Source organism: Nelumbo lutea, chromosome 6, assembly GCF_056320005.1.
Source record: "Nelumbo lutea isolate HS-2025 chromosome 6, American lotus-T2T, whole genome shotgun sequence".
In the NCBI taxonomy this organism is placed as follows: domain Eukaryota; kingdom Viridiplantae; phylum Streptophyta; class Magnoliopsida; order Proteales; family Nelumbonaceae; genus Nelumbo; species Nelumbo lutea.
Window position 1 is genome coordinate 5,379,629 of NC_142689.1, and position 67,894 is coordinate 5,447,522.

At 38.1% G+C, this 67,894-nt stretch overlaps 4 protein-coding genes and 1 long non-coding RNA gene across 8 annotated transcripts in view; 4 read left to right on the forward strand and 1 right to left on the reverse strand.

Moving 5' to 3' along the window:
* LOC148846994 (serine/threonine protein phosphatase 2A 55 kDa regulatory subunit B beta isoform-like) overlaps positions 1 to 4,105 on the forward strand; it is a 19,514-nt gene extending 15,409 nt beyond the window's left edge. For 2 of the 4 annotated variants that reach the window (XM_088952141.1, XM_088952140.1), the window contains exons 7-14: positions 217 to 335; positions 641 to 764; positions 1,127 to 1,250; positions 2,387 to 2,455; positions 2,576 to 2,667; positions 2,773 to 2,850; positions 3,037 to 3,104; positions 3,217 to 4,105. In XM_088952141.1, coding sequence (XP_088808267.1) covers positions 217 to 335; positions 641 to 764; positions 1,127 to 1,250; positions 2,387 to 2,455; positions 2,576 to 2,667; positions 2,773 to 2,850; positions 3,037 to 3,104; positions 3,217 to 3,353 — 811 coding nt within the window. In that variant the 3' untranslated portion in view covers positions 3,354 to 4,105. The remainder of the gene's footprint in view (positions 1 to 216; positions 336 to 640; positions 765 to 1,126; positions 1,251 to 2,386; positions 2,456 to 2,575; positions 2,668 to 2,772; positions 2,851 to 3,036; positions 3,105 to 3,216) is intronic. The other 2 variants (XM_088952143.1, XM_088952142.1) reach the window with 1 other exon arrangement.
* A 5,431-nt stretch (positions 4,106 to 9,536) lies between these two features.
* Positions 9,537 to 30,218, forward strand: LOC148846995 (NADH-ubiquinone oxidoreductase 20 kDa subunit). Its single transcript, XM_088952145.1, has 2 exons — positions 9,537 to 10,026; positions 29,706 to 30,218. Exons 1-2 carry the CDS (start codon positions 9,629 to 9,631, stop codon positions 29,938 to 29,940), a joined length of 633 nt encoding a protein of 210 aa, XP_088808271.1. The 5' UTR covers positions 9,537 to 9,628; the 3' UTR covers positions 29,941 to 30,218.
* A 5,109-nt stretch (positions 30,219 to 35,327) lies between these two features.
* On the forward strand, positions 35,328 to 44,106 carry LOC148846996 (uncharacterized). The gene is made up of 6 exons (XM_088949504.1): positions 35,328 to 35,775; positions 36,173 to 36,486; positions 36,780 to 36,869; positions 36,952 to 37,023; positions 37,339 to 37,455; positions 42,590 to 44,106. Exons 1-6 carry the CDS (start codon positions 35,454 to 35,456, stop codon positions 43,898 to 43,900), a joined length of 2,226 nt encoding a protein of 741 aa, XP_088805630.1. The 5' UTR covers positions 35,328 to 35,453; the 3' UTR covers positions 43,901 to 44,106.
* Positions 44,107 to 46,901: 2,795 nt separating this feature from the next.
* LOC148846997 (uncharacterized) lies at positions 46,902 to 48,370 on the reverse strand. The gene is made up of 2 exons (XR_016101464.1): positions 48,306 to 48,370; positions 46,902 to 48,158 (listed from the first exon to the last, which is right to left on the reverse strand). It is a non-coding gene; the product is annotated as an uncharacterized LOC148846997 (long non-coding RNA).
* A 6,943-nt stretch (positions 48,371 to 55,313) lies between these two features.
* On the forward strand, positions 55,314 to 57,125 carry LOC148846998 (1-aminocyclopropane-1-carboxylate synthase 7-like). Its single transcript, XM_088952146.1, has 4 exons — positions 55,314 to 55,515; positions 55,612 to 55,740; positions 55,838 to 55,998; positions 56,108 to 57,125. Exons 1-4 carry the CDS (start codon positions 55,345 to 55,347, stop codon positions 56,967 to 56,969), a joined length of 1,323 nt encoding a protein of 440 aa, XP_088808272.1. The 5' UTR covers positions 55,314 to 55,344; the 3' UTR covers positions 56,970 to 57,125.
* Positions 57,126 to 67,894: the final 10,769 nt, after the last annotated feature.

The following is a 67,894-nucleotide window of genomic DNA, read 5'->3' on the forward strand; positions in this document are numbered from 1 at the left end:
AACTTGTAACTCATTATATAGTATAATTTCCAACAAAATGGGAGGTGCGAAGGTGCTTTCCTTATGTATTTGTTTTGCACATATAGTCATCTAATTGCTCTGATATGCATGTCTTTTTTTTCTATTCTATTTTTGATAAGTTGATCTGCATCCTCTTCCTCTCTCTCTCTGTGTAACTTGAAATTTGACATTCTCTTATTCCTCCCCTTTTTTCAGTGATGGTGAAACTTTCATATCTGCCGACGATCTGCGAATAAATCTTTGGAACTTGGAAATAAGCAACCAAAGTTTCAATATTGTTGATGTGAAGCCTGCAAACATGGAGGATCTAACTGGTTGGTTCTTTAAATATTTTGAGTAGTTGAACATTTGAACTGATTCTAATTATATGGACTGAGTAGCATTGGTTGGGTGTTTGGGTTTTAAATTTGATGTCTTTTTTCTATGCTATGCATTTTGTATAAATGGTCCTTAGATTAGAATAGCAAGCGTTATTGATTTTATGTTATAACTGCTTACTTACCATGGGATGTTTGGTGTTGACTGTTGAGTCAAGTGATGTGCTCTTCGAAAATAATTTTAACAGTTTTTATTTGATAGTTTACAAATTTGAACTTAAAATTTTTTGCTGCAATTGCAGAGGTTATAACATCAGCTGAGTTCCACCCAACACATTGTAATATGTTAGCATACAGTAGCTCAAAGGGTTCAATCCGTCTTATTGATTTGCGGCAATCCGCTTTATGTGATAATCATACAAAATTGTAAGTTTTTGAGTTTTACTTACAATTATCATTTTGACAGATTAGCAACTCAATTTTGAGTGGTGATAGGGCACATCTCATTTTGATAAACAGGGCAAATCCCTAGTGATGCCAAATGGTATTTCTTTAAAATGACAGGCACCCCTATGTACTAAATTTTAATAGGGGTACCTTTTGTATTTTCACAAGGAATATGCCCTGTTTATCGACAATGAGACCTGCCTGCTCCCAGGAAAAGAAAAGATAGAAGTATTAAAGATTTTGGAACAGTAGGGAGGTAAAAAAAAGGATTTTTACTGTTCTGGATATACTTGAAACAAAATTGCTTTTATGTCCCATATCTAATAGTCTCCTGCATACAGGTTTGAAGAGCAGGAGGCACCTGGTTCAAGATCCTTCTTCACAGAGATCATTGCCTCAATCTCAGATATTAAATTTGGAAAGAATGGCAGATACATACTTAGCCGTGATTACATGACTCTTAAGGTTGATGTGTCTATAAATATACATTATTTTCTACTAATTGGATTCTGGTTTTGGGGAATTTGCATTTGTGCAATAATATGCATGAAGTTTTAAAATGCTGGTTATATTTTGATATTATTAAGCATGCTCAAAGTATGTTTTTGCAGGGTTTATCTGTTCTTATAAATGACTGCTTTCGTGGATACTTGATACATTATTTTCTACTAATCTGATTCTGGTTTTGGGGAATTTGCACTTGTGCAGTAAATATGTGTGAAGTTGTAAAATGTTGGTTATATTTTGATATATTAGGCATGCTCAAAAAATGTTTTTGCATGGTTTATCTGTTATTATAAACGACTGCTTTCATGGATACTTGATGCAGTGTAAAATTTTCGTGTAAGCAATGCGTACCATATTTGTTTCTTACCCCTGGAAATTGTATGTGGAATCTGTGATGGATCATGCTGCTAGAATTGACCCTCCCATCTTAACTTGAGAAAATAACCAAAGATTCACAAGGCAAGGGTGACTAATCAATGTGCTTCATATTGTAATAAATTGAATGTGATTTTTGATTAGTATCTGATGCATAACTGCCAGAAACAATGCTTCTGCTGAACCAACCATCTTAAGGGTAAAGTTTCATGAGGGGACCTGAAGATATAGCTTATATTTATCAAAAAAATGATCTGAAGATATAGCTTATCATCAAGTTTTCCTGAGTAATTATGTGAAGACCTGGGCATTTATCCTATGTCTGATTCTGCTTTTGCTTCTTCCTTCTTTCAGTCCTTTGAAGTGTTACGTAGGTTGATCTGTACCTGTTTTCCCTATTAATTTTGGTAGCCTTTATGAACATTCAAGGAGGATTTAGAGTGTATGTGAAATGAAATAATCTTTTGCTCATAGTTGATGATGGTGCTTCCTAACTGCCTATTAAACTTCCAGCTTCTATATTCCCTATTATTTTGAGCGACTGGTGATATTCCTTGCTTATCTTACTGTTCCTGACATATTGATATTATTGTTTGTAAATATCAAAGCATACTTATGTGAATCTATAAGCTTTGTGGTGATCTCTGTCTTGTCATTAAAAATGGATTTCACCAGATCTGGTCTTTCTTCTCACTGAAAACTGTTTTACTTGGCTGCAGCTATGGGACATAAATATGGATGTCGGTCCAGTTGCAACCTTCCAGGTTCATGAATATTTAAGGCCTAAGGTGATATTTTCTTTTTTTTTTTCTACTTCAAAGTCCAGACAATGAGATGCATGGATCTGATGCAACATTATTGAATGTTTGGCTGCTGATTACCGATCATATTGCTCTGATCTTTGTCAGCTATGTGATTTATATGAAAATGATTCAATATTTGATAAGTTTGAGTGTTGTCTGAGTGGAGATGGTCTTCGAGTTGCAACTGGCTCATACAGGTATTCATTTCTATCCTTTTAATGTTCTAATGAATAAAGTTACTGAAACTTGAAGCCATGATATCGCATGAACGAGTAATTCTAATACTGTTTCTGTGATCCCAGCAATCTATTTCGTGTATTTGGTGTTATGTCGGGTAGCACCGGGGCAACAACTTTGGAAGCCAGCAAAAATCCCATGAGGTATTAATGATCTGAAAAAAACCAAAGCTGTAGATAAAGTTGTACTCTTGTAGTAGTACTTGGAATTAATATTAGCATCATTGGATAGACTAAATGCAATAAGGCTGATCTTCTGCAACTTTTAGAACCATTGTTTCTTAAATTCATTCTGTTTGCTAATCCATCTTTCTCTTTAATTTTGTTCAGGAGACAAGTGCAGACCCCTTCACGGCCTTGTAGATCCCTAAGCAGTCTTACACGTGTAGTCAGGAGAGGTTAGTTTTTTTCTTGTTCCGTGGTAACTTTTTCTGAGAGGACTTCATTGTTGGACAGTTACGTGTCTTTTAACCGACAGTAACTTGGGTTGATGTTTTGAATCTGTAATAGGTGCAGATAGTCCTGGAGTTGATACAAATGGAAATGCTTTTGATTTCACGACAAAACTACTCCATCTAGCATGGCATCCAACAGAAAATTCTATTGCCTGTGCTGCTGCAAACAGCCTGTACATGTATTATGCGTAAAGATGATCTAAGAAGACGAGCGTTGTTTTCTGGCAATCTCTTTTGGGTTGCTGTTGTTGAAGGTCAGTTGGTCTTCTCCACCAGCCAGTGAGACAAGCAGCATCATCCAACACATCTTCAACATCCCTTAAGTTGTAGAATGCGATCGCATATTGGGGACCAGAAGTGGCTGTTGCAGAATCCACGAGGATGTTAACTGTCATTTGTTGCCAGGCGGGCTGCTTGTCTCTGAGGCTCTGATTATTTTCTTTCCTTTTTCTAAGAGAAGATGCAGTTCCGTTCTTATTTTGTTGGGTTTAGATCAAAGAAAATGTGATTGTAGCTCTCTTACAACCAAAACAAGGCTGTTCAATACTGCCACTAGGTTTGAGATCAAATTTGATGAAACATAATTGTTCCATTACAGATCTCATTTTCACCTGGGGGTTGGGGCTTGTAGTGTTGGACCTGCATTTTGGGGACTTTGAAATTTTATCATGATGATTGTAGTCTTCTACTTACAACTTCCATGCTAATTATCCTTCGTCTCCGTTTGGAACGTGGGAGTCACCAATCTGTTAATCTGCGTTTCTGATAGCCGCAGATTCATCGTCTCCAGAGGTGGAGGTGATATCCTCGTACTGGTTCATCTTCGCTTGGGCGGGTCGAGGCCTTGAGGGTTCTTCTCTGTTCTGACTGTTAGAACATTTGTAAATTTATGAGGTGGTGTTTTGAATAAGACTGCTTGTTTGTTTGAGTCTTTTTTTTCTCAACCGCTCTTGCCGTGTATTTTGTGGATTGGATTAATTTACCTTTTACCAACCTAATCACAATAATTAAGTACACAAAACATGGAATTCCTTGGACCAAACGACTTGTAACTTTTAACTGCTTGGATGCCATCTCGAGTCTTGAACAGTTGCCGGATGCGATTGGCAGCAAATAGTTTGAAACGTTGAATGTGATACAAGTTCACCATTTAAAGGTCTCATCAGTCCTATTCAGAATTGGACCAATTGGTAGTTGCGATCTCTCACCTTGGGCCTCCTTTTTGTAGCTGCCAAAAGCCTGGGTCTACCGTCTATTGCTACAGAGAGGTGGTTTGCATATTGCTTAGCAAAACTTGCAGATAAGCGAGAAATGAATTTGCGCCATTACCACTTGTTTTAATCACCTTTACTGCTTACCCAAAACAACGTTCTACCTTCCCTGTTTTGGTCATGGATTGCAGTGGGGAAACAAGCCCCTGTTGGCATCAGAAGCTTACCAGATATTGAGCTTGGCTTCTATTTTCATATGGAATTTGGGGAGTGTCTTCTTTTCGGAGTTTGAGAGGGGAGAAAGTTGGTCAATGAGATTTTGGTTCCTATTGATCAAAAATCTCATGTTCTTTTCTCAAATTTATGTGGGGAGTAGGGAAAGTTTATTTTCCTGTGTGATACCTATTTCCTAGGTGAATAAATGATTTTTCCATCCATAGGGAAAGTTGTCGACACTTGAATGGGACAAAATATTTTTTTTAATTATAAATTTTTATAGTTAAAATAGTCATTGCCTTATTTACATAAAAAATAAAAGAATATGAATAAATGCATTTACCCATACAAGTATTTCTTAGAAAAAAATTATCTAAATAACTGTATTTACCCAGATAAATAACTTACCAAAAAGCAAACGGCCTTGATGTTTTTTGATCGATAAAATGGGGTACTCATGAATCATGATTGGATACATAACCAGTTATACACAGTGGGGGCGAATAGCATATCCTGAGTGGTGCAAATGGGTTACGCAGCCTGTTTTACGTGTATGTGTTCGCAGCAGATCCCCACTGCGTCCCTAGACCCCGAACCTTGAAGGAAGATTCATTCCCAAGTCTATCCTACAACCTGCCAGAGACCCCACTAGAAAGCGATTTGGCATGTTCCTACATGGAATTTGGATTGTGGTAATTATTACTCATATGCTGTCAGCATACATAATATATTGCATTTGCGCTTACCGCCTACAAGAATGCCGTTCAATTCAATGTCTTGTGAGGGTCTCTTGTCAGAGCTCGGATCTCATACCCACATTACACTATCAATATAGCTGTACATTGAGAACATCCTCTATAAACAGCGATAGTATCATGTGTAGGTGTGGACAGGGGATCTGGATTGTTCTTGTGAATAGATGTGGATAGTGTTTTTATCGCAAGCAACACTTAACATTCTATTAAGGAATCCGGATTTCCTGCACTTGGGGCCCTTCCTCCACTCCCAATTGCAGGGTGCCATGTTAGCACTGCATTGTATGTAAATTTCCATGCGAGTAAATTTAACCAATGTTTCAAACATTTCAAACATTTTTATCTTATTTTTAATTTATGAAAATTTATAATTTAATTTAGATGAAATAAAAATAGAAAAATTCCTGAGATTTTTTAAAATAGGTTTTTTACTTCCTTTTTTCCCTCAAAGCTTTTTACCACTTAACTGAGGATGCCTGAGCACCAACAGAAACACATTTGAGATGAACAATAAAGTTTTATTTTGTCTAGCCTTTTATCTTGATTTCGTTAAGCAAATAAGCAATGATAATCTTAGAATATAAAGCTGCCTTTTGTCTTGAATTTGTCATATAGAAGTGAGGCATATGAGAGTTAGGGCTGGATTCTGGATACGGATGCCAGGCATGTGTTATCTTGTCAAACCAATATGCAACAACGATAGAGTTCAACCAAATGCATTGTTTGGGTGCTGTAGAAATCTGTATTAATTGTTTAAATCTGTATATTTTGTACATCAAATGTAGAAATCTATGACTGGTCATAGGTCCTCCCTATTCTGAGATATTTTTTGCTTATCTAGTTAATGAAATTTAAAGAAAGGTCAAAGTGAGTTCTTGTATTTATTGTCTCAGGTGTGCAGTTCTCTGTCCATGGTCAGCCGGTGCTCAGGCATGGAATTCTCCATCCATAATCCATCAGTGCTCAAGCGTGTTGTTCGGTGGAGAAAAGCATTGAGCAAGTAGTGTTGAAGAAAGTTAGAACCCCTTCTTTTTTTGGTAGGCGTAGAAATCCCCTTCTCTTATCCCTATTTTTTATTTCATTTAAAATTTAATGTAATTTTGAAATAAAGTCGCGGACGTTAAAAACATCTGTTAAGTCTAATCGCACATGAAAAATATGCATGTGATGCCAATGTTGACATGGCCCCCTACGATTGAGAGTGCAAGAAACTATGTAGGATGCCATGTGCAAGACATTCAGACTCTCTATTAAGTACCTATTTGGAGAATTGGGATCTGCTCCTTAGAGCATGCCTCACATTGATCTCAGAGACACATCCCACCCTAAATTGAAAGCATCTCCCCCTAGATAATAAATACAAATATGAGAGATGTTCTTGATATGCAGCCAGGACATGTTGTGCGGTCAGTGTATGGCATTCTTTGTGAGGAACAAGATTTGGGCTCTTGTTTAGAGGGTGTCTTGTGAGAGTAGGGATTTCCTGCACTCGATGTTTGTATATGCTAAGGTGCACTTCCAATCAAAATAGAGCACATCAAAGTTCGCATGACATCACACATCATACGTGCAAGACATTTGAACAACGGTTTGCCATGTTAAATTTTTAATATCTTTCTTTTTTCCAAACTAAAAAAATAAAGGGTAAAATACAGAAACCTACCTTGAAGTTTTTGACAATCATAAAAACCTTCCCTATAGTTTAATTTTAGCTAAATCCTCTCTTCTAGTTTCAAAAAAATTGACAAAAACCTTCCTTTCATCAATGACCCAGACAAAAAATGTTAAATTGATGATTTTTTCAAAATACCTATTTTACCCTTTTACAAATTAATGTGCATCTATTTTACTAAAATAGTTGTCATTCAAACACCATTCATCTTCTTCTTCACAAGCAGAGCGGTAGAATGGCGGTACACTCCATAATAATCCGCTCGAACACTACTCATATTCTTCAACTGCTTCGCCATTAAAGCGTTCATGGAGTCTTGCACGAGAAATCTGTAGGTCCTTCCTCTCTCTCTAGATTCAAAGCAAAATTCGCCCGTCAGCTATAGAAACAAAAATATAACACTTCTGAGTTTTTGCTCTGGCTGCAAGATGCAGTGCTTTCTCCTCCACTTATCTCCTCTCCCCTTTACTCCTCTGGGGTTTAGCTTGTTTAACAGTGGCTCTTCTTTACTGGGCTTACCCAGGTGGACCAGAGCAGCAAGTATAAGGATTGACCTTAGCAGCCAAACAAAGCCCTGGCTTTTCACTTCAGTTTTGGTTGGACACAGACATGCCAAATCTTTGCATAAACCAAGATTGCCCAAGAAGCTACCCCTGTAAGTATCTTTAGCGTAGAGAGGGGGAATATCTCCAGAGAGGCGGTTGTTTGAAAGGTTGAAACGATTAAGCTTCAAGTTCTACAATTCAAGTGGGGTTTCACAGAGAAAATATTGCCCGAGAAATCAAGGTAATTAAGTACCGGTGATGTCCCAAGTTCCTCTGGAATTTCACCGGCTAGTCTATTATTGGAGAGGTTCAGACGTTCAGTTGATTGAGCTTCTTCATTGGCCGGATTCCTAATGGAAGCTACTTGAGAGCTGGTTATTGTGAAGATCAAGTGTGGTGAGTTCAGTAAGATGCACCAGTCTTGCAGGTAGCGGGCTGTTCAGCTGGTTATCACCAGCATAGAACTCAACGAGATCATTCAACGATTCAACTTCTTCCGGGAACATCCCTGTAAATTGGTTATTTGAAATAAGCAGGACCAAAAGATTAGAGGCGCTGGAGATTGTCTTAGGGATCCCACCAAAAAACGAGTTTCCAGCAAAGTAGAGCCACTGGGTAAGCTTAGGTGGGTCCACCTGGGTAAGCCCAGTAAAGAAGAGCCACTGTTGAACGAGATAAACCCAGGAGTAAAGAGGAGAGGAGATTAGTGGAGAAGAAAGCACTGCATTTTGCAGCCAGAGCAAAAACCCAAAAGCGTTCTATTTTTATTTCTATAGCTGGCGGGAGAATTATGCTTTGAATCTGGAGGGAGAGGAAGGACTTGATTATGATCGTTTATTGTGGTCTCCCCAAAGCGGCTATACAATAAGTTATATGGAGGTAAAATAGGTATTTTGAAAAAAATTATCATCAGTTTCACGTTTTGGGTATGGGTCATTAACGGAAGGGATGTTTTTGTCAATTTTTTATTTTTTGAAAATAGGAGGATTTTGTTAAAGTTAAATTATAGTAGAGATTTTTATTATTAACAGAAACTTCAGGAAAGGTTTTAATATTTTACCCAAAAATTAAAGAAAAAGTAAAAAGTGAAAATCCTGATGGCTGATGCTGAAGCCCTCCCAAAAGTAAAAACTTGTGAGTGAGGATAGATTTTTGCTTTTGTTTTACTTGCTTTTTTGAAGCATCTCCCTCAATGCTGATGGCTGAGGCTGAAGCCCTCCCAAAACGGGCTCAAAGTATTAAAGCACTATTTGCACTGCACCGATCAAATTAAAAATTTTAGAAAATGTTTTTTTTGTTTGAAAATTCAAAAAAAAATTTTAGAGATCAGCACAGTAGAGAATACGAAAAGCTGAGACTGGATCTGCTCCTCACACCTGGCGTCTCACACGCACATCCTATCTTAAATTAGGAATATCTCCCGCACTTATTAATAAATATTCATGAGAGAATGCACTGTGGATGTGTCTGTAAGACGTGCATGAAGAGTAGATCCCATCAGGCCATCACATATGGGACTCTTCCGTCCAGGTGGAATCTGCAGGCTAAAGCCCGTACAACATCCCTTCCCCCTACCGAGACCAGATTTGCTCCTGACATCTGGCGCTTCACTAGCGCAGGCACATCCTACCATATTCACCGGAGATGTTCCCCATGCATGGTGGATGTGGATGTGAGGCGCCCATTTGTGAGGAGCAGATTCCGTCACCTCCTTACCCTGCCTACCCGTTCACGCCTCACGGAACTGTCTAATGATACAAACGATTGAGATTTGAGATTCTTCGATTTGCTATTAATGGAACTTTCTTAGTTGGGATGTAGTCAGCTAAATGGACGGTTCTGATATTCCGGATCTTCGAAATATTTGAAGGGTGGGGAGCGTGTGTCTTCCTCCGATATTCGGGGCAGTTATATAACCAAGTGAAAGGAAATCGAAAGAGAGAGATTTTCAGGGCGTTCGTTCAGAGGTTCACTTTACACGTTCACTTCACCTGTGAACTGCAACCTACGAGACCAGAATAAGGCGACACTCTTCTTCAATTTTTCTCCTCTGCAGGCGAACGATCCCATGGCCCTTCTTCCAAAAGCAGCGCGTCTTGCCCTAATTTCATCCCAAAGGGCCGCGTCGATCCACACAACGCTTCCGGCGTTGTCGTCGACGCCGGCAACCTCATCCACGTCACCCGCACCTTATGCCCGCCCCCCACCACCTTCGCCGGCCGGTCTGTCCAAGGCCGCGGAGTACGTGATTTCGAAGGTGGACGATCTGATGAATTGGGCACGCCGTGGATCCATCTGGCCCATGACCTTCGGTCTTGCTTGCTGCGCCGTCGAGATGATGCACACCGGTGCGGCCCGTTACGACTTGGATCGCTTTGGTATTATCTTCAGACCTAGTCCGAGGCAGTCGGATTGCATGATCGTAGCTGGGACCTTGACCAATAAGATGGCTCCCGCTCTTCGCAAGTACGCCGCAATCTCCCTCTCCCTCTCTTCATCTCTCTTCTTCTCGCCCTGTGTTATTGCTCTCTACTTGCTGATTCTGTTATCCGTTCGTTCAATAGCGTTTGTTATTTAATGGCGGATAGAGATTACAGTTTGGTTTGCATCACTGGCATATGGGATCTAATGATCTAATCTAGGGTTTTTTTCATATTATAGATGTCTAAAGGATTAAGTTGACAATATTCGATAACTCTAAGAGTGAATACAACTATGTAATGATTTTAAAATAACATGTGTTTCTAACGCAGATTGTCGTCTTATCATTTTCCCTCAATTTTTTTTTTGTGTAAAACTTAGGGTTTGAGTAAACTTTCTTTTAATGTTGTAAAGGTCTGGCTTTGGTCTTCTTTCTTGTTACTGTTATTTTGCTGTTTTAAATTTTTGTGCTGGTGGATTTTTTCCTTCTTTCCTTTTAGGAGTCGGGGTGGCGTGGGGAGAGGGGGCGAAGGAGGCGAGGGGAAGGGAACCATGATCAAATTCTACTACTCCAATGTAGGCATTATATATTTTCTTTAACGCTTATATGTGCAGCTGGAGAAAATCTCAGGAAAACATTAGAGGGAGTTATTTGAAATTTTATTTACTTTTTGATCATTAACAATTATCAAAGGGGTTTATTAGTAGAGAAAAAAGCTGATGAAAACCCCACATCCAAATAAAATTCAAATTTGGTACAATGTAAAGCTACATCTTACAGTACTAGATCACCTAGAAAGCATTAAAGTTGAAAAGAAACACTAAACTCGTGTCTCAACCTGTGGGCCTGGTGGCCCAAAAATTTAGCTTCATTTTTCTAATACATTTATGAAACATGATTTCTTTTACACAATGAAATTGACGGAACTAACTTTATGGGTTAGTTCCGTATTCTTCCTAGGTAATGAGAGAATGCTATAATATTCTCCATGACGCTAAATATCTATAAATTCAAAATGCATGAAGAAAGGTTTCTAAACAAATGCAGTAAAATTGCAAATGCAAGTGAGCAGGTGGATTTATTCAGAAACAATAGTTGGATTTTTTAGAGGCATTGTAGAATTTAAAAATTCATAATGTTGATTATAGATAGGACATTTATCAAAAAAATGTTGATTATAGATAAGATTTTATAGCAAATGAATGTGGTGGAGATGAGGAGATTGGGTAATCAAGGTTTTGTCTACAAATTGGATCTTGAGAAGGCCTATGACTTGGTGGATTGGAGTTTCTTATTAAAGGTGTTAAGGAAGTGTGGGTTTGGGGATAATGGTGCAAATGGATTAATGGTTGCCTCACTTCTTGTCATTACTCAAACTTAGTCAATTGGGCAATTAAGGACTTCTTCCCAGCTTGTAGGGGCCTAAGACAAGGTGATCCACTTTCCCCCTTTCTATTTACACTTGTTGTTGATGTGCTTAGTAGAATAATATCAAACGTGGATAGGGATGAGTCAATAAATTGTTGGAGAATAGGAAGAAAGAGTGTTCTGGTGACCCACCTTTAGTTTGTAGATGAAATTATATCAATTTGTGAAGGCTGTGATTTGAGGAAGGTGAGGAATCTTAAGAATGTAGTAAATTATTTGGAAGTGCCTCAAATCTGAACATTAATTTCGAGAAGAGTTGTGAGGTTGGAATTTACTTGGTTGATCAAGAATTGGAGTTTATTGCGTTGTGCTTTGAGTGTTCCATCTCGTCTTGGACCTTGACCTATTGCGTCTTTTTTATTTTATTTTTTTATGAATCCAAAGGAGAGTCAGTTTTGGAATCTAGTTGTGGAAGAGTTTGAAAAAAAGGTTGGTGGCTTGGAAAAAGAACTATATTTCCTTTGAGGGCAGAGTGAATTTGATCAGGGCCACACTTGCCAATGTGCCAATTTACTTTTTGTCGGTCTTTAGGATTCCTTCTAGGGAAGCTAAGAAGATAGAAAAGCTGATGAGGGACTTTTTGTGGGAGTCGGGGCAAAGGAAGAAGGATCATTTGATTAGGTGGAAGGTGGTTAGTTGAAGTAAGGAAGAAAGGAGTTTGGGGTTAGGGAATATTGCTCATAAGAATGAAGCTCTTCTAGGGAAATGGTTGTGGAGATGGCCTTTAGAGAGGGAGAGGTTGTGGCATGAGGTGGTGGCTAGTATTCATGGATATTGTGAAAACAGTTGGGCTGTTGGGGTATCTCAATGGGATACACTTGCAATACCTTGGAAGCAATACATGGTATCCTCCCCAAAGTCCAAATTTCTCAAGTTTGTAAGGTATTATGTTTGCTTTGATAATGATGTTCTCTTTTGGGAAGACACTTGAGTGGCTAATCAACCTCTCAAAGACCTTTTTCCCTCTCTTTTATCTATTTTCCTTTATAAAAAAGGGAGCCCATTTCTAATTTTCTTTTCTCCTCTATTACTCTTTTGTCTTTAGACTAGGATTTTGGTTTCTGTAGATGGTTGAGGAATGATGAGTCTACTTGTGTTTTTGAGCTTTTTACTTTCACTTGACTCTATTTCTCTGGATCCTCTCAAACCTAACAAAAGGATTTGAACCTTGACCCTAAAAGGTTCCTTTACTTGTGCTTCTTTTCTTCAAAGCCCTTTGCTTCATAATTTTGTTCCTTGGGGTAGCCCATCCCCCAACCCATAACCCCCTAATCCAGGTGCAGGCAGGATTTGATCCCAAGTCTCTGCTACAATCATTAGGAAACCTACTAGCTAGTTGGCACCTTGCAAGGATTATTACCATTTATTTGATATCTTGTTACTTTGTTGTAGATTTTAGTTGGTTTTTGTTTTGTTTGGTTGTAGGTGGATATTTTTTTTTTTATGAATAATAATAAGCTTATTGATTAAGAAGCAACTTTAGAGTGAGTTCATTCATCATCCCAACGAGAGGCACGAGCTGCAGCCCCTCCTTGAATCTTGCAAGTAAACTAGGAAAGAAAAACAAGAATCACAATTGAGCCCAAAATAATTCTTCCCTATTTACCCCTTGCTTAGCTAACACATCTGACAAAGTATTTGCTAATCTCTCCACACACTGTACAGTGACCAACATATTCCTCGTCAGCCAACTAAATTTTTTCATTTCATTCTTGTATCGCCACATAGCCTCTTCAAATTTTTTCAACCAACCCACCACCACTTTGGAATCCCCCTCGATTATTAGGTGTTGTACCCCCAGCTATTTTGCAAATTGCACCCCTTGTACAACAGCTAAAAGTTCTGCCCTGATGGAGTTCCCAATTCCTAAGGGACTTGAGTAGAGCAACAAAATCTCTCCCTTCTCATTTCTCTAAGCACCCCCCATTCCGGATAATCCTAGATTAGCCATGCTGCTTCCATCAAAGTTCAACTTTATTGAGCCTTTGGGTGGAGGAGACCAACTTGTAATTGAATTGTCCTTTAAAGATGAGCACCTTGCTACTGCTGACCAATTTCTCCAAAGGTCATTAAAGGAGAATTGATGGAAGATTTCCAAGGTCTTCAGCCAATGTATTGCCCTGTTTAACACCCAGTCTTTCAAATCTTGGCTGTTCCTTTCCTTGTCTTGAAAATTTCTGAGATTCCTTTCTTTCTAAAGAGTCCAAGTCAAAGCAGCACGAGCACATCTCCACATAATTCTCCCTATTTTTGTAGGCCAATAAAAGGTAGAATGGTTGAAGATCATGTGAACTTTTGCTGGTAGACTCCAACTACCCCCAAACAATGAAAGTAGCCAAGCCCAAAGGTCTGTAGAAAAGGGACAAGATACTAGTAGATGGTAACAATCCTCACCGTGAGCTCTACAGAGGATACACCAATTAGGAGAAATACAGAGTATAGGTCTTCTCTTTTGTAGATTGTCTAAAGTGTTTAATTTCCCATGGAATACTTCCCAACAAAAAGCCATAACTTTTGGGGGGACTGGCCTACACCAAATTTCTTTTGACGGAAAGGGTTGGTGAGTAGAAAGTTGAGAGATGGACTTGAAGAAAGAAGCACAAGAGAAGGTTCCAATGGGTCTAGGAGTCCAAACTCTCTTATTTGGCTTGGAGGGATCCAAACAAACCTGATTAAGACTACCAAGCAAAATAGAAAGAGACTCAATTTCAGCATCCCTAAGTCCTCTACGAAACCCAAAATTTCAAGTAGGATCTAAGGGTGTCCCCAAAGGTGAAACAATTTTTGAGATCACCTCTTTTTGTACAAAGAAATAGAAAAAAGCGAAGGGAACAAGTCCTTTAACGGTGAGTCTCCTACTCAAATATCCTCCCAAAAAAGAATAGAGTTGCCAGAACAAACTTCATACCTGATAAAATTGAGGAATTGAGGAAGGGTGTTGTGAATAGCCTTCCACGGTGCTGCTAGGTTAGCTTGCCTCGATACACCAGCATTCCATCCATTCTTTGACCTCCCATGAATGCTTCCCACCACTTCATGCCACAATCTCTCTCTTTTCAAAGGCCATCTCCACAACCATTTCCCTAACAGAGCTTGATTCTTTCTAATTACCCTCCCAATTCCCAAGCCCCCCTCTTCTTTACTTCTGCACACAATTTCCCAATTAACCAAGTGATCCTTTTTTTTCTTGTCCTGGCTCCCATAAGAAGTCTTTCATCAACTTCTCTAGTTTCCTAGCTTCCTCTTCCATGAGGCTAATCTCTTCTCAAGCTTTTCTGTCACTGGGGTCCAAAATCTACTCTCCCTAGGATTTGCCCCTAAAGGAAGCCCTAAATATGACATAGGCCAAGCAGGGGTGGAACACTCAAGACACTCCGCAATAGCCTTGACCTCCCCTACCTCCAAATTTATACCCGCTATGCAGCTCTTTTCCAGATTTATTCTCAAAGACACATTCAAATCCTTTTATTATCTCCTTTAGGTTTGCTACCTTTTCACTAAGACCTTCACAAAAATTCATTAGGTCATCTGCAAATTGAAGGTGGGTGACGGGGACTTGGTGTCTCCCTATTCTCCAATCCCTAATGGCATCTTCGTTGTCAGCCTTAGTAATGATCCTACTAATCACATTAGCTACTAAGGTAAAAAGGAAGGGTGAAAGTGGATCCCCTTGCCTGACACCCCTGCAAGCTGGAAAAAAGTCTCTCACTGTACCATTTACCAGAATAGAGTAGTGAAAGTATTGATACACCCAAAGGTCCAACTACACCACTTGTCCCCAAGTCCACAGTTTTGCATAACCTCCAATAGAAACTTCCAATCCACCAAATCATAGGCCTTTTCAAGATCCAATTTACAAATGAATCCTCTCTTACTAGACCTTTTCATTTCCTCCACACACATTCGCAATTAAGATATGATCTGTTATTTGTCACCCTTGAAAGAAAGCCCCCTGGGTTTCACTAATGATGGTAAGGAGGACTGTTTTGATCCTCAATGAGAGCACTTTAGCCAGAATTTTATAGATGCTTGTCACCAGACTAATAGGCCTATAATCTTTTGGGTGGTTGGCATCATTCTTCTTAGGTATCAAGGCCAAAAGGTGGCATTAATTCCAGGGCTTATAGTGTGATTGTCTGCAAATTCCTTAAAGACTTCAGCTAGATCCTCTTTCAACACCTCTCAACAGTCTTGATAAAAACCCATTACAAAGCCATCTGGACCCGGAGCCTTGGATCTATCCATTAGAAAGACAACTTTCTTAATCTCTTCTTCCTCGAAATCCCTTTCCAGCCACCTTGCCACTCCATCAATTCTTGGCCAATCCACCCTTTCCATGGCTGTCCTCTCTCTCAAAAGCCTTCTATAAATCGATTTGAAGTGGTCCACAAATTTTCTGGCTATGTCATCCTGGTTGGTAAATACCTCCTCTCCTATCTCTAGCTTGGTCACAAAATTCTTTCTTCGTCTCCCATTTTCCAAATCATGGAAGAATCTAGTGTTCCCATTGCCTTCCTTAATCTACTTGTGTCTAGATTTTTGTCTCCAACTGATTTCTTCCCTCAATAACACCTCTTCCAAATCCTTTTTTAATTGTCTCCTTAACACTCTATCCTCCTCGGTCAGGCCATTGTGAGATTCCTTTACATCCAAGTTCTTTATTCAAGAGATTTGGCCAAATTTTTGCTCCTCAATTCTACCAAACTGATCTCTATTCCACTCTTTTATTTTGGCTCTCAACCTTTTTAATTTCTTGTGAAACTTGATCCCCTTCCATCTTACCCCCCTCTCCTCCTCACCCCACCACTCCTTCACTTTTTTCACAAAATCTAGATGGGTAAGCCACATATTTTCAAATCTAAAAGGTTTGGGTCCTATACGAAAAGACTCAGTACCTATTTGGATAGGACAGTGATCGGAGGTGACCCTGGGTAACGCCCTAGCAACCAAGTTTTCCAAACTATTCTCCCAGGCAAGGTTAAATAAGAATCTATCCAACTTCGAGCACAAAGGGGTTTCCTGAAGGTTGGACTAAGTGTAACTGGCTTGCAACAGAGGTATTTCCTTTAGATCACAATCTTCAATAAAACCATTAAATTTCCTCATGCTTGTTGAGATTACCTGTTGGGGTTTACTGGTTTCATCAAAGAATCTAATGACGTTAAAATCCCCGCTCAGGCACCAAGGACCATCCCATAGCCCCTTGATTGCATATAGTTCCTCCCACATCTCATTCCTCTCTCTATAGGAATTAGGGCCATAAACATTGGTTAAAACCCATACACACCCATTCTCTACATTCTTGCACTTAATGGAAACTGAGAATCTGCCTATCAATTCTTCCACTACTTCCACCATATAATCCCTCCACAGTGTTACAATTCCCCCCGAGACTCCCCAAGATGGAGACGAGCTCCAACCTAAACCTCTAGACCTCCAAAAACTCCTCACCCATCTCCCATCTAATTCCATCAATTTGGATTCTTGTAACAACACAATATCCGATTTTCCCTTCGGAGTAGGTCTTTGATCACCCTTCTCTTCCTTGCACTCCCTAACCCTCTTACATTCTAGCTAATAATTTTCATCGAGACAAAGTAGCAAAAGAACCAAAGAAGAGGCCATATTCTCCTTATTTTAGGCTCTTTCTCCTATCCCCTCTACCACTGAATTCTAAATACCCCTCAATGTCTGAAATTAGCCTTTCCACTTCATATCTTTTTTTCTTATTTGTTCCTTGCCCCCCTCCCCCCCTTCCTACTACAGCAATCATCCTCTTTCTTTTCTCCATCCTTTCTAGCCAATGTCTGAGGAAGAATTTTACCCTGCTCACACTTATTTTGGCTACATCATCTTTCTCCGAGTCCTTCCTTTTTATTTTGTTCCTTCATCATTGTACATCAACTCCCAAATTCTGTCTGCCTCCCCCTTACTACTTCCTTTCCAACACCCTCTCTCCTCCTTCCACTATCACCCTCTCTCTTGCATCAGAACCTCCAGGATGGGAAGCTGGGATATCTGTTACAGGCAGAGCAAACAAGTCAGTACCTAAAACATAATTGACACCCATACCTAATAGAACAGGGGTAGGACTAGAATCACTGGAAATGACTTGCTAACAGGTGGCAACTGGTTTTAAAGCCTTTTCCCTTTTTGGACAAGGTTGTGAAGTAGACATGGTGAAAGAATCACCTCCTGTCGACCTACCCACTTGGAAGACCTTTCTCTGTGTTTCCAACACTAGAATATCCGCATCCATCCTCACAGCCGGTTCTTGTCCCTCTCCACCACCATCCTGTAGTTCATTAGACTCAGGGTCAGCTCCCTCGACAAAGGGAGGAGGAGTTTTCACAGCTTTATAACCATTTTCTTCACCATTTCTAGTCTTCTCGCCACCTGCCTCTTCAGTCTCTTCCTCTAAAAACAACATCCTTGTATGCAAACTTTCTGTTTCAAAAAAATCATTGTTGCTTTTCGAGACAGACTTCCTAGACTTAGCGTTTCGTCTCTATCAGAATCGTCATTGCTGTTTTGTTCACTCAACCAGTCTTCAATCCCTGTTCTGTTCTCGTCATTAGGCTTGAGGTATCTTGGGTTGCGCCTATCTGGTGAGAGACGATTCACCAGGTTGGACGGGACCCACTGTAGAGAGCCTCACAACTGCGAATTTGGAGATATTTTTGCGCCTGAACTGTTCAAATGAGAGGAGGGGTTCAGGGTAGAAGAAGATAGACGCTTAATTTCGTCTATTAGCTCGTCCCTCCTCCCAGTCACGTGCTTACTTAAAGTACCCCTCGGCCCATCTATCTTGTAATGGGCCTTGGGCTGAAGCCTATGGGAGCCCACCTTTACAGCCTTTATTTGAGATGCCTTCTCCGGCTCATCATCAAGTGGTTCCATTCGATTGGGCCCTTCTTTTCGTCCCACGTGACCACTTAAGAGGTCACGCCCCCTGATTTAATGGTTGAACCAGCAACCTTCCCTGTCTGAAGTTGCTTGTTCAGCCCTCTCCTTTTCGAACCTAGTGAATTTTTGTTTGTTTTCCCTGCCACCACCTGCGCAAAGGATCTGCCATTTGTCATAAATTTTTCTTGTTTTCTCCAGGTTTGACCTTCCAACTGCCCCAAAACTTTTTGGCTTCCCAGAATTTGTTGGCCCTTTTTAGTGAAACATCCCTTCCCATTTGAATTAACCACTCTCACAAGTCCACGTGGTGCTTCTTCTTCCTCTTTCTCCCCTCCATCCATACAAGCCTCCTTCCACAGCACTGCTTCAATGGAGGAAGCTAACCACACAGACAAAGCTCCCCTCTGTTCGTACCTCTACCTTTCGTGGAATGGCTTCTGGCTTCACACCACTTAGCAGGATTGCTACTGAGTAAAGATCTCCCCAGAAAGCACCTTTCAAGATTCCTCCACACAACACAGCTATAGACTCTGCTATTTCTTGTTTCCATAGATGGAATGGCAAGCCTATTACACGCACCACCACACCATCTTCGACAAAAAAAAATCCTTGGAGTTGGATGTTGGATTCCATTTGAAGACTGTGAATGATCCAAACTCAGCCTGAACATTGATAGCTGATATTTCCAAATCATTCTCTAATGGATCTAGGATGGATTTACAGTTATCGAAGGGGGTTACTATGAAGACACTCTTCAGCTTCAACCTGGTTGCCAATAAGTCAGCTACCCTCCTCCAATCATTAACCTTTTCCTTGGCTTGTATCACAAGCTTATTATCCTACTCCTCTCTCTCTAGACCTCCCACCATTCTGCAATGTCCTTTTGTTTTTGCCATGACCACTGGCCCTTGTTCTACCCTGCTGTTGCTGAGATATACCTTCTCCTCCCTTATGGAGGCTTTTTTCTCATTTGCTACTCTTTGAGGTAAGAACTCTTTGAGCAACCAGTCAACTTCCCCCCAACCTTGGCTCTGTTTTCCTGCTGGTAGACACATCAGTTGCCTTTGTCCCTTACCAAAGAATTCAGCCAAAGCTATGAAGAACCCCTTTCTATTCCTCTTACATTCAACAACATATATTCTCCCTTGTAATGTACTAAAATCCTGCTAGTTTATCTGCTTACCTTTCGAATAGGCTCCGGCTATGAACCCTCTTAGCCACTCGATCACTTCTAATCCTTCCAGCAATATTGTCCCCTTATTCGCTTCCCTTACCTTCCCCTTAATTCTCATCTCTTCAAACAGGAGATTTTTTGCTTCTATCTTCAAGGATCTCCTCCACTGACCTGCCTGCACGAACTCCATTCCAGTCAATTGACAATTCTACCAAGAGATGGAGTCAGCACTTTAAGTTTGGAGAGAGCCACATTTTCTTGTTGTAAGCTATGTTCTCAACTCCATGGCATTGTAGGTGGATATTCAACATTAGATAGTACTTCTAGTTGTGATGATCAAGCTTTTGGCTGATGATTCCAACTGCAAGTGCTATCCAATGTTAAATAACCATCGTTCTTTTGCTATGCAAAACCAAAAACCGTATATTTTCCTCTCATAGTAGAATCAATAGATTTTTGGACTTGTCTCTAGGCATACAACACTAAAATTCAAAAAATGTAGATTTTGTTAGTGGTAAGTACTTTTATGTAGATATGCCTATCAGTTTTTTCCCCATATTGCCAAGATGTACTCCTTAATATGTATAGGTTTCTGGTTTCCATGTCTATGCAACATTGCTTAACCATTATTAAAGGCACTTCTTGCAATTGGTGGGCCCCATTTTCTTGACTGTCACATCCTACAGTCTCTCAAACCCTAGGTGTTGGTGTGCTTCATTTATTGCTTGAGCATGCTTAGTAGGGAAAATATGTTGCACTGAAGAATTGAGATTCTTTTAGATATCATATCTGAGGGGAGCCTTGCACAACAGTTGGGCTGCTCCATTGCGACCTGGGTGACCAAGGTTCAACCCTTGTAAACAGCCTCTCTGTATGTGCAGGGGTAAGGCTGTGTACATTTGTCCCTTCCCAAACCCCACATTGGTGGGAGCCTGGTGCACTGGACTGCCCTTTTTTAGATGTCATCTCTTGTTCTCCATCATTTTGGCTAGCACCTGTTTCTACCACAATTCTTAAAAGACGTGGCATTCTTCAATGCCTTAAAATAGACAGATTAATGAAAGTTTCTTCATTTCAATTTTGTGGCTTTGTGCAAATCAATGTAGCAGGTGTGATTGGGTATGGCTAACACAAAGCATGTTTTGACACAGGCCATGCTTTTGCTTTAGATGGGCTTAGATTTTTAGGTTGTGCTTGTGTTTTGGTTGGAAAACGAAATCTCTCCCTAGATTGGCACTTTTGTCTGCTTAAAACGTAGACATATGATAACATTTGTTTTTCTTTGTTTCAAAATTAGAGATTATGACCCTCATTGAAAAAAAGGTTTGTTGCTTAGGATATGTTAGCATAAGAGTTTACTTTGGGTATATCAACACCTAAGCTTGCTTGACCTAGCCCAAGTTTTTGCTCCAGCTTTGGGTATGTTAGCATTAAGAGTTTACTTTAGGTTGTTTGTTGAGCTTAGGTTTCAAAAAAAACTAAACCTCTTGGAAAGCAAAAATTTCCCCTCACAGTTTGATGTGGGATAAGGTAATAAAATTCTGCTTTGTGAAATCTATGGATGGGGGAAACCCCACTTAAAGACCAATTTCTTGATCTCTTTGCACTATCTAACCTCAAGGGGGAAGCTATATCCATGTTGGGAACACCGTGTCCAAATGGTGTGATTATGTGAAATGAAACTTGGGCTTCAGAAGGGGACTAAGGGAAAATGAGTGCGAGTCTTTAATCCTATTGTTGGACCCTCTAGGGCAAATCCATTTGCATCCTTCGCTGGAAGATTCTAGAATCTGGGTAGGCTCTCCAGACAGTCTCTTTTCTCGCTCTTCTTTCTTTAGAGTACTTGCTTCCCCCAACCCCCTAGGTGGGGATTTCCCTGTGAAAGAAATTTGGTGCAAGCCTATTCCCCCAAAGATTCAAGTCTTTTGTTGGGAAATATTCCTTGGTAAGGTAAACACTTGCAATATGCTGCAGAGAAGAAGGCCATACATTTTCCTTTCTCCTCATGTGTGGTAATGAAAGTGGTGAGGCCTCATCTCATTTATTGATATCTTGTTCTTTTGTGCTTCAGATTTGGGAATTTTTTTTACTCTCTTTGTCTATAGGTGGGTTCCCCCTCAAGATGTGGCAACAATTTGTTGGGTAATATGGGAAGAGAGGAATAACAAGATTTTCTTGGAAAAAAGCAGAACAATAGAGGAAGGGATTGATAGCATCAAGGTGAAAGTAGCTCATTGGGTAAAACCCTTGGATAGCTTTCAAGTCTTCTCAGTCATAGACATTCTAAGAACCTGGTCTGAAGTAGCATAGTCATCAAGAGTAAGTGATACAGTAAGGCTGGAGTGGAAACCAGCAAAAGGCAATAAAGTGAAACTGAGTTTTGATGGGAGCTCCTTTGGAAATCCAGGCATTTCAGGAGTAGTAGGACTAATAAGAAATTCTGAAAAGAGGATATTGGGTATGTTCTCAGGATCGGTTGGCACTGGAAACTCACTGAAGTCTGAACTTTTGGCATTACTACAAGGGTTAAAGTTAGCCAAACAGTTAAGATGTAGACATGCAGAGGTGGAAGGGGACTCAAAAGGAGTAATTTTCTGGGCAGTAAACAGCAGCCATACCCCGTGGACGTTTAAACATGTGAATAAGGAAGTGGAAAAGATTGCATAGGAGGTTGGGGCTGAATTTAAATGGGTCCAAAGAAGTGCAAATGGGCTAGTTGATGTTTTAGCAAAACAGGATTGAGACAACAACTATTTTGGGCTGCTTTGTAATGAGGGATAGAAATCATAGAATAGAGTGATTAAAGGGATCAACAATCCCATCACCAAGTTGTATAAACTGTTTACAATCTGAAATTTAATAAAATACATGTTTGCTAATAAAAAAAAAAACTAAACCTCTTCCTACATTAGGATGGTATTGTTTTTTTTTTTTTTTTGATAGATATTAGGAAAAGTATTGTAATAATGAAAAGGAGGGCGAGGAGAAGGAAAAACCTAGTGTCCAAGTTGGAAGTGGATGGAATATTTTTTGATACCCAAGAGAGGATAGCCAATTGTTTTGTTGACCACTTCAAATCCATTTTGAGGAGACCCCTAAGACCTAGGGTGGAGTTGGAAGGCATTACCTGGCTGAGACTTCTAGAAGAGTAGAAGTTGGCTGGAAAGGAATTTTGAGGAGGAAGAAATCAAAAAAGTCATTTTTTCAATGGACAGGTCAAAAGCACCTGGACCAGATGGGTTTACAATGCTTTCTTCCAAGACTGTTGGGACGTAGTCAAAGACTTCTTAATTGAGGTCTTTAAGGAATTTGAGGATAATCCAGTGATGAGTCATGGAATTAATGCTACTTTTTTAGCCTTAATTCCCAAGAAGAAAGAGGCCAAGCATCCAAAGGATTTTAGACCTATTAGTTTGGTGACTAGTGTTTACAAGATTGTGGCTAAGGTCTTATCTTTGAGGTTAAAAAAGGTGCTTCCTTGTCTTATCAGCCAAGCACAATGAACTTTTGTTCAGGGGAAACAAATTATAGATCAGATTCTAATAGCAAATGAATATGTGGAGGAGATCGGGGTGTTAAGGTTTTGTTTGTAAACTTGATATTGAAAAGGCATATGATTTGGTGGATTGGGGATAAATGGTTGCCTGTCCAATTGCCATTATTCCATCATAGTTAACGGGACAGTTAATGATTTTTTCCTAGCTAGTAGGGGTCTGAGACAAGGTGATCCCATGTCACTGTTCTTTTTCACTTTAGTCACCGATGCTTTTAGTAGACTCCTCTTAGAAGCAGATAGAGTCGGGTCTCTAAGAGGGTGTTAGAGATAGAGTTGCAGTAACCCATCTCTAATTTGCAGAAGACATATCAATCTTTTGTGAAGGTTGTAAGTTGATGGAGGTAAGGAATCTGGAGGATTTAATAATTCACTTTGAGAGGGCCTCAAATTTAAAGGTAAATTTTGAGAAGAATTGTGTTGTGGGAGTTCACTTGAACAGAGAGGAGTTGGAGTCTATGGTAGCCTTGCTAGAATGCACTTGCTCTCAGTGGCCTCTATCCTACTTAGGACTTCCATTAGGTGCAAATCCAAAGGAAAGTAGGTTTTGGAACCCAATGGTGGAAAAATTCGGAAAAAGATTGGCAGCTTGGAAGAGAAACTATATTTCCAAGGGGGGTAGAGTTACTTTGATTAAAGCAACTTTAGCCAACTAGCCTTTATACTTCCTATCAATCTTTAGAATTCCTAAGAGAGAGGCAAAGAGGTTGGAAAAACTAATGAGGGATTTCTTATGGGAACCTGATGAAGAGAAAAAAGATCACTTGATTAGGTGGGAGGTGGTGTGTCGGAGTAAGGAAGGAGGAGGCCTAGGATTAGGGAACATGGTGGGCAAGAATGAGGCTCTTTTAGGTAAGTGGCTTTGGAGGAGGCCCCTGGAGAGGGAGAGGTTGTGGCATGAAGTAGTGAAAAGTATCCATGGCTGTTCCGAATCAGGTTGGGATGTGGGAGTATCTCGAAGGGCTTTGCTCACAATGCCTTGGAAGGCTATCTCTGGCATTCTCCTTAAGTTCCTCAGTTTTGTAAGGTATGATGCTTGCTTTGGGAACTCCATTCTTTTTTGGGAAGATACTCGGGTGAGCTCTCAACCCCTAAAAGACCGTTTCCCTTCTCTCTATTCTATCACCCTCTTTAAAAAGAAACCCATTTCTTGGTTCCATCCCCCCCCCCCGGGTTTGCCCTTTGGCTTTAAATTGGGATTTTGGGTTTCAGAGAGGGTTAAGGGATGAAGAATTTCATTGTATCTCAGAGCTGTCGTTGCTTGTAGATTTGGTGTGTTTGGACCCCCTTAATTTCAAGAACATGAAAGAAGTCTCGCTGAAAGCAAGGAATGTATATTGACAAGGACTATTTTATGGTTAAAATCTTCACACTTGATGGCAGATTACTCCTTCGATGTTTTGAGGAGAAATTTGGGCTGCAGTGGCTGCTACAGTTCTACCAAGACCAAATCACAAGCTGAATGGATTCCCCCACCAGATGGTGGTAAAATTTAATTTTGATGGAAGCTTCCAAGGCAATCCAGCGCCATTGGGAATTGGTGGGATTCTGAGAGACAAAGACAGCAATATGTTGTCTCTATTTTCAGGACCAGTGGGTGAAGGTGATAAAATAAGGGCAGAGCTACTGGCAGTGATACAAGGTATACAGATGGCTAGTCAAAGTGGTGTGACAAATCTGCTAGTAGAAGGGGATTTCAAGGTGGTAGTAGGCTGGCTAATTAGGCCAAAAACAGCTTGTTGGGGCTATAGGGATCTGTTAAAGAAAGTTAAATGGATGACAAGGAATATGACTGTCAGGTTTCAGTGGGTTAGAAGATCAGCAAATGCAATGGCTGATTCTCTGGCCAAGCAGGGGGTGTCAAGGGGAGATCTATTTTGGGCTACTTTGTAATTGTCTCAGGCTTGGGCAGTTTTGTTGTATATGGTTCAGTCCTAGGGGGGTAACATCTTGTGCCTCCTCCTAGGCTGATTGTATTTTTGTTATTTGATTTAATAAAATTACTCTCATTTATCAAATAAAAATGAAAAGGAGGGCAAGGAACCCTCAATCATATACAAAAGGGCAGTGCCTTTAATATGCACAGATCATGTACAAAGAGAGCTCAAAAAAAAAACAAAAGAAAAGAACTTAAAAAATGGACTGCTATTGATCAGAGAAGGAACTGGCAGGCACGTCTACAAAAAGCTTCGAGCACCAAGCCCAACTCACAAGCAGCCTTTCTGCCTTTTCCACCTTTCCTAGAACCACCTCAACTTCAATGGATATAGACTCAAAAGTCCTCTGGTTGCGCTCTTTCCGTACCACCTAGAAAATTGCAAAAGGCAGGCACTAACACAAGAACTGGCCTTTGTTTGAGAAGCAATTTACCCTCCAGCCTAAGATTAGATTGGCCACAGATGCAGGGGAGACCCAAACCACTTGGAACAGCCTGAAGAAATGGCACCGGACTTGGTAGGTGTAGGGCCAGTGGATCAAGAGATGATGGATGGACTCAGAAGCTACTCCACAGGTTGCAAGTGGAATCCAGCACCATTCTGCATCTCAATAAATATTCAGCAGACTGAGCTTTGTCCTTAACAGCCAGCCAAACAAAGAATTTGATCTTCTAAGGGACCTGAACTTTCCTAAGTTAAAACCATGGAACCTGACCACCTCTGTCAGCAGAAGCTTTGTAGCAACAACTAACTGAGAATTGATCCTCCATCCCGATCGTCCACTGCCGATTGGATAGCACTCAAGCTGCTTAAAGCCCTCCTAAGAGATCCACTTCCCAGTTGTTTAAATTCCTACGTAATCTGGGAGCCCACACCACCTGCCAACTAATCAGTTCATAGAAATCCTTAACAGCAATACCCCTATTCACAGATAGCAAGAAAAGAGGGTGGAACAATTCTGCCAGAGGAAGATCTGAACACCAAGTATAATTCCAAATAGATATTCTACTCCCATCCCCCACCTTAAAGGAGACATGTTGCTGAAACAAAGGGAGACAAGCCATAATTCTTTTCCAAACATTAATGTTGTAGGCCTGTTGTGGGGTAAGAGGTACCCAGTCAATCAGAGAGATGCCATATTTGATCGCAATGACCAATCACCACAACTGGTTCATTTCTTCCCCATATTTCCATAGCCATTTACAAAGAAGAGCATCATTCAGCAATTGCAACCTCCTGAAACCCAAACTTCCCAAAGCTTTTGAGGTGCAAACAGAGTCCCACAAAACCAGGTGCAACTTCTTTTCCTCATTAGGGCCATCCCATAGATCCTCAACTTCTCCTAAACACTAGCAACCGAAGCAAGCAAGGAGAAAAGAAATAAAAATAGGTTGGCTGACTCAAGAGAACACTCTGAATTAGGACCACCTTCCCTTCTTTAGACAGTAACTTTTGTTTCCACCAACCAGTTTCCTCTTGCAGCGCACGATAACTGGATCCCAAACAGCAGTAGACCTATAATTCGCACCAAGAGGTAGGCCCAGATAGGTTAAGGGCAACGAGCCTACCCAGCAATCTAAAGTAACAGCCAACTATGCAATTTGAGGGATCTCACCTATCGGAATGATCTGACTTTTCCACAGATTTATCTTCAAACCTGATGTTGCTTCAAAACAAATCAGTAAACACCTGAGGAACAACAAATCTGAATGAGCAGCACTTGAGAGGATAAGAGTGTCATTCGCTAACTGCAACAATGTAATCATCGGACCATTAGAGCCTGCTAAAAAACCCTCAATAAAGCCTTCCTCGGCAACCTTGTTCACCAGCCTTCCTAACGGCTCCACTACTAAAGTATAAAGGTAAGGAGATAATGGGTCACCCTGCCAAAGAACCCCTTTCTCCTTTGAAGAAACTTTTCGACACCCCATTAGTGAGCACTAAAATCCAAGGAGCTGAGATATAGCTAGAAATCCACTTCCTCCACACAACCCCAAACCCCATTCTTGCATAGTCAACAAAATGCCATTGTACATGATTGTAAGCTTTCTCGAGGTCCAGTTTGCAAACCAAACCAGGCTCCCCTTGCCACATGTGAGAGTCAATGCATTCATTTGCGATAAGAGGACCATCCAAGATTTGCTTTCCATCAACAAAGGCTTCCCGAGAAGGAAGGACCAGCTTACCAATCACCTTTTTGAGCCAGTTGACCAGCACCTTAGAAATCACATTGTAGAAACTAGTTGTTAAGCTTATAGGTCGAAAATCCCTGATGTCAAAAGCGCCCGAGACCTTTGGAATTAGGGAGATAAAAGTTGATCTAGCACCTCGAGAAAGCTTGCCATTAACCTAGAAATCTTTGATTGCCAACATCAGCTCCACCCTAATAATGTCCCAACACCTTTTGTAGAACCCCATTGGAAAACCGCTAGGCCCAGGGACCTTATCCTCTTCAAGATCTTTAACAGCTTGCCAGACCTCATTCTCCTCAAACTCCCTTTCTAGCCAGGCCCTATCTGTCAGCCTCTCCTAAAAGGTTTAACTCTACTCCATCCAACGAAGGCCTAATCAAGCTTCCTTCTGATTCTTCTGAATAGAGATATTTTTAGAAGTTTAAAATGCCATCAATTACCTCCTGGTCTTCTTCCAAAGATCTTTCCACCACAGAGATTGTCTTAATTGTGTTTTGTCTTCTTCGACTATTGCCCATTTGGTGAAAGAAGCGTGTGTTTTTATTTATCTCCTTCCTTGAGCCACAAGACCTTGGATTTCTGCCACCAAGGCACCTCCTCCATTTGACACAACCTGCCAAACTCATCCCTCGCCAAGTCTCTCTTCTTTTGCTCCTCTTAAAACAAAGTGCTAGAGGCTTCCTTCGCATCCAAATCTGAAATAGTGGCCAACATGGATTCCTTATGCTGGTTCAAGTAACCAAATTCTTTAGCATTCCACACCTTGGTCTTAGCTTTAAGAGCCCTAAGCTTTTGCTCAAAATGAAGGGATTCATCAAAGCCATCCCACCACTCTTTCACCCTGTCAACAAAGCCAGGAACTTCAAAGAACATCAGTTCTAAATGAAAAGGACCAAGCTTTCGACATGCCTCCCCAGATTGTAACAGCAGTGGGACGTGGTCAGAGGTGGGTCTAGGCAAAGCACGCTGCACAATGACTGAGAAAGCTTTCTCCCAATCAGAGTTAACAAGAAAACAATCTCCAAGTGAAAATGGTACCCTGAAACTAGACCCAACTCAAGTTCAACCCCTTCTATAATGAAAATATAGAAAACATGGCTGATATTTTACCTTGGCCTCGTATCCAGACCACCATCCAAAACGTCAGTCCACTTATTTTCCTTTCTCAACCATTTCCTCTCTCTCCTCTGTCACATACATTTGCATTTGTATGTATACAATCTGTTTCCTGTGGTCTATGCCTAATGCATGTTGCTTTCTGCTATTCAAAGTAAAGCCCAGCTTGACCAAATCCAAAGATATACTAAATTTGCTTGGGTGACGACCATGGTTTGAATTCGGCTTGGCCTTACCACAGGTGGACCAGGCTTGTCCATGTTGGATAGGCTGGTTTTGGATTTGTCCTAAAACGCAATTCCATTCTGCCTAACTTGTGGATTGAGATTGGAATCATCAATATAGTAGTAATTTGCCAGTTCTCTTTTTGTGCAGTTTTGAAGGCTTTGTATTTAGTGGACCTTTTTTATATGCTTGTTAATAAGTTTATTGCTATGTATCCTTCGCTCTATTTTCCTCTTTCTTATTTAAAGATTCTCTGTTGATAAATTCATTTATGGGGGACTTTTTTATGTCATATCCTTGTGGGTATTTTGTGGAGATTTTTTGGTTTTCCTATGCTGATTTAATAGGGTTCAGTGTCTGCTGTGGCCAGAATTTGAATCTCAGTCTGCTGACTCTGGCCTCAGCTTTGCTTTTTTTCTTTTATGCTGGAGGCGTTGCCGTGTTGGGCAGATTATGTTGCTTTGAATTTCAACTTTGAAGAACTTGGAATTTAAGAGAAAAAACCATATAGCTTTTGATGTCTGAAAGAACGACCTTTATAGGGAGAAAAAGGCATTTAATTTGTTTGTGATGATCAAAGCACTGTATGATTTCTTGGCTTTCACTATTTGAAAAAGCCTCCTTTTTCCGGCTCTGATATACTTGTGAGAAAACAAGTCGAAGGTATCATACTTGTCAAAAAAAAAAAAACAAGTTGAAGTTATCATATAAGTTGGGGGGTGTTTGACAGCGTGGTTGGTCTTGTTTTTTAAAATAAAAACAATTGCCACATCAGCAAAAACAAAAATATATATTGTATATCCAACCATGTGGAACACCTCCTAGTGTGCAAGAAATGATCAACCATTTCTTTTTTTTGTTTAAATTGTTTGTGATAATCAAAGCACTATATGATTTCTTGGCTTTCACTATTTGAAGAAGCATCCTTTTCCAGCTCCGAAATACTTGGGGTCAGAAAACAAGTTGAAGGTATCATATTACTTGGGGGGTGTTAGACAACCTGGTTGGTTTTGTTTTTGAAAATAAAAACAACTGCCACATCAGCAAAAAACAATTTTCAAAAATAAAAATTATTTTGCTGATGGAAATTGTTTTTGTTTTCAAGAACAAATCCAAACCATGTTGAACACCCCCCCCCCCCCCTAGAGTGCAAGAAATGATTAAACCATTTTTTGTCTTTCTTTAAAATTAGGGTTTATGACCAAATGCCTGAGCCACGATGGGTCATCTCTATGGGAAGCTGTGCAAATGGTGGTGGTTATTACCACTACTCGTATTCTGTTGTTCGGGGTTGTGACAGAATTGTTCCAGTTGACATCTATGTCCCTGGCTGCCCCCCTACAGCTGAGGCTCTACTCTATGGACTTCTCCAGCTGCAGAAAAAGATTAATAGGCGAAAGGATTTCCTTATTTGGTGGACCAAGTGAGGGCTTGCTACTTGTTGTTGGCTTTTGATCTAGTGTCATTTGAACTTACGTTTCTGCAAAGAAATAATAAATTCAGTTCTGGAAGAACCATTAGCTGTGTACTGTTATCCTCTCTTATATGCCGTGCATATAAGAGAATCAGAGAAACGATGTTTTTATATATTGTTGAATAACTTACTGTACTTTTAGTTTTGCTTTTTTTTTTTCCCTTATTGTGCTAGTTGATCTTGTAAATTATATATTTTATTTATGTAATCACGTCTTATGTTTTGAGAAAATGTTCAAAGTGCCGAAACGTATCGTACTATATCGGTTCTTAGGGTCACTGAACGCTAACACTGACAGTTGGGGTCTTTTAAGTTTTAACAGGTTTGAACATTATTACGCATCCTAACATATCTATCTATCTGTGAATTATCAAACTGAGAGGATTATGGATTCTTGGAAACTCTGTTTTATTCTTTGATAGATTTATTGGAAACTCTCGATGCACGATTTTTTCGTATCAAGATAGTTAATTTTGAACTGTTTGACGTGGAGCCTTTATGTGTATCTCTACTACACTAATCCTCTAACCCATTAAGTAGAAACAGTGTATAACACCCTACCCCTTTGGGCCAAAGATACATCATACATGTCAAAAGGTACCAATATCATACTATACGGTTTTCTGAAGTAGTTTGTTATAAATGGCATGCCAAGCATCATACCAGTATTGAATGCATGTCAATGATACCTAAGCAATATATATGTGGTGCTTTTGTTATTACATAATATATTTATGCAATTAAACAAATGATACTAATATAGTTTCCAATGGAGTCGATGTTATATCTATTTTCTCGCAAATGGTTTATTTGAGATGAATGCTATATGATAGTATTGGACAAACAATGAATGATACTAGAAACCAAGGTTTAAAGTATCCATACGTATCATTCCAGGACCTCTGATACATCCTTACAGTGGGTGTATCGGAGGTCTGACCAGTACAGGGAGTAGAGGAGACTTAAATCGGCCCCCTTGAACCGGTTGCGAAAAAAATAAAAAATAAAAGGCATGAAAAACTGTATTAATTCGCCTGATACACTCATACCGGCATGTCGATATTTTGAACCTTGCTAGAAACACATGATGTTTATAAGAATAGTAAATTATATTCATTAAACTAGATAGTACTGATGCCATTGATATTGGCATCATATTTTGGGCATTCTCAAGTGATTTTCTTTTGATGAATTTCTTAGTACTGGGATAATGTAAATGCACATTACAATAAAATGGTTTGAGTGCAATAAAACTATGGTACTTACACCATAACCTCCTATCAATCATCCCAGAACCAATTTCATCTCTTTCAAGACTTCAAGTAATAAGACTCGACACCAAATGAAGATTTTTATTTATAATTCAAATAAATAAAATAATGTGAATGAACAAATTTAACTTTTTATTACATGCATCAAAAGTAAGGCAAGGATCTGTTTTATAATAGTATAATTTTTTAATAGTTTGACAAGTTCAATCCATTTTTTGTGTATGTTCCATGAAATCTCATGTATTGTTTCAAAGTGGTTTTCATAAGTAAAGATGAAAAAAGTACAAATGGGTTTTGTGGCTAGCTCATGAAATGGTGGTCCTGTATTTGATGAAATTTTACAATTGGATTGTTGTTTTTATGTTATTTGAAGATACATAACTTCTTGTATCTTGATCATATAGAAATGGGTTTTGTAGGTTGAAGGAAGTTCTCGCTTATATAAATTTTCATTTTCACCTGGTTTTAGCTAAGCCCAGCCCAACCTTAAAAATTAAGACTAAAGCCCGAGCTCGGCCCAAGCCCGAACTATTTCGGCCTGGAAATGTGACCGAACTATGATGTGAAACAACATTGACAATTAGACCCGGGAATGCGACCGGAAGTTGAGGCTTGAGCGGCACTGTTGTCATGTTTTGGATATTTGACAAATAACAACGAAGACAATCAGACCCGGGAATGTGACCGGAATTTGAGGCTTGAGGGGCACTGTGGTCATGTTTTGGATATTTGACAAATAATAAGGGGTAAAATGAACATTTTCACTTTTCCCTTACGTTATATGAATCCAGAGAAAAGACAATGTCCAATTTTTCAAAAAAGTTAGAGGTACTTTAAGATAGGGGAACACTTATTAATACATCGCACGAAACGGGTACTTCAAGTATTTCATCCATTGTTTCATGTAATGTCTATCAAATTAAAATAGTCCGATATTATTATATTATTATATACTAACATTTGCATCATGACGATAATTTATATGGTGTTCATATCATCGTTGCCTATTGTACATGTAATATTATCATTTCATTATGAAATGATACTAACACAATATCAAGTTGATTTTAAAAGAAAAGGTTTCCATAAATTCAAAATATCAATGGTTTATGATGAATGATACTTTAACATATGTAAAATACCGAAAAAGCCCATGCTATTGCACAATATTGATCGATATCATTAGGGACGAAAATCTCCACCCTACCCAATGATGCCTGCCTTATTGGAACAAAATATGGGTTTTGGGATTTTACAATTTGTAGGTCCGATGTTAATCTAAATTTGGTCCTTTCAACCCACATATTGTTGGAAAAGCATATGGATTTTATGTATTAGGTGTTGAATTTAATAATATTTGAACTTTTTATGAAAGATAATTGATAATTTACATGTTTTAATCAAATGATTAGAATTTTTTTATATTTCTTCAAGTGATTTTACTTGTTTAATTTTTATATATAACAGGAATAATAGGAAATTAGATTGCACGTTTTGGACCAACATGCCAATCCAACCCACACGACCCTCAAACGCTTTGGGTAAGCTTGCATTTACATGTGCAATGATGGTCTAGAAAACCCAATCAATAAATTGTATTGAAGAATAATGACTAATATAGATCGAGCATTATTAACCCAAAAGGCAAAGAGAGCAAAATTTTGTTTAATTGTTAGAATTAGTATTTTTTGAAGTTTTAGTGAGATTTATATGTTTAAGTTTTACCTGAACCATGTAGAGAGAAACATGATGCTCGAGTTTGGGCTCAAGTTTGACAATGAAAATTGTAAATAAAAAATTATGTACATAAAATATTATACATATAAAAAATAAGAATTATACATGTAAAAGATTGTAATATAAAAAATATTTTTTCTTATACATATAAATAATTAAAATACTAAATATAATATAAACTAAATTAGGCTTGTAAGTTTTATGAGCAAATCTTCATTGGGCATGAACTCAGTTTAATCTATTTGAATCGAGATTTTTATGAACTGAGCCAAAATAGTTCATAATAGACTTGATTATTGTACAACCTAATTTTTCCAATCATCTGCTAGCAACTCCCTTTCCCTCCCTACTAAACAAAATTGAATTCTATATTTTTATTTGCCTATGCTCCTGTTTGGGTCATGGCTAAGTTGGCCCTATGAGACACGTGGTTGCCCAACTATCACCTTGTCATGTCATCCTAATTCGGCTACATCATAAGGATGAGCACAACTATGGATAAAGAGGAATAAGGAAGATGACTCCGCTAGGGAATGAGACTCTATCCCAAATACTTTGTCAGCTAATTTCAACTCGACAACCTCGAAAGTCCAATCTAACCAGGACACGGATCTTCAGGTATAAAAAGGTACTCCATGCTCGAAGTAAGGGATCCAATTTTTGACACCAGTGCTACTACTTAGCTTGGACCAGCATCCTTATAGCTTGGCCTGACCATCCACCACCTCTTACTGACTTAAGCGTTGGATTACTTACCCGGAGATAACTCCTCGGGCCTCTGACTTCTCCTTTCTTTATCACATGTCTTGAAGTGCGGCCTCATTCTTGTAATTCAACCATGCCCTGTTAGCAAAGACTATCTAGTTGCTCTCCTGAATTTGTGCACCACCTTAGATTGAGTAGCATCAACTCCATTTGAAAGGAGTACAAATACAAATATTTAAAGTGTAAAACCTTATATTTTTTATGTATTTGTGCTCCTTCTAAATTGAGCTATAAGTGCAAATATACATTCATAATAGGCCATCTTTGGAAGAAAATCTTTTGTCCAAGCTTTAAAATTCTTGGGCCAAATAGGCTAGAGAATAACCTTATCCCAATTGGGTTTAACTTTCAATCTTCACTTTAAATCGAAGTAAGAGGTTGAAGTTTTTTCTACAATTTATGTTGTGCATTTTACATGCTAACATCTCTCTGTTTTTTTTATTTTCTCAATTGTGAACCAAAAAGGATTGACACATGGATGATGGCTCGCTTGGCATGCTCAAATTTCTTTTTTACCCTAATTATCTCCGTTATCTGATTGGATTAATTGCATGGTGTCCCCACCCATATGGATCTGATGTGGATAGGAAAACTTTGGCTATCAGGGCCAACAGCGTTGAAAACATTCTTAGGAATGCCACGTTACTATGAATGTAGTGTAAAATAGTAATTGCCCTTTTTTCTTTTTAACCAAGAAGATAAAAATGGGCCTGAATGGCCGAATGAGTGAATGCCATCCCGTTCAACCTTTTTTTTTTAATTTTTTACTGTTATTACACCCTCAAAATCCTAAATCCACTGTCGAATTGGATAGGTGCCGGCTTGAAATTGATGCCAATTTATTGAGATCAGATCTGCTCCTTAGGTAGAGCGCCTCACAGGCACATCCCATCATGCATTGCATTGGGAACATCTTCCGTAATTATAAATTATTTTTAACGGGAGATGTTCTCAACGCACGATGGATGTGCATGTGAGGCGCCCAAGTATGAAGAGCCTGTTCTCAATTCACGGGCGAGTATGGGTGTTACGTTACAAAGGATTTTCGGACATCTGTAATTCAACGCGTTGGATTCAAACGTGAGAAGAACCAAAGTGTGTGAAGGGACAGATGTTCTTTCTATAATAGTTCACGCCACCGTGTGGGGTTACATCAGATATAATTCAGATGAGATCCCTGACCTGAAGCCGCTGTCCCAATCCCTATACGATTACGATGACGGGCACGGGCGACCTGCATTTCCATGGGGTCGATCTTGCGTTTCCACTCTTGAAGTGATGGAGTATGACCATCTCAACTACCGTAAGTGGGCAGCGAAGAGAGGAGTCCGAATCCGCTCGCGCTCCTTACTCATAGCATATTTCAACCGTACATCGGGATCATCTCCCGTATTTATTTGTTTATTAATAGGAGATGTTCCCAATACAGGGCAGGATGTAACTGTGAGGTCGGAGTGTGGATCGCTTTGTTAAGAACAGATCCCAAATCGGAAGAGAGAGGTCGAGTAGACGGATCGATCCCTTTTCGCAATTATCCCTATAAAACAACAATTCTTTATTTCATTGGTGGTATATATATACGAGAAAAGAAATCCACGATCCCTTTGCACTTCCCCACTGTAAAACTCTCTCCCTTTCGCTTTTAGGGTTTCTCTCTCTCTCTCTCTCATCAATTACATCTGCCGGCTCTCCGATGGCAGAAGATCTTCAGTTCGCATCTCGGACGGACAACAAGCGGAAGTACGAAGAAACACCCCCTCCACCTTCATCGGCTCCTCGTCGTTCCACTGGATTCTCCGCTCCGATCGCTTCGCCGTCACCCGATTCAACTCATGCCCATCCTCCTTCCTACAACAGTGTGCCCCCACCCGTTGATGAGATCCAACTCGCCAAGCAGCGAGCCCAGGAGATCGCAGCTCGTCTCTTCAGCAGCGCTGAAGCGAAGCGTCCGCGCGTCGAAAATGGAGGCGGCACAGATGAAACGAATGATAAGGGATTTAGCTCCGGTCCGACAGGTAATACCTCATTTCCCTTCCCCTCCATAGTTTCTCTTTCTTATTTTGTTTTATTTTTTATTAGGATTGAGTATTTCAACTTTTAAGTTGTGTCCTAGGGGTTTTTGAAAAGTTTAGGGTGATTCTGTTAAACTTTATGTATTGGTAAACGGGCGCCGCATATGATTGTCACATATTTTCCACTTATTCCTAGTTTTCTTTCTTTCCTTATATATATATATAGTTCAATTTACTTTGTACTGTTTTCTGCCATGGCTATTTGATTCTTGAGACGGTTTTTATCGTTTTGGAGAAATAAATTCGATTTCCGTGTAGTGTTGCTTTTGGAAATCACGAGGAATGCTGTATTTGGATTTAATTGCCATAAATTTCATTGAATCTTCCATCATGAATGCAGATCTTGGACAGAAGCCTCCTGGTCATCAAATTGTGAATTCCCAAGTTGGCATGGCCCCTCCTTCAGCGATGCCTGTAACGTATGGTTTTCAAGGAACAAGTAAAAAGATTGACATTCCAAATGGGAGGGTTGGTGTTATCATTGGTAAGGGTGGAGAAACAATCAAATACCTTCAGCTTCAGTCAGGAGCAAAGATTCAAGTAACTAGGGATATGGATGCCGATCCTAATTCTCTCACTAGAATGGTAGAACTAATGGGTACTCCAGAGCAAATAAGCAAAGCAGAACAGTTAATCAGTGATGTTCTAGCCGAGGTAATTCAACCTAACCAAGTATAGGCATGGTGGATAATGCATGCTTCCAGTTTACACTTACCAAGATGGAGTATTTCAATAAGAAGTATATGCAGTGAACAAGGGCCAGCTAAAAATTAGTTCTTTGTCGACTTATTGTCTAGTTTGAGAGTACGCAGTTCCTCACAGAAATATTAATATGAGTTACCTAATGTATGGAAAATGGAAGCTCCTTGTTATTAAGATTGTAACGAGTGTTCAGTTTTTTTCGCTTATTCCATTAGTTTCATTTCTTTATTAAATTATGGATGCAGGCTGAAGCAGGGGGTTCTGGCATAGTATCCCGAAGATTTGCAGGGCAACCTGGAGCTGAGCAATTTATAATGAAAGTCCCGAATAACAAGGTTTGCAGTAAAGAAACAATATGCATTTTTATGTTCTTATTAATTGAGTCTGGATTATCTATAATATGCACCTATTCCTCAGGTTGGTTTAATCATTGGTAAAGGAGGTGAGACAATAAAGAATATGCAAGCTAGGACAGGAGCTCGTATTCAGGTGCATAAGTTACTCTTGATGATCGAACTTTTTTTTTAATCTATGGCTATGGGTTATTAATTTAGCTACCTTCAAGAAGATGAATGGCTGTAATCAGGCTTCATCTTTATTTGCTTGTTATGTTTTTCACAATTCTCCAATTTATATTTTCACTTAACATGCTTGATAGCGTAGTCTATCTATCAAGAAAACATGCTTGATAGTGTAATACATAGATTTTTTTCTCCCATCTCTTTCCCATGATTCCAAATGATCTGTGTATTGAATTATGTTTATATTATGGTTTTGTTGGACCTCTTGTTACCTCTTCTCCAGCTGATACCATTGCATCTGCCTCCTGGTGATACTTCAACGGAAAGAACTGTACAAATAGACGGCACTAAAGAACAAATTGAATCTGCAAAACAATTGGTCAATGAAGTTGTCAGTGAGGTATGTGTGGGGCCCCAATTTTATTCTGAATTGCATGTAATCAATTTGTTAGTTGTTCTTGTTGCCTAGGTTTTATCTAATTATGCTTATAAAGGAACACTGTGGTCAGATATGAATGGTTGCAGCCAATGGCATGTGCACTGTTATGCTTTAGATTACATTGCATGATTTTATTTTTCAACTCTATACATTAGATGCCGATGTTTTTTTATCAGCTGGATGTCTATATTATTTTTTTTATTGATGATGCTTATGCTTTTTTATGTCAGTATAATTGCCTTTGCACTTAACGTTCTATGCATCTGTACTTGCTTGATTGCGAATTTTAAATTCTATTCTGTAGTAGTGTGAACAAACATGTGTTTTTTGCTTGTAGCAATATTTATGTTAGAGAAAGGGTCATGGAAGTTATACTGCAAATTTGTTCCCCAGATATTAGGGGAATGTTCCTGAGTTTTTTTGCCAGCAATGCCTAATATCTGACATTGATATTGTTAGTTTATTAGGATGGTGGAGTTGTAAAATTTTGGACCGCTACTTCCTCTTTTGTTTTGTTACGCAAGACAAAATGCAACTTTATGGTATATTTATTGACCTATTTATATGTGACAGTTACTGCATTTGTTCACATTGTAACATCTAAAAGTAAATTTGATAATACACTTGTCCATTCAACTTCTTTGGTCACGATTACCTTCTAAACCTTTTCTTATGCTATTATGTTATATTTACATTTTCTTAATATAATTGCCTGCATATGCAGAACGATAAGGTTGCTATAGTGCAAATAATGCCCATGTTTCCAATGTTCCATACTGATAACCGGTGGTTGTAACTTCTCTATATGCTCTTTGTGCACATATTACTTCCCTACCTTGTAATTTATCAGATTAAGTTGTGTCCTTGACTCCTTGTCTGTAGACTATACAACTGAGAGGGTGTCATGGTGCATGGGTGCCTCCTAAACACATTTATACGTTGGTTGTAGGTACTGATTTTTTTTTTGGTTCTGGTGGTTCTCATTATCTATTATCCTTGAAGGTTCAATGTGCCTTCTGATTTGGAAATCTGTAGTAATTGTTGCTTGGTTGGGGCTTCTGTGGAATTTTCTTTTATAGCGTGTGTTTTATTACTCTTTCATGTTCCTTGATTTATTCTCATTCATCCCAAAATCTTGGCAATTCCCTTCTCCTACAATGGCATATCTTGGCCTGAAGCTGTATTACTAGTACTATGTTATTATTTATTTATCAACATTTGCTTGATTTCTCTACCTGGCAGGGGATTTCCAATCTTCTGTTTATGGATTAGGTTCATAGATTTAAACATCGTGCTTTTGTAAGATGCGGGTGCTAATGTTTATCTGATTTAACATTTTCTTGTTTTGCAAGAATCTTTAGCTACCCAATAACATTTGTTTCTTGTATCTGATGCTTTATCCAGTAGTACCTTCTGGAACTGTTCTTGGTTTCTGTGGTCCTGCTGGCTTTTGGATATTTATATCCTAACATTCTTCTCTTATACCTTTATGATTTTCTATATCAAATGGGGTTTCTTTTGAGTTTATTGTGTTCTCTTATTTCTTTTATTCTGAGGATGCATGAGGATTGGGAATGTTCTAGGCACAATATTGGTGATACTTGTGTGCATACTACATGGTACCACTGGGGAAGAAATCACTTGGTAACTTGGTATCTTATAGGCAATGTTCACTTTGGATGAAAGAGCTGGGCTTTTATAGTGCTTATTTTTCTTTGAGATGACACCACCTAGTCCTATCTTGTTGAGTTCCATTTAGGGTCTTGCTAATCAGATCGTCTCTTCTGAGCCATATCCACCTTGTTCTCTTGTAGGTGTAATTATGATTAAATCTTGAGATGTTAACCTGCAATATGAATGATTAAATTGCTAGAATGCATTGTCTTCTTGCATCTGCAGTACCTTTTATAGACATCCTAACTGAAGTGGTTCATGGAGATGTATGGAGATTTGGTCGACAAGTGTTACTTTCATGTGTTGGACATGCCTGGTCTTGGAAGCTTTTGTGATGGAAAGTGATATGTATACTAAGCTGCAGTTGGTGCTTTTTGCTGGATTTATGGAATCTTCAATTCTGCGAAGCAGGTCCCACATTCATGTTGCCATTAAGGTTATTGAATTTTTTCAGACTGTAGTTTTAGTCAGGGTTTTCTGCTGGATTAATGGAATCTTCAATTATGCGAAGCAGGTCTCATGTTCTTGTCTCTATTGGGGTTATTAAATTATCAAATGCCTTGTGATTTTCCTAGATGTATATGAATCAAGCCTTACGGTCATTCTTACGTGGATCATTGGATTTCAAGTGAACTGTTAATGGAATAATAGTATTAGGGTATCCAGAATAACTGTATTTCTTATGTGCACTATTTGACTTTGGGAATTATTGTAGGATTAGCTTCTCTTGGTACTACATTATTAATCCTAATTTTTGGAGTTGATATGGCATGGCCTTGGTATGTGTTTGTTGCTTATAAGTGGTCTTCTGAGGGAGAAGCTCCTAGATTTGCTGTTGGCATTTATTGGAAATGAGACTTCATTTTCAAGCTTAAGATGATTAGACATCAAGAATATTTACTTGTAGTGTATATGATTAGAATATTCATTGTCAAGGTCTTGCTCTTTCTTGTTAGTTAATTTTGGCATTGTAATAAAGTTGTGGAAGCACAATTTAAAATTTCTTTGTACTTTTAGGTGAATTTGTATGTTCAGCTATGCTGAATTTGAGGAAGGAAATTGGTAACCGAATCCTTTCTGACCGATAAATTTGATCTTATGGTATATTTTATCTATATAATTCTCTATATTGAGAAACTTGTTTGTTGAATTTGGTTCTGTTTATATCTATCATTTGTAAGTTTTGTTCTGTTAATATCTCTTATGTACATCCTTCCCATTTTTGAATACAAATTACTTTTCCTAAAAGTTTTATTCTTACTTCTTAAGACTTTTTAAGATATTTAAATCTGTTTTTTGAATTAAGGGAAACCCACGGCTTAATCTATTTCTTTATTAACACTGTTTTTTGGATGTGGGTTGTGGCATTGTTGCTCTCTAGAAGGTTGGGGTGGGATTCTTGCTTTTGGGCGAGTTGTTAGCATTAAATTTTTGTTAATTAATTGCTTATAAAAATGCTTCTCATCCTATTGGTCCAAGCCTGGAAACAAATTTTCATTTATTTTCTTTGGGCTATTGTCTTAGTAGTTATTAATTAATTCTAATGCCTCATTATAACCTTTTTTTTTTGTCTCACATGTTATCATGCTGAGAGATTTCTATTTTCTTTTTCTTATATTATCCATTTCTATTGGTGTTAATGCTAATCCATCATTTGTGTGGCTGGGAGTTGATCTATTTTCCTTGCATTCTGTTGAAACACCACATTATGATGGAAGTCATTTACTCCCATCTCAGTTTGTTTACCTTTTGCTCTGCATGGAACCAAATGCTTTGTTGGCTCCACATTGTCTTGATATCCAATGGTGGGTTTTGGCTTTGTAAAGAGACCCATCCTCTGTATTGGGTTTGAGTGATTTTCAGATGGTACAACCTGTCTGTTGTTTTACATTGAGTTTTTGGCCACATATTGCAATTTTTTTTCTTGGTGGCAAGCCTTTTCTTTGGCAGGCATTATTCAGATGCAGCTTTTGGTTCAATTCTACTTGTTTTGGAGGTGTGCAGAATTTGGTTGATGATTTGTGACCCTTAGAAATGCCATTTTTTCTTCTAATCTAACACTATCTAACTCAGATCTTGTTATTGTGGCCTTAGAACTGTCATTTTTTCTTCTAATCTAACACTATCTAACTCAGATGTTGTTAGTGCTATCCCTTCTCATCTTATTGATACCACCTCAAGTTGGACCTGTTTGACTATCCTCAGGTAGAGTGTTCACCTTGTTTAGCCTTTCATTTTTTCCTGGAAGGTGGTTAATATTTGTCCCATCTTGTCTCTCTAGATAATTTTGTTATAAAGAAACATTAACTCGCTCACCAAAAGAAAAAAGAAACACTGACTCAGGACTTGTTTCATCTTCTTCTTTGTCTCAAGTAAGATCGGTTCAAAGACACTTGTTCAGTTGAAAACTTTTACCTTGTCAACTTTTCTCGTTTTTTAGTTGATGTGTAAACATTTCCCCCCCACATGGTTATTTTTTTATACTCTACAACTAAAATGTTACACTAAAAACTGAGGTCTGAAGTCTGTTTTCATATTCTTTCATTCTATGTATATTCTTGCTGCCTCTCTTACAGGATTAATTTTGTGCCAAAACTATGGACCTCCCTATTGTGTGTTTGCTTTATTCATGTACTATATCTTTGCCTTTGTCATGTCATAGATGTCTGGTTTCAGGTTAACATCTCTGCTTGTCTAGTGGAATATGCTGTCTTGCAAGTCAAGATAAAAGTCCTATGATTTTTCTGTTCCATTTCTTGTTCTTTTTTATCTATAACTGAAGAATTAGGAACGGTTTTGGGATCTTATATTCAATTGATCAGGTTTTATGTTATACAAGGAGAGAAGCCATAGGCGCTGCTTTGGATGTTGGGGAAGATATTGATCTAATCATAAACAACCAATCTTAAGTTTATCTGTATCTTATAATACTTCTCCAGGCTAGTGTTATTCTTTTCTGCCATGTGCCATTTTTTTATTTGTGTTTTGCTCTTGTTGATAATAATGCATGTAACTTGATGCTAAGGGCAAGGAATTTGAAAAACTTGTTACCTCTTAGCAAGAGATAGCATTGTCTCTGCTTTTTTATGTCAAGCACTTTTGTAGCTTTTGCCACTATTCCTTTCGTACCCATTCACTTCATGTTGAGAGAGGATGGGCATCTGCTGGCGTAACCCGAATAGTTCACCACCAGTGCGGTATGTAGGCGTCTTTACCCTCTTAATGCGAATATGCATATGCCTTATATCAATCTTCATTCTAGTTGGCTTTTCACTAGCTTCATGTTTCTTTATGCTGATTATTAAGGTTTGAATCTGGCTGGTGGTAGTTGCTTTACATATTTCATGTGTTAGTGTTCTCTCTGTTGCTTGTGTGTGCAAAAAGGTTCTCTTGGTTCATATGCATAAACAATTCTGTGCAGAATCGTGTTAGAAATCCAACAATGGCAGGAGGATATCCTCAGCAAGGCTATCGGCCTCCACGTCCTCCGACGAATTGGGGTCCACCTGGAGCACCACCAATGCAGCAACCTGGCCATGGCTACATGCAGCCTGGAACTTATCCGGGGGCACCACCTCAGTATAACATGTCTCAGCCACCTTATGCTGGCTATCCACCACAGCAAACATCATCTGGAGGTTATTCTTCTGGATGGGACCAAACACCTGTTCCACCAAGTCAGCAAACCACTCAAGGTGGTGGGTACGACTACTACAACCAACAACCTCCATCACAGCAGCAACAACAAACTCAAGGAGGGCCTTCAAATCCTGCTGATAACTCTAGTTACACTTATGGTCAACCACCAACTTCTGGTTATAATCAGCAAGGTTCTTATGGAGAATCAAGTTATACTCAGCCACCTGCTGGGCAACAAGGCTATCCGCAGGATGGTTATGGTGGTGGTTACCATGCACCAGCACCTCAACCAGGGTATGGGCAGGCGCAATCAAATCCACAGCCAGGATATGACCAGCCACAAAGCTATTCATCAGGACCAACCTACGGAAGTGTGGGTACCACAGCACAAGATGGAACTGCAGCATCTTATGGAGCACAAGGGGGTCCTACCCAAGTTCCTGCAGGACAAGTCCCTCCACCTGTACCACCTCCAGCTGCACCCCAGCAAGGATATACTGGTCAACAGACAAGTAACACACCCCCAAGCTATCCCTCACAGCAGCCGGGTTATGGAATGCCCCCAACTTCACAGCCAGGTTATGGAAACCAACCACAGACTGGCTATGGGCAGTCTACACCGCTTACCCAGCCAAGCTATGTACCACCTCAGTCTCAGAAGGCACCCCCTAGTCAACCGTATGGACAGGCCCAACAGCAGCCTCCATCCACCCAGGGAGCATATGTTCAGCCAGTAGCTGGTCAACCCTGTTATTCGCATTCCCAGCCACCTCCAACACAACCATGCTATGCTCAACCAGATCATCGTGCTCCACCATCTGGCTTTGGGTCAGCTGGTCCTCAGGCAGGCTATGGCCAGCAGCCTTATGGTGTACCACCAGCATCTGCTCAGCCTGGTTATGGGCAGCAGCAGCAGCAGCCTCCGCTGGCATACAGTGATTCCTATGGTGGTGGTTATTCACAGCCTTCTGCTTATTCTACTGACAGTGCTGCTGGAGGGAGTGCTCATGGGACTTACGATGCAGCTCCAGGTTCTCAGGCTGTTCCGCCCGTTCAGCAGAGTGGTGTTGCAAAAGCCTCTCCTCAAAGTTGATATTTTGTGGTTAGAATTACCTTGCTGATTTATTATTGGATGTGTTCTGAATACAGGTCTTAGGTTAGGTTTAGGGATATTTCAGCAGGTGGTGGGCAAAGTCGGTTAGTTGGCTTATTTTGTTGGGATTGTTGAGTTGTTTTTTATGATTGTACCTGATTTTTAGCTACTGTATTACAAGTCATGTTTGGCAGGGCTTAAAACAAGTGTTAGCGTTTATTGCATTTTACAAGCCAAAAGCAAACGCAAAAAGTGTTTAGTGGAATAGCAGTAGGGAGCCCATTAGAAAAATTCAAGAAGGGCTTGTATTCCATCCTGGTTTTGCCCATTTAAGTTTTTCTTAATACCCAGGAAGCCCATCTTTTTCACTTTTCATTTCCATCTTTTTTTTTACTAAAATTGGTTAAATCATTAATAACGACATTCTAAAATGAAGACAATGAATAATGTTTTCGTTGGCATTTTGAAATGTTCTTAGATCTCAAATGCAGAAGACATCATGTGCTTCAGATAAACTGACAGGGTACTAAAATGTGTCATTTAGGTCCCGAAGAGAGAACCATGGTTGGTTCTTGATCCCGAATTTGCATTGTGACACATAGTCACAGACATCTAACATCTGTCATCCGGTGGTGGGTCCCATGTTCAAAATATTGCAATGCATTAGCGAATATCGTATGATACTTGTCCTTTCAACGTTATTAATAATCCGTCTGTCGTAGCCATATCCTTCGATACGTACCGGTTTATGTTGTTAACTTGTCATTGAATAAAGGAAGTCTAAGATCAATCTCGATTCTCGACTTATATAGTAATAAAAGATGAGTAATGTTGATAGTTAATGGAGTCATTAACTAATATTAAACTAATGAATATTGATGGTGAAAAGAACTTTTTACTAGGGGTGTCTACACGGTTCAGTTAAATGCACCATGACATTTTATTTTAGTAAATTGAACCCGTGGTATCGATTTTTTCATTTCTCTAAATCGAAATTGAATCGGTACTACTAGTTAATCGGTCCGTTGGTTTTGATTTTTGACCGGTTTGATTTTTTGGTTTTTTATATTTATAATATATATTATACAAATATATATATAATATTATATTATAAATAATATATAATAAATAATATAATTTGAAAAATATATAATATAATTATAAATATAATATAAGTATATATTTGTTATATATGATGAATATATATTTATATATGAAACATGTGACGTATATTAAAAATATATAAAATATACATAAAAATATATATACCAGTCGATTTAGTTAATCGTTTGTTTTTTTTGTAGGTTAACCGAAAATCAAACCGGTCCTTCAATTTTTCAAAAATCCTGAACCGAAATCAAACCGATTGATTCAATTAACCGCATTTTATAGTTCAATTTTTCAATTTTTTATTTTTCATGGACACCCCTACTTTTTAGCAAGCATTTGATACCTTAAACCGGCATATATCAACCATTGTCAACTTCCCATTCAATTCCATTACACTATTGACTTACTGCTGCAAAATGTGTTACCATTAACAAACCTCTTGTCACCAACACACTACAGACCACACCACAACTTAGACTCGGTGACAAAAATCTTATTTTCCAACCACTTGTTCTAGCCAACATTGCCTCAGCCTTATATAAACCCATTTATTTTATAGTTGCTGCTAACAAGATCTCTATATGGCGTACTGCATGTCCAATGACTTCAAAACTTTGTGGTCTTTAGTAGATCCCAAGGCATGCATGGTTTTATATGGGTTTTTTCTTTATAAAAGGGCTTCTCCAAAACTTAAGAAGCCCAAAGCCCAAAATTTATGGTTTCTTCTAAACCGGCCTTTTTTTTTTACATTTTTTTTTACCAAATGCCAATTCAGGGTTTTTTGGGTGCTTTTGGCTTTTAATAATAAGCAAATAAGTGCTTAATATAAGCACTTGCAAACACAGTAATGGCCAATGGGTAACAAATTTGATGCCATCCAACTTCTCTTCCATAACCTTTTTGACAAAGTTTGGCCTTAAAAATCTTGTAGACTTACACATCTTCCTTGGCAGAAGTACTACACTGCAAGTCTCTCATAATGTAAATACATATTGGATGTTTTGAAATGTACATTTCTGAATGGGTCCAGACTAATTTCAACTCCGATTGCTATCAATAGCATGCTCTCCAAACTCTCTAGGCAACTACTAGTAGATCCAACTGAATATAAAAACATTTTTGGCACAAAATACGCTTGATCATGGCCCTTCCTTTTTATCATCTCACTTCTACACTTCAGCCTTAAGTGTGCCAATTAAGCTTGTTGCCTAAGTTGGTTTTGCTATTTTTATTGGCCATAACTTTGTCTCTTGGAATGCATGCATATAGTGCACAATCACACATTCAAGTAATGAGTCTGAGTTCAAATCCCTAAGCCAACACCGCAAGAGAAAACGCTTGGTCTCTCCTCTAAGAACTAGGCTCCCCTTCTCAATGAGCACTGATTATTTGGTCTGATAACACCAATGTCACTTACCTAGCAGCAAGCCTTGTGTGACATATTCACAGAAACCACATTGAAATGGCCTCCACTACATTAGGGATAGTGTCCTATGGAAATTACTTGAAGTTCAGCACAGATCAATTAGCTGAGTTTTCACAAAAAGGCTCGAGGATCAAGTCTTAAGTGAGGTTGCTGAATAGATTTTTATTTTCTATATGCCCTTCATGTGAAATCCAATTGGACTTGAAGCATAGACAAGTACGTGCCCGTTCATATTTTGTGCTGAAACTTAATTAATTATAATAGGATGAGGATGAGGAGGATTGAACACTACACCACTAGCGGCCATTTGATAACAATTGAATGGCTAAACTGAAAAACTTATCATTTAGTATTTTCTTATTAATTATTAACATTATTTAATTTTTGAATTTTATTAGCTTTATTATGAATATTTTATTGAAAAAATTTCCAATCAGTACCCTGTACTTTGGCTCGAGTAACAACTTGACCCCTGAACTTCAAAATGCGACAATTCAGTACCTAAACTTTCCACATGCGACAATCTGGAACATGTTATTAATAGACCATCAACCAACATTATCACGTGATACCATATGTGAATTAAATAATTAAAAATGCCAAATATACCCTTATTGATAATTATTAGACCATTTTACCCTTTCTCTTTAAGCAAATAAAAGAAGGATAATCTTCAGTCTTGGGTTGGAAGACCGAAGGAGGACCTCTGATGTCCATTGCTGAGTGCGCGGATGGCTCCCTATTATCTTAACAGCTTACACTATAAACCATAAGTCTTCGACATCGATCTCAACCACGCTTATATTGTTGGGTATCTCCCACCTGAGCTTGGCCTCTCAACGAATCTGACTCTTTTCCACCTCAACTCCAACAATTTCTACGGCATCATACCTTTCAGCGTCTCAAGTTGCTCTATGAGCTTGACCTCAACAACAACCGCTTCGTCGGTCGGTTCCCCAACGTCGTCAAATGAGCGAAACTCAACTCGAAGAAACGTGCTGACATATAGTACTTGGAGAAAGATTGAAAGAATATGGATAATGTATTGGAATGGATCCTCCATTCAAAGTTCAAAGTCCAAACCTCAAACTAGGCGATTATGCAGTTTATGTCAGGTCATGTTTTCAACATCATTCACCAAATATTTTCTACGTTTAGTCAGGAGTTGCTCCAAGATAGAGTCATAGTTCTGACATAGGAGCCAGAACCCAAACCTTGTTGTGTATCTTCTCTTGGTTCCCTAGTTTAGGTACATAGGAACGAACTCGGTGGAGTGAGTGTTGGCTACTTTCAAGAGGTAGAGAAGGGAGCTGTGGTTTTGCTCTAGAAATGGAATGTTCTCGGTCGTCAGGCAGAGGAGAGAGCTGAGAAGGGTAAGGAAAAAGACAAGGAAGGTGGAGTCGGCAAGATGCAAATAATAGTTAAAGATTGTGATGCGGCTTCTGTTCATGTTGATCTTATTCTAGAAAAATAATAAAAAAATACCCTGGTTGCCTCCTCCGGCGCCGACAATAAGAGTCATCTTCTCCGACAATGGTTGAGTTAAAAACAGGGGGTACTAGCAGTAGATGTGATTTCTTCCAACGGTTTCTTCCAAAATACACAGAGAAGCTGATGAGGATCAAAATTGACCACAAGGGCAAAGACGGAAAGTTGTTGGAGTAGGGTGTCACCTCGTCTTAGAGTGTTAAATCGGTTCAACACCTCGACTATAAGAGAGACCTGCAACCATAAGAGATGTCAAAGGCCCCGGGTGATCTCAGTGGCGTGAAATCTAAGTAATCGCCAAGGGAAAATAAAGTGAGTTAGAGAGATTGTGAGGAAAATTGGAGAGCTATATGTGATGAGTTGAAGAGCTCGTAGGGGGACCTGGAGAGCTCCATGTGTTGAGGTGTCCGGCGTGCCTTATTCATAGTAGTGTACTACCATGTTCAGTTGTATCCAAATGAATGGGGGACTCACCTATTTATAGGAGAGGGGCTTCATCCAAGAAGCGACACGTCTCTCACACGTGGTCAAAGCTCAGTCCACTTGTCGTGCCCTTAATTGGCACGTGGTGTACATGTGGTAGGCAATGGGCTTACATGGAATGCGTTGGCATTGATATTCTAATAAGTTCAGCCACGTGTTTCTTGTGCCTGTTATGAGTTGGTGTCAAATTAGCTCGTCAAGATCCGATTAGTTCGTAGCTTGTTAGGACTAGGTCAATTTGCCAAGATAAGTTAGTTCGTCAATTGACAACTTTGCCCCCCATCATGTTGCCACTTGTCAGTTTCTAACTGGTGGTTAGTTTTGGCCATATCAATTCTCACTTGCAGAGAAAGGATGTTATAGTTGGGGTCAATTTCGTCATTTCAAAAAATAATTCATACATCGGTCAAAATTGCAGGTGGCTAGTTATATCTTTTTGCCTTCTAATTGATGATGAGTTAACGCCAGGTACTGGGTTGTCGCAAATTGAAAGTTCGGGTGCAAGATTGTCGTATTTTAAAGTTCAGGTACTAGATTGTCACTAGGCCTAAAAGTACAGGGTACTTATCGGGAATTTTCCCTATTTTATTTTATTAATACTTATGACCTAATTAATAATGTTAATGTTTTATTACTAAATTATTAAATTATCTGTACTTGATTGTTATTTTTATCAATTATTCCTTTTAATTTATCTATTAACTAATTTTAATTAAATCATTTTATTAACATGTTATAAAATAATTAATAATTATATGTCATTAATGAGATACTAACACTTAAAAATACTAGAGGTAGGTGTTTTCTCTTTAAACAAGTTTCTCCTCTTTTTTCACTTGTTTCTCACCAAAATGGTGGCATCCCAAAAACTAATCAAACATGAAAAAGAAGAATATTTGAAAGTATTTCATGTTTTTTGCTTCCCATCCAACAAATCAAACGGAACCTTAATTAACATGCGTTGACTTTTCTTTTTATTGCCCATCTAAGAAAGTTTTGTTTGAGTTTAGAGGATCTATAATCACCTCCAACATTTGAGTATAATCTCGGCGCTCGTAGGGTGGCAGAGAGCTAGCTGGATGCTGAAACTACTTCTATTTATTAAAGAAATAGCACTACAGAGTATTGTTGTAGTGAAAAAAATAATGAGAACTTAAGTTAAGTGCTAAACAGTGAGCAAAGATGTGTGCGATGGGTTTTGCTTAATCAATTTTACAACAATGCCCATCTGGAGGTCCGTCAACCACATCTTCAGTCTTCTTCAAGCTAATAGAAAAACAATAAAAAGAAATACCAAATATAGATATGGTTTACGCATGCATAAGAAAAAAGTTGTCTACAGATAATGTAAAAGAATTGCAAGTAGAGAGAAAATTAAAATTTAAAAGTTCAAATGGGGATGAAATATGTCCTCTAATACCTCATCAAATCAATTAATCTCTGCAATGGCTACGTGGACATTGTTGCATCACATTTCGGGTGTATTGGACCTGCAAAAGTTATACTAGTATGTATGCTTGAGAATAATAAACTTGATTCTCTCTGTGTGTTTTTTATTCACATACATGTGAAGTCATGCAAAGCCCGTTCCAACAGTCTTTACATCTGTCTTGGGAATATCTCCATATTTATGTGATTTATTTTCATAAGAAATACTTCTAATACAAGGCTGTAAGGGGTTGCTCGCACGACTTGCCCTGGCAGAAGCCGAACTCATACATGTGGCCACCAAATTCCTTCAATACATTTGAACATGCACTTAAAAAACCCCCCAAAAAAAGGAAATTGATTGAAAACAAATACAATTGGGGTGAAGAAAAATTGAATTTAAATGTAAAATGACAACGAAAATATTCTAACCATTGATCGCATTTTAGGGGAAATTTCAGCCCAAATGGATCTCATATGTTCCTCTTGTTAGCATCTATTCCTGAGCAAAATTTCAGCCCCAAAAATCTCATATATCAAATTAAAATAATCTTTTCTCAAATGACCAATTGTTATATATAAAAAATAAAAATAAATAAACTGAGTGATGTTCATTTTGACTATGAGATTGAACTCCTAGGCCAGTACAGTAGTACTAACCCAGCCTTTTATGAACTTTAAATTAAAAATATTCAAATTTAGCAAGAGGGATGTTATACTAATTAAACAAACAAAACTCAAATTGATGGTTTGAAATAGGGCTGACGACATATGGATAGTAAGATTCACCACATGGCCAATCAAAAGGGTCCTCCATCTAATGAATAATCTAAGTTAGACCACAAGATTCCTTCATGTGGCTGAGATAGAATAGATCGTATAGGAAATCTCCCTAATTAAGAAACCTTCATGATAATAAATATTAGTAAAACTAATGATTGTAACAATTTACATATCAGGAGAAGAACAATAATTAAGCTCAATGATGGGAGACTGCCACATAAAAGTGATTTTTGACACATTAAGCTCAAAAGTATAAATTTTCTTTTGGTTCCGATACACTTAATTAAACTACTAAAATATAAAGATAAAATTTCAAAAAATAAAAAATACAACTAACTAGATTGAAACTTGAGCAGAAAACGTGAGCAAAGATTTTATTTATTTATTTATTTTAATGCATCATGGGTCAATCTTAAATCAATAGGTAGATGCCCATGACTAAACAGTTTAGGGTAAACAGTCAATTAATACTAGTATCTTAAAATTATTTATAAATTTGAAATCAAATCCTATAGTTTTGGTTTACTTTTGCTTCATATTTGACTTTATTTTGTTTGATGGTGAGAAAGGTACAATTATGTGGTCCTCATTTTATATAAAAGACAATGGAAGCATAGGAAAAAGGTTGTATGTTTGGGAGAAGTAAGGTAGGAGTCAAAATGATGTGGTTCCTGCTTTTGTATGAGGGTATAATGTTGGAGGAAGGTGGTGGGAATTTCGCATTAGTTTTTAAAGCAAAATGTTGGAGAGGGTATAAATCCGTACCGTCTAATAAGTGCAAATTTTGTTATTAGGCATAGAAGTGCAAATCTCAAGATTGTATTATCGTTTAACACCTAGGGGTGTTTGATACAGATTGCATTGCCATTTTGTTTTGGGTTATATAAATTTGTGAAAAATATGTATTGCCACATCATCAACTAAAAAAATGAATATCAAATTAGTGTTACTGTTAGAAATAGAATCTGATCAATTCAAAATGTTTTCAAAACATTTCAATTAGAAAAATGTTTTCCACAGATTTGTATTGATCAACTCAAGATGCAACGTCTAGACAATGCCACTGTGCCAAACATCTACCTAAACAGAAGTAAACATGTGAACATCTCCCGATGATGATACTAGAAATGACGATGTTATCATTGGGAGATGTTCAAATACACGGCGGGAATGTGCTGTAAGATGTTGTGGGGGGCAATCTTGTGAGGGGCTCATTTGAATTCTAAGCTACTACACATTTAGTAACAGTGCTAATTTGTGCCAAACACCTACCTAATCAGAAAGTAAACATGTAAGTTATGAAATCACACCAGCGCCTCACATGTGCGTCTTAGCATGCATTGAGAACATCTCCTATATTTGTCCTTAGAAGATGTTTAGTTCTGTTTGGGTGTTATTAGCCTGTCTTATACATCTTATGCATCTTGTTTCTATAAGTTCCAGCACCAAAACAGAATGGGTGGAAAACGATTATTTTTTTTAAACTATAAAAAGGGTTGAAAACTTGAAATAAGGCTAAGACATTTCACCCCAAAAAAATTTGGGTCCAATTTTGAGTCTATTTTGAATCCAAATTTGAACTCACGTGCATCCTTACATGCAAATAGATTGCTCGTTTTTTACTTCCAATTGCGAATTATTTGTTGATTAATGAAAGTTACCAACCAACTAACTGTCCGACCATCACATTTATAGGATGAATGCAACTTGTTGCACATTCCAGATATTTGTCTTTTATCAAACCTGTAGCCAACTCGCTTCAATATTAATGAGCTGTTTGTCTCTAGACCGGCAAGGGTCTGCCCTACATCATTAATTACAACATATTTACTGCTTCCCAAAAGATTAACCATGACTCGTGAGTGCAAACCATGGTTTTCAAAATTGGATTGGACCTGAAAAATCAAGAATCTGTCAGGTGATTGGTTTTGTTTTACTTTAGAATCGTTATTTTTTCTGAAATTGTTGATTTGGTTAGTAAATCATTGACTTAAACGGTCGAATCATTCAACGGTTTGACCGGTTTTTATTTTTTTGTCAGAATGGGCCATCTGTTCGTTAACAATCAGACCATTCAACTCGGGAACCGGATCCCTGACCAGTTCATTGTTCAAATCGATTTTAAAAACCCTGGTGCAAATCATTTTGCAATAGATGCTCATTGGAGAACTTCTTCCAGTAATCCAGTAATTTACATTTACATCAAGTTTTTTTAAAATTGAATTGGACAACAAACTAGTCAGGGTCCGTTCTCAGGTCTAACGGTCCAACAGTTCGAACTGAACTGACAGCCTGTTTTTCCTTTCGTTGATTCATATTTTTATGTTTCGCAACATGCACTTACTATCAAGACTTTAACGACATTATAAATGTGGCAAAACAGAATCCATTTAGTAGGCCCCATATGCCATGATATCAGATCTAGGAGTTGGTCTTTCCAATCCACCAATGCCATTGAAATATTTATAGCTAATTATCATCAGATTATATCATCTAAACCCTATTCATGGCATTCTATATAAACCTCATTAATTAATTAAGATACCTAAGACACTTATAAAGAGCACTAGTAGTTTTGGGTTTTCTTTTTATCTTTGGTGGTGGACATTTAGTCTGAAGGCAGTCTTCATATTATATTAGTATATTTGATAGAAAGGCACACTACCTCTCTCTCTCTTTTATATATATATATATATATATATATATATATATGCAATACTTTACAGGGTTGAACCTCGAGGATCATAAGGGTCTTAATCTAATCACTTCATGCTTCAAATTCAATGATTCGGGGTTATATCATTTATATGAAAGTCATCACCGCATTTCGTCCATAATAATCTTAACTCAAAACGATTCAATCTTCATGCCCAACGAAGACCATGGTTTAATGCTTGTCTCTTCCAATGTTCTTTTTCCCTTCAATTAGTTTCTTGATGCAGCAAATTAATGGCAAATCTTATATGGCACTTCATGAACTTGAGCCGCAGGCGAGGCTGGCATCTAAAGAACAACTTGGTACGTTGGGGTGAGGCTCTGCAAATAATACAATCCTAGCTTATGGTAGGTGGAGATTCCCTTTTTTTATTAATTCTCTTTTCTTTACTGATTTTTTATCCGTAACTTAATCCCAATAGATGATGAATCGATTATTGGTGGAATAATATATATGCTGGGAATGTGGTTATACATTAATCTAAGTCCATGTGCATCATGAGGATTGCATTAACGCATTATTCTCATGAATCGATGCCCGTGTGAATACATGACACAATCACACTTGCATACATGTATAAATAAATCCATGTTGCCCATATCAGAAGACATATCATCATCAGTACTATTTAAGGCTGCAATTTGGGCTAGGTTGGACCGAACCCAACCTGAAAAGGTCGGGTTAGGGTTAGGGTTGAAATTTATGAATTTGATTTTACTTCGGGTTAGGTTAGGGTTGACCCCTCAGGTAACCAATCTCAATCTGAACTCGATTCTGTAGTGCATATCATATATAAATATATATTATATATATAATATATCATACATTGATTTGTTTAAATGTACGATAGTTGTATAGCCAACACATACTATCATTTATTTCTTGTAAGATAATCACTTCATTTAATCCTAATTGGAAAATATTAAAACCTTAATAACATATTTTATGCTTTTTTGAATATTTTATTCTTTATTTCCTCTATGTTGCTTGCCACCCATAGCTTGTTGCCTATAAAAGATTTATTATAAGTCATAACTCATAATAAACTATAGTCATTTCAAACACTTTTTTTTTTTTTTCTGAATCTTATACTTAGGGAACCAATAAAAATATCAACAAACAAATACTAATAAAACATATGATTAATATATGTAGTGAAAATAGAGTTAAGATCTCAAGTTAAGAAGTTCTACAAGATTTTAAGGGATGGGAAGAAGGTTGGGTTGGGCAGTTTCGGGTTGGAGGTATTTAGTTACGGTTAGTGTTAGAGTTGGGTAGGTGGGTTGAAACCACAGAAGACCCATCAACGAATCTGACTTAACTTATTACGAATGCTATGTCCTTAAGAAGCCTTGGAACACCTGTAGCTTGTACTTGCTACGAAACTGGGACCAGCATATGTTCCCGCAACTTCTCTTCTGTCTTCAATGATTTGGTAAATGGGAGAGTTTTGGTATTCCGCAACTTGTTACTTCTTGTCATGTCTCTTTGATCTCTTCAAACATTACCATCACAAATTCTTCAAGCATGTTGGTAACTTCCGACTGTGTTCTGAGGAATTTTTAGACTTTGGTTATTTTAAGAGTTTAATGAACCAGAGTTTTGAAAGCGAGGACCTTTAGGAGGAAAACTCAACGCTCAACCACCAATCCACCATTAAAGAAAAGAGACAACTGTAAAACTTATACTCTAATAAGTCGAAGAGGATGTATAGGAAAACTGTTGGCCTTGAAATAGAAGAGGGGATTAACACCAAATTATACTATGTATACCAGCAGCTTTTTTTTTTTTTTTTGATGTAGAAATAGTGGAGATGGAGAGAGAATGAGACAAACAGTTAAATGAGAAAACATACATAGATAAAAATTGTCTTCAAGTAAAATGAGAAGACTTTGGGTCTAAAATTTCCTATATATACCCCACTACTTCGAACCCGTGTTCATTCAGAGAACTTCTCTTCACTGCACTCATTCTTCATAGATAAACAATTTTCTTTGCAGAAAGCCAGTTATGGCCATAGAAATTGAGCAACCACCTGTTGAGCTATCAACAGTTTCAGTTTCCGAAACTCATGGAGAAAATTCTCCATACTTTGCAGGATGGAAGGCATATAATGAAGACCCATATGATGAACTGAAGAACCCATCAGGAGTCATACAGATGGGTTTGGCAGAAAACCAAGTAAGTATATAATTAAAGAGAAGATGTATATTACAGTATTAGCAGTTTAATAATCAGACTCAGCGTATACGATCATTCTGTTTCTTTCTTGAATAGGCTTCCTTTGATTTACTGGAAGAATACTTGGAACAGCACCCAGAAGTGAGTACCTGGGGTAATGGAGTTTATAGCTTTACAGAGAACGCTTTGTTCCAGGATTACCATGGACTCGATGATTTCAGAAAGGTAATCCCTTCATGCTTGAATGATCCTTAATTTTCAAGTACAAGATCAGGTGGACTAAGAAAATAGAATGCTAATTCTGGGTACCACTGTTACATAGGCAATGACAGGTTTCATGGAACAGATAAGAGGAGGAAGAGCAAAATTTGACCCCGAGAGAATAGTCCTCACAGCAGGCGCAACAGCAGCCAATGAACTACTGACTTTCGTTCTAGCAAATCCTGGGGATGCCTTACTAATTCCAACTCCATACTATCCAGGGTAAGAACGAAAGGGACCTCCGATCCTCAATTTCTCTTTATCGAGTTATTTGAATCTGTTTCTATATCTCTGAACTAATATTTTCGGTGAAAATTATATTGTCTATCAGATTCGGTAGAGATCTCAGGTGGAGAACTGGCGTCAAGATTGTTCCCGTTCATTGCAACAGCTCAAATAATTACAGGATCACTCCCGAGGCTCTAGAAGAAGCATACGGTAGAGCGGAAGCCATGAACATTAAGGTCCGAGGACTTCTGATAACAAATCCATCGAACCCATTAGGTGTGACAGTAGAACGGTCAGTGCTGGAAGAGATTCTTGACTTCGCCATACGCAAAAACGTCCACCTTGTATCAGATGAAATCTACTCGGGCTCTGTCTTCTCCTCGTCCGAATTCACGAGCATTGCAGAAATCATCGAGGCTCGGAAATTCAAAAACTCAGAGGGAGTTCACATTGTTTATAGTCTATCCAAAGATCTTGGCCTTCCCGGTTTCAGAGTTGGGGCAATATATTCATACAACGATCGGGTTGTGACAACTGCAAGGAGGATGTCTAGCTTCTGCTTGGTCTCCTCCCAAACTCAACGTCTCCTGGCTTCCATGTTGTCGGACACCCAGTTCACTCAGAACTACATACAGACTAATAGAGAGAGGCTGAAGAAGAGATATGAATTGATAGTTGAAGGGTTGAGAAAGGCCGGAATCGAGTGCCTGAAAGGGAATGGCGGGTTGTTTTGCTGGATGAATTTGAGCCCATTGTTGGAGACACCCACAAGAGAAGGTGAATTGGCTCTGTGGAATTCAATCTTGCATGAAGTGAAACTGAATATATCTCCAGGCTCTTCGTTCCACTGTTCGGAGCCAGGTTGGTTTAGGGTTTGTTTCGCTAACATGAGCAAGCAGACACTAGGAGTTGCACTGAAGAGAATAAATGGTTTCATGGAGAAAAGGGAGATGGAAGGAAAATAGGAAACCTTCTCTCTCTTTCTCTCTCTCTCTCTCTCTCTCTCTCTCTCTCTCTCTCTCTGTACTGTAGTTCTTTTCTCTTTCTTCCTCCCTTTGTTTTCTACTGCTTTTTGGGATTACGTAGCTTAGAAAGAAGAAAGGCCCATTTGGTAAACTGTATTAGCCTCCGCATACTGTATATCAGTTGAAATCTATAATATATACAGTTGCTTTCATGTCTTTTGGCCTATAAAATTTCCTAGAAATTCGATCCTTTGGATGATTGGTTTAATGCTAAAAGTTCCTGAGACTCTTCCTTATATAAACTTATGTATTTGATCGAGCCATTATTCGAAATCAAGCAAACAATGGATTAATGAAAGTCGTCAGTTCCTAACTAAAGCCAAATGTTGGCAACTTTTTGTGAAAATGAATTTTAATTTTATCATGGTTGACTTAGTTTCAGCCCGACCCAGTTACAGTAATGAGTTACTTTCAACCTCTATTTTAGTCAAGGATATATATACTCACAATTCAGGCTTATGGAATATCCCTCCGAGTTTCGACATCCCTTGCAAAGAAATGAAATAGTTTGGACTTTTAAGGGATTTAAATGCAATCAACAGTGGATTTTTCCCCCAAAAAAGAGAGAGAAGGAATTCAAATCCACAGTAGTTAAAACTTAAAAGGACATCCCCTCATAACTGGATGAAAATCTTCCTCTGGTTGACTAGTGAATTGATTATGTCATGTAACATAAGCTTGACTTAGCCTTATTAAGAAGTGTTAATTAGAAGAGAATAGATGTGCTAGTTGCATTATGCCTTATTGAAGCTCATAAATGATGAAGTACTTTATGTGGACAGATGTTTTCATCAATCATCACTGTTAGAAGGGCAGCTCATCCTTGTGCTGATATGGGTTCAGCCACATTCCATTAGGGTTATCTCAACTTATTGCAGGTCCAGACCCAGATCTGAGATGGTTAAAAAGTACCCTTTATTCTAGCCCAGATGATGGACTGTAATCAAGCTAAGGAGCAATGAAACATCACAGAAAAGCTTCAGTACTGGTTAGTTTTAATCATCCCCCATCTTGGTTTCTAAGAATGTTTATTATTTGACTGAAGTACAATTGGAACTTCTGTCCAAATCCTCCATTAAAATAAGCTTTTGGAGCCGAAATTTGAGGGCTCTCTTGCATGCCTGATTTTAATTAAGAGATGTTGATTTCTTTACTATTAAACTACAGCCCAACTCAATAATAGTCAAACCATCATCTAGATGAAGTTAAACTCAAGACAAACAGTCTACTTCAACTGATTTTATCATTTACTCAAAAGCCTTTCGTGTGCAATAGGTACATGCACATATCACCATAACAAAGACACAAGGTGCCAATTCAAATGACGGTGCCGCCACATCGGCCGGGCGTCATTTTTTAGCTCTTAATGGCCGTGCTAGAGATGGGATTCAGAAGTTTCATGCTTAATTAAGACAAGGTGGAGACTATATATGGGTGTATGTTAAACTGTTGAAGTGATGTATTGAATTCTAACCCAACATCAATAAGCATTACCTCAGGCTAGCGCACCCTAGCTCATTGAATTCAGAGGTAATAAGAAGCAATTTGACAATAAAATAATATTATGGTGGAATGACAAAAGTACAACAAGAGGATGCATGTACAAAACGCTTTGGCTTTGAAGATTTATGAGTTTGGATTCATTTGATGGTGGGCATTGTCTGGTTCTTGATATATATATAATCTCTTCTTGATTAATGCAGTTGATGACAAACTCCTAACAATTAAATTTGTTGTCCTTATTAGTCAAAGTCAATTTCCTTTGTGTGATATAGATCTAACTACGCGCTTTGACGAGTCCAACTCCATGTATTGTATTTGCATCTTAAGCCAACTACTTTCACCGATCACAGCGCGCGCTACGCATCACTGCTAGCTCTTTGACACGTTGATGAACTTGACTTTATGCCTATAGCAGCTTTCAATCACCTCGCGGAATCCATTTCCAGGTAGCTATTTCACTGAATGTATGAAGCTTCTTTCATCGAACACGGATATTCAAGAAACATATAAAAAACAGTAAAACTTCTGTTGATAACAAATACCAGACAAAGAAGAAAACAAAACACCATTGTTAGTCATGGGCTTCACATCCTATTTAGAGTTTGGTTAGGAACAAGACCAGACTGTTATTTCTTAGTAGAGACTAACAATGGTGTTCTGTTTTCTTCTTTGTCTGGTATTTGTTATCAACAGAAGTTTTACTGTTTTTTATTTTTTTTATATATTTCTTGAATATCCCTGTGTTTGATGAAAGGGTACTCACCCTTTTTGTTATACAAATTTTCTTAGAAGCTGGAAGAATTAATGCAATTTGGTTGGGGCTCAATCAGAATGGGAATGGCCAAACAACAACAGGCACATGGGCACACACACCAACTCACCCACCACCAGAAGAAGATAAAAAGGAAAAAGACAAGTTGGATAGGGTCAGACATTGGGTTACGATTAGTGTTCAAAAATGTCAACCCAATTGAAAACAGCCTTAACAAGGTTGACTTAAGGATTTCTGTGTAGGGTAACCCAGCAAAAATGAGCCAAACCAGATATTTTATACATTTACATATACATACATGCATATATAACATTTAATCACTAGCATGCATAACTGCCACTATATATCTAATGTTTCAGTTCAATAGTATTTTCTCATTCATAACATCAGGAATATAAGTGTGAGACTACGGAGGTGTTAGCTAGTATAAATGCTTTTGTTTTTCAAAACAAAAACAACTGCCACATCCATAAAATATTGGGTGTGTCAAGTGAAGTTTTTCGCATGACTCCATTAAGAGAATTGTATGTATCTATATATACTATGCACTCATGCATGCATATATATATATATGAATGTGAACCCTCAATTTAATTAAGGGTAGAGAGTAGGGCAATAATTAGTTTGGATTGGATTGAATCTACCCATAATTGAATTTGTTTTGGAAGGCATGAACAAACATTATCATTAGACTCAGATCTGACTTGGAGTCTTTGATGTTACATACAGATCCATGTCAATGTCAATGCCCCATTCTCCATACCTATAATCCACCTTATATTGGCTTTTTCCTCAAGTCATGTACAAATGTCATCCTCTTGAGATTTCCAAATTTATTACTCTTAAGAACTGCCAATAGAAAAATCTTGTTTCTTGGATACAATTAATACTGCCAATACTGTGCCAAAAGCTGAATAAGTGGAGCCCTTTTCGGCCTCAAAATGTTGTTTGTACTTTGGATTTCATGATAATTGCTTTTTGTCTAAATGATTTTACTAACAGACCATGTATTTGCATATAAATGTCAACTTTGAAAAAGATGTATGGAAGGTAAATTCATCAAAATGTAGGGGCATATGCATGAAAGGCCTTACACAGAAACATTAACGTGGTTTTTGAAGCAATGAGGCGCCCATTGTATGAGGAGTAAGAAGAGTTAGCATTGGCCGCCAAACTAAAGGAAACCCACTTTAGAACTTTTAGCTACAGGTCCCAATCCCATACCCCACTGTGTATTGGCATAAGACACTAGTTCCATCTCAAGCTAATCCATATTAATTGATTAAAAGTTTAAAAAGTTAAATGAGCCTCATATTATGGGCCCGTATTGGCATAAGAAACTAGTTCCATCTCAAGCTAATCCATATTAATTGATTACAAGTTTAAAAAGTTAAATGGGCCTCGTATTATGGGCGCATGTAGGGACTTCTGAAAACTAACCTAAATGGGCCCCCTAGATGTTGAGACTTGAAATTCAAATCATGTCTGATATGCCTTTACTATGTAGAAACTGCTGCTTCTGTCAAAGTATGCAGGAATCTGCCATGTCACAAATTAGTTGGAGCTCAGTGTGTGTGGGTGTGTTCCTTTCCTCACCTAATACCCATAGAACAAATTTCAGCCTCAAATACCTTACCCTGTCTTCAAATTTGGTCCTCTTTATTGAAAATTTTGAAGAGATAATATCAATCCAGAAAAGCTCCAATGTAACTTGTCTTGTTGCTGATGTGGATTGTGAGAGTCAAGCGCATGGCCCACCAAGAGGTTGTCATCTGGTGGATGGTCTACATCGGCGGGCGCAGGATCGGAGTTTGGATCTCTTGCACCTACATTCAGTATGAATGTAATATTGGGGCATCAGTCACGGGCTAAATAGAAATGCAGGAGATCCAGACTCCCAAAGCCAAGCCTCCAAATTCCTTTATTTGGTTGAGTTAGGTGGGGCAACGGGCAAACAAGGCTTAGTGCCGACAGCACTGGGCCGGTTAATGGGCTTATTCAAGTTCTTGATATATTGGTCTATGTATCTGTGATACTTTGTCGCTTAAGTCACGTTCCAATGTTGATCTAATGCATTTATGTCAACACTTTTCTATTGTGCGTGTATGTATATAATCAATAATCAACCCAAGTTTTCAATTGAATTTGGATATGGATACAAAGTCACAGTACATTTCTGCATCCAAAAAAGAGAATCATTTAAAGTTAAGGTAGATTCTGTGGATGCATTCCTAGATCAAACTGATACATCTTTGAATCAGTATCCTACCAGAATACAATGGAATACATGTATACATTTGTTTGCTTTCATATATGATCTATAGCAGGAAAATATATGCCAAAAATGATATGAACATCTAGTATGGATTGGGGGAGGGGACCTTGTACTGAGCCCGATCCAGAAAATTTCCACACCGATGTTGCCTTACAATTTTGACGTATGCTGGGTTTGAAGATTGGGTTACAATGGGGTTGATTTAAAACCTATGCCATGTCACAGTTCTTAGGGGCTTATTGGCTCCATTGTTTGGTTTAATGGTAAAATCTTAGGTGTTGAGGCTAAGTTTTTTTTCTTGGTTCATGGGCTACATACCCATAACCCCCCTAACCCTAGTAGCTGCATGATTTGATCCTATTATTGGCTACAGCAGCCAGAGAAACTCATCAATTGGTCTAGAGTTGAGTTTGTGAATGGGCATTTTGTGCACCCAAAGAGAAAAAAGTTAGGGACATATCTAATCACCCCTCCGGCCTCCCTTCCGAGACCCAGATAGTTGGGACTAACATCGGGTATTGCCCTTGCATGCCACCAATAGATCTTATCCACATCTCCTCTAGGCAAGGTTCAAAGTATCAGGTGTATCGCATCGTATTTTTTATAAATGATATGGTCCGAAACGCCTGTTTTCAGGAGTTTTGGACCCCCATTTTTTTAATAATAAATAACAGCCTATAATCTTTCCAAAAAAACTAAAATTTGAAAAAAAACTAAAAAATATAAGTGTTTCAGTCGTTTCTAAGTACTGACACGATACAGCCGAAACTTGTATCGTATCAAAACTTTGAACCTTGCCTCTAAGAAACAGGTTATGGAGACATCTCAACCACATATGAGGAACATCTCATGTATTCATGTGTTGTTTTCATGGGGAAATGTTCCAAATACATGATGGATATGCTCTGTGAGGTTGGTATGAGATGTGCTTTGTGAGGAGCAAATCCCGATTCACAACAAACTAATAAACTTAACCAGGATGGTTTGCTGGGTATGTCTGATTTCCACTTCTTGTATCATTTCCTCCACTGGTTTCTTTTCTGGTACCCATTAATAGGATGTCATTGCAATCACCATTGTTAGTTTGCCTCCTACTTTTTGCTGTTGAAATGAAGTCACTGTTTGGCTTTTTCCCCAAAATTTGCAAACTGATGAATTTAAATTCCATGGTGTCTCGCTAACATCTAATTGTTACCCCCATTCATCAACATCATTATCATTGGCCAATATGGATTATGATAGCTCCCCACCATCCATATTTGTTAAACTTGTGTTTTTTTAGGAAAAAATAATATGTTTTTAAATATCACCTTTTCAAGTTATGAATTTTCTCTTGTTAATACTATATCAACCAGAAAATTTGAAAAATAATTAATTGATCATTAAAAATTCTAAAATATGCATGTATATTTTAATTCTTCTACCATTTTCAATATTTCTTAAGCATATTTTTATCTTACTCTTGGTTAATTGAGTCTTTGATCCAGTGTCATTATATATTTTCAAGATTTATTTGAGTTTCCCTAACATGATTGTGCATATTCTATTGGTGCATTTTGATCCTCAAAGCATATCCCAATATATCTCTTAAATTTATTTTTTCAATACACTTTAAATCCTGCTTTTAGTTCATTCATCATGCTGCCTATGGCCCAATAGTTGAGAGAAACTGGATTTCCAGCCCACACCCTACCCGTCCTGATTTGACACATGGCCATTTTGTATTGTGAGATGTGCAGCTGCACTTTACTACGAATAGGGTGCAGCCGTGCAGGTAGAGAAAGTGAGTGAAAAATCTGGGTTCTAGTTGAGTTGGTCACTCGGTATCCCTCCAAATACAAATGGCACAAGATCAACCTGTATAACTCCAGGCTCTCTCATGGCTAGGTCAGTGGACTTCCCATACACCATGCTCTTTCCCCATCGGCCCATCCCCTAATCCTTTTTTCTGATGGCCCTTTAATCCCCTTCCTCTGATGTCTAATACATAATATTATCAAAAAAGAAAAAGAAACGGCATCATATATATACCCACTGAACAAGACACCAAGGGTTAGGAATTTAATGGAAACAACTAAAATTGAAATTGCATCTATCCAGGAGACAGCCCATAGATTGTATCCAGATGCTACATGTAGGAATGTGGTTAGAAGACAGTCGCTTGTTATCAATTGTATAATTCAGTGTAGGTAGATTGTCACAGTGTCACTTTTCATCATTTGTCTTAATGTGGTAGTGTAGTTGGATGGTCACTTATCATCAATTGTCTAACTTTTTTCTGATAGACCCCATTCTGATACTAACACTGGACTACTGCCGTTCTGCGATATGACTAGAACTCAATTGTCCCGATAGGAACAGCCAATTCCAACTCAAATCAAATGAAGTGAATTTGAAAAGTATTTGCTTTTACTATGTTCCTGATCACACGAGTGATTTTTACGTGTACTGAGTACTAGTAGCAGAGAGGCATGTGCCAGATTTAAGGAACTAACCTATGTTTTGTCTTCTAGTCTAAGTCTAAAGAATATATACAGAATATATGAAGACGACAAATAAATTTAGAAAAGGTTGTGGGCTTTAGGCCCACATCAATTACTTCTCATAAATAGTCACTGTAGAAATGAATTATACTTATGGACAAATATTTCACGTCAACTTACTGAAGTAGTAGTAGAAGCGTATAATAATACACTCAATCGATCGAGTGCGAAATATTCATGCAGAATAAAGAGGTTTTGGGCTCTTGATAGTATCTAACAATGTCTGAACTCACCAACTCCCTAATAAGGGACACCCAACTATAATTGAGAAATTTTAACTTACCCCATATTATAATTATTTATTTATTTATTTTATTTTATTTTCTAAAACTCTCACATACGATGACGTATTATTCTTTATGAGGTAAGGAAATCTAAAAATTCACTAATAAAATTTTGTCTGTGTTCTACGTATCTTTGTACTTACGATCACAAAGACTCATCAAAGTCAGAAAAGAAACCACTCTGGCCCTTGTGGCTTGTGGAGGTCAATTTTAAGATTCAAAGTATGGACAAGTATGGGCCCGTATCGGTTGATACGTATCATGCCAGTGGCTTTCTAATATGCTCTTACAGGGGTTGTATCGGGTCAGCCACTGATTCAAAGGATAACTAGGTCTTAAATTGGCCCCTCTGAACCAATTTAAAAAAATAATAATAAAACATAAAAAAAAACATCAATACAGGCTGATGCACCCTACCAACGTATTGGCCAATGTCGACATTTAAAACCTTGGTCAATTTAACTACAAAATTTTGCAATTGACAGATGCTAGTTAAGTGAACACATTGCTTGGCAACAGCAGGAATTTAAGCTATGTCAACATTGAATTCTCTACTGGTAGTCCACTTTCAAGCAAACTTATCAGGAGAGCACATCTGCTGCAACCATGGTGGCAGCACTCCCTTATGAGTCGTGACCCCGCAATAGAACACAAAACACCAGTGATGCAAATAAAAATGCAGTTCATGTGTGCTCTTTTTTCAAAAGAGCTTGACAACGGTACTGGAAACTGGAAAGACATGATACCGAAAAAAATTGTAACCAATCAATACTACAATTAGTTGGGGGAGGGAGGGGGGGGTGGTTGATTAGTTAATGTTAAAAGTTAATTAAAATATCTTTGGTTTACTTCTTAAACCAACAAAAAAATGCTTTCAAAAATAATGTTTGTACTTGTATAAAGCTGATGTGTCACCACCAAATCTGCTATAGATAGACCCTCTTAGTAAAATATCTTTGGTTTATTTTTTCATGTGAAATACTTATCTGGGTAAGTGCATTTACCCATGTTCTTTTATTTCTCATGTAAATAAAGCAATGATCATTTTAGCCATAAAAATTCATTATTAAAAAGGGTATTTTTGTCCAATTCAAATGTTTGCAACTTTTCCTCTAGGTGGAAAAGTTATTTACCCACTTAGGAGATTGGTATCACTTACTACCCAGGTAAGTGATACCCAATAAAATAAATTTTTCCTGATCCCCACATAAATCTGAAAAAAGAACATGGGATTCTTGATCAATGAGAACAAAAATACCATTGACCAACTTTCCCCCCTCTCAAAATCTGAAAAAAGAACACCCCTTAATTGAATTTAGAATCCAAGGTATAAAGAAAGTTGGACTAAAGTATCCATTCAATTAAAATAATTATCTAAATATTATGTGCTTTATAAAATATAGTATCAAACTAAAAGATGAAATCATTTTTTGAAACCAGAAACTCAAGATAGCATTTTTAGAAGAAAAAAGATGGAAACACTAGACATCCAAGAACGCGTTTCATGTTTCTTTGTTCAAAAAATGTTTTTGCATTTCATTTGTGGGCCCAATTTTCTTAAAAACACAACAAAAATAAAAAAGAAAATCACCTTAGAGAACATCCATCCTCTTGGACTCCGACCTGTGAAGCAAAACTAGGCAGAAAGAAGATGGAACATAATTACCAAACTTGTGGAGAGAAATTGAGAGGTGAATAAACAAAAAATGTTTAATAAAAAAATAGAGAACACAAGATTTGCACTTGCTACAACCTCTTCACTCTGATGAATTGAAGCAAAAATTGTTTTGTTACCTCTAAATTACCTTTAATCGAACAAAGTGAAAGCAAAAAGAAGGAAAAAAAACATTTAGGCTATGCTTGGTTTGAAAGAAAAATGTAGGGAAAGGTAAGGAAACCTATACAAGGGAGTTGCAACTTAATAAGCCAAAAGATAATAAGAGAAGGATTAGATTTGTGATGTGGGTATAAGGCCATGTTTAGGAGTGCTTAAAAATAAGTGCTTATTTGGGCCATTAAACACTTATTGGCATTTGGGAAATAAGCTCAAAATAAGTACTTATTTTAAAAATAAGGGTTTTTTTTTAACCCAAAATTTCAGTTTTTTTAATTACTTATGCAATAAGCACTTATTCAAATTTTTTCTTTCAAAATTATCCCTAGTTGAATTTTAAAATACCACTTATAAAATTATCTCTAGTTGAATTTTATAAAAGCACTTTCATGAAAGTGCTTTCGTAAAAGTACTTTCATAAAAGTTCTTTGTAAAAATATTTTTATAAAAGTGCATTCGTATAAAAGTACTTTTATAAAAGTGTTTTTATAAAAATAATTTAATAAAAGTAATTTCATAAGGGTATATTTTAAAATTTTGAAAGAAAATGAAGGAAAAAATAGTCACAAATATGAGTGTCAATTGGACTGGATTTGGTCCAATCCGATCTGGTCCAATGTGAGTCCATTATAAATGGACCAGGTCCAATCCAGTCCAATGAATTTTTTGGACCATTTTGGACCAGTCCAAATCAATGTCTGGACCATCCAATCTGTTTAAATTTGTTTTGATTTAGATTGATTTCAACCCAAACCTGATCCATTGACACATATATTCTTATCTTATATCAATGGATTAGATATTGGCTTAATTCAACCCGATTTAATTTAAATTTATTATGAACGAACCGGGTCCAATCCAATCTAATAAATATTTTGGACCAGATTGGTCCAATCCAATATGTCTTGTTGGTCCGTCCAATCAATCCAAATTGATTTTGACTGGACGGGGTCCAATCAAAAACAAGTCCATTGACACCCTTAGTCATAAATGATTATTTAAGTGCTTATTAGAGAAAAAGACTATAAAATGTCCAATATAAAATATGTACTTATTTTTTAAAATAAACACTTGAAATAGTTGGGTGTCAAATGCAAAATAAATGCTTATTCGAATAAGTAGTTTTTTTTAACTTAATCACTCTCAAACACGGCCTAAATTGGGCACCAATTTTGAAGAATATACTCTGCATAAGGCACAGGCCCTTGGGCCGGGCCCTAGCTTTAAGAGATGCTCAACCCAAGGTCATATGAGACCATGAGCATGTTTTACCAAAAAGAAGAAGAAGATAATGAGCAGTTGGTACCAGCGATCTTAATATGAAACAGTCATTTTTCACAAGTAAAGATCACTTGCTAGTTCTTTTGCCCTCCTCCCCTCATCATGCCTTTGAACCATCCCACCGACTCACGCTGCTCATTCTCTCACCTCCTCTCTCTCTCTCTCTCTCTTTGTATGTGGAACAGGGAAACTCCCTTTTAAAATGGAGGCACCTTGTACGAATTTTGAAATTTTAATGTATTTCAGTTAACGTGTTTTGGGTTTGCTCGAGAAGTGCTTCATCTATCTCATATCTTCGTTGTCATAAAAATGAAAACTATTTGTTTAGAGCTTGAAATTTTCGACTTTTGGTGGTTCTCTGGGATTTTTTTAG

Bases quoted from the DNA above. Each gene is read 5' to 3' on its own strand.
- LOC148846998 (XM_088952146.1), top strand. From the start codon at position 55,345: ATGGCCATAGAAATTGAGCAACCACCTGTTGAGCTATCAACAGTTTCA. The intron at 55,741-55,837 runs GTAATCCCTTCA...ACTGTTACATAG, and splicing joins GACTCGATGATTTCAGAAAG to GCAATGACAGGTTTCATGGA. The intron at 55,999-56,107 runs GTAAGAACGAAA...ATTGTCTATCAG, and splicing joins CCAACTCCATACTATCCAGG to ATTCGGTAGAGATCTCAGGT.
- LOC148846996 (XM_088949504.1), top strand. From the start codon at position 35,454: ATGGCAGAAGATCTTCAGTTCGCATCTCGGACGGACAACAAGCGGAAG. The intron at 35,776-36,172 runs GTAATACCTCAT...TCATGAATGCAG, and splicing joins ATTTAGCTCCGGTCCGACAG to ATCTTGGACAGAAGCCTCCT. The intron at 37,456-42,589 runs GTATGTGTGGGG...AATTCTGTGCAG, and splicing joins TCAATGAAGTTGTCAGTGAG to AATCGTGTTAGAAATCCAAC.
- LOC148846995 (XM_088952145.1), top strand. From the start codon at position 9,629: ATGGCCCTTCTTCCAAAAGCAGCGCGTCTTGCCCTAATTTCATCCCAA. The intron at 10,027-29,705 runs GTACGCCGCAAT...CTTTAAAATTAG, and splicing joins ATGGCTCCCGCTCTTCGCAA to GGTTTATGACCAAATGCCTG.